Here is a 71762-nt window from a genome sequence, read left to right as displayed (position 1 = left end):
ATGCGATTTTGCCCGCAAGCATGTACCTGTTACAGTATCAGACCCGAATCATGCATCAAATCACTATAGAAATTTATAAAATTTTATAGGCAGGTACTAAACAAAAAACAAAGATTTTTCTTTTTACAGATCAGAAAAATCATCTTCGGTTAGGGAGATATTGTTCTGGCAATATATGATCAATTATAACAAATATATAACAAGTTGAAATACATGTATTTGGTTTCTGGTACAAAGAAATATAGCAAACTATATTAAAAAATTAAAAAATTATAAAATTTTAGAAGTGAACAACAGACACACAGAGAAAGTTTTTTCTTTTTACGGATCATCGATTGGATCTCCATTTAGGGAGATATGATCAACACAAGTCGACCTAGGGTTTAAACAAGGTATAACAAGCTCTGAGAAACTGATTCTACTTTATGACAGAAGAAAAATAACAGATAGATGCATAAAAATAGGAAACAAATACAGTAAATACTAGATATCAAGATGAAGTTATTGCAACTTACGGATCATCAATCGGATCTCGGATGAGGGAGATATTGCCTCTGCAAGTTATCCCTGAATCCTAATAGCGATTTCACGGTTTAAAAAATAAGGTTCGGTTTTCTATTTTTTTTTTGACAGAGTTCCAGAACCCAAAATAATCAGATTTTTTTATAGGAAGTCACTGAAAAACCCATGAACCAACCCTAAAAAAATTATATTTTTTTTGATAAAAACTTAAACATGAAATAACATGATTTTTGCATATTCGAGATTGAAATACATGAATATTTGATAAAACATTAAAATCCCTAATCTAAACATAAAAAAAAATATAAATAACACAACAAAATTGGATTTGATGCTTGAATAAATAAAATAAATTTTAATATGATAAGAAAATAAAAAAAATCAGGGAATATACGGTTGGATTTGATTTAGCCTTTAAAAAGAGGGATTCGTCTCATTAAACAGGTGAATCTCATCTTTTATTTGTCATAAACATAAAAAATAATAATTTAAACTATTCTAATGGATTAAAAATATAAAATAAGCCCTGGAGCAACATTAGATCATGTTTTTTATTTTACTTTAAGGTTCTTGAAGGTAGATCATGCATGAAATCCATAAGCAAGGGGCGATAATGGTGAAAATCATGAGAAACTTGCAATAAAACTAACAAAATAATGAAAACAAATAAACAAAACTCACCTTAAGTTGTTGCTGCAACAATGGAAGTGGGAGAGCTGTTGGAGGAGAGAGAGAGTAAGAAAAGGCGAGAGAGAGTAAGAAAAGGAGAAAGAGAACCTAGGGGTCGACCCCCCCCCCCCCCTTTTGCCCCTTTTTTATAGTTTTTTTTTGAAAAACCTAATTTAGAAAGAATTTTAGGTTAATTAAAATTTTTCAAAAAGGGGTTTAAAATGAGGTTGGTTTTGAAATTGGAGGTTTTGAGTCCATCAGAGTTCTGAATGGATCATGACTTCTCCAGATGTGGCACCAACTGAGTGGGCCCCACACTAGGTTTTTGAAAAAGTTGGAATAAAGATTAGAAATGGTTTAAAAACAAAATTAAAATCACCAAATAAAAATTAGAGGTTTTGAAAATAGAGTCCTAAGCAAACTGAAACTCTAGACCAGAGTCCTAAACCAACTAAAACTCTAAAATTTAGGTTTTTGAAAGCCGGATGAAGAAGTTTTTGAAAGATTTTATCAAAACTGGTGAAAATAAGTTAGAAAATGCAGTCAGGGTTAGAATTAACTCAACCAAAACTCTGAAATAGAGTCCTGAATCAACTGAAACTCTGTAAAATAGACTAATTTTTGGAAAACAAACAGAGAAAATGAAAATAGAGGTAGAAACAATAATCAAGATAGAGTCCTGATTGGATTAGGACTCTGAGACAGAGTCCTGATCGGATGAAAACTCTAGATTTTTAACATTTTTGAAAAATAGATGAAAGAATCTTCAAAAACCAATGAAAATAGCAACAAGCCGTGAAATCAGAACAAAGTTATGATCCAACTGGGACTTTGGGGATAAAATTCTAATTTGACTAGAACTCTTAGAATTTTAAACAAAAAAAAAGTTTTAAAAGCTTTTCGCAAAATAGGTGAGAACAAGATGAAAAACTGAAATCAGAATTAGAGTCCTGATCCAACTAGACTCTGGGACAAAGTCCTAATTCGACTAAAACTCTTAGAATTTTGGGTTTTCTAGAAAAAAAAATGAAAGGATTTTAGAAAACATGTGAGAATAAGATAAAAATTGAAGTCAGGTTCAGAGTCCTGATCTAATTAGGACTCTAAAGAAAAGTCCTAATTCAACTAGAACTCTGAAATTTTTTTATTTTTTGGGAAGCAAACAATGAGATTTTCAAAGAACTTTTGAAAATAAGTAGGAATGAAATAAGAAAATGAAATCAGGATAGAGTCTTGATTCGATTAGGACTATGGGAAAGTGTCCTGAAATTTTGAAACTCTATGATAAAATTATAATAATTTTGAAATTTGGGTTCTGACAAAATAAATGAAGAGATTTTGAAAGATTCTCTCAAGATTGAAGTCAGGGTCAGAGTCCTGATCCAACTGGGACTCTTTGGATAAAATTCTGGTTTAACTAAAACTCTGAGTTTTTGACTTCTTTCGAAAGATTTTGAAAGATTTAGTTGAAAACAAGTAAAAATGATAATGAAAGATAGAGTCCTAATCCGACTGAAACTTTGTGATAGAGTCTTAGTTCGTCTGAGACTCTAAGATTTTGGCTCTTTTGAAAGTCAGATAAGAAGGTTTTCAAAAACAAGTGAGAAACAAGAGTAAAGGATAAAATCGGGATAATGTCTTAATCCGACTGAAACTTTGGGATAGAGTCCTAATCCAACTAAAACTCTAAAATTTTTGCCAAAATGAAAGATTTTGAAAGGTTTTATAAAAAATAGGTCAAAATAGTAGTAAAAGGTAGAGTCCTGATCCAGTTGAAACTCTGAAAAAGAATCCTAATCCAGCTGAGACTCTGAGATTTTGGCCAAAATGATGGGGAATGGATGGGGGGATAAGACTACTTCTGATTTAGAACTAAAATAGAATTTTAAAAAGGTTCAAAAGATAAAAAGACAGAGTTCTAATCTGACTAGGACTCTAAAATTTTGAAAAATCGAGATGGGAGAAGTGATCCGCAAGAGACACCACCTAGATGAATTTCATTTGTTTGAAATTGAGTTTAAAATGAATCTAGATCATTTTCTAAGAAAAATATTTTGAAATATGAGATCTTGGGGGTTAGCAAATGACAAAATATTGGTTTAAAACTAGGTATTTGAGATTGATTTTGAAAGAAAAGTTTTAAAATCGAATCTGAATTGAAAGATTTTGAAAAATAGGGGTGCTGGATTTCGAAAATGAGATGCAATGGCATACAATGTGATGAAATGTCATGAAATGACATGAAAGATGATGCAAAATGATATGAAATGTTGTGAGATGATATGCCAAATGCATGTAGTGATATGCAATGACATATGAAATGTAAACCCTGAATGAGGGACTTGGAATCCCGGATCCCTGACAGAGACAAAGAATTAAACATTTATGCTCGAAGACAAAAATTGATGATTAAAATTGAGTCAAAATAGAGATTGAATTTTGATTGTAAGATGAAATATTTTGAATTTGATGCATAATTTGGGCTCTGGATGACCCTGGCTTGGATGCTGACCAGTTGGTTCCCTGAAGGCTTTCAAGAGTGGGTCCCAATGGCAAAGGGGGGGTGTTTGGAAATGTATGAGGAAAATTTGGAGTGTTTACATCTACCCTCTCACCACTGCCATAATAGGTGACCACATGAGGTTCGCAACAACCTCATAGCTAGCCAATGGGTCACCCTCCCTCTCCTTAGATATTTTCGGGATGAGAGACAATAATGTGTCCACAAACTGTTCAACTTTTTCTGCACATGTTGCCTTAGATATGAGTCACTTTGAAATTTGTAATTGTTGGAGACAATAATGTTTTCTGCACATACTCCTTGATGACTTTATTTGTGTTCTTTAGAAGGACAACTTGAGTATATATCACATCCTCTTGAGTATGTACCATATTCTTCAACATGCAAACTTCTTCAAGTGCAAGAGCCAACTCTCCCTCTGATCCACCTAGGGTCTTTCTGAGCTTTTCTCCAACTTTCTTCCCTCCCTAAAAGGCTCTTTTTATCATTAAAGAACATGTAACTTGCTGGGCGACTACAAAATCATCATTAGTTGCACATTTCATGAACAACAAGTCGATGTCTTCATCGCCCTTATGCCAGTCTTGAAGTTCAGAGAGGAATACCATGGGGTAATCCTTCATCCGATCCTTCATGGCATGTGATAGAAATTTGCTAACTGCACGAGGGCGACTGGTTGGTTGCTAAATAAACATAAACTGTCGAATGACTCTATTGAGTATTTGGTGCTCAACTTTATTTATTTTGTGCATATTTTGTGCATCCAAATATCCTTCCTGGTGATATCCTTCACCCCCATAATCACATCAGCATTCTCCTCATCCTGCAATGCACCTTTATAGGGGCACTAGTTTACCTACATTTTCTTTATGGTTTAGGCCTAAAAACATGAATTTATTAAAAATATATATGAAATATCAAAAATACTTATGTTTGCCCTAGTCAGCCTATGAAGCAATACAACATAGTTGACATGTGATATGCGAGAACCCACCAATCTTCGATTACATCTCTCTTTGTTGCATGACCAACTCCACATTACAACACATAAAAAATCATAGGCAACTGCATGCATCTAGGGCTTTTTAATGGATATGTTCTCCCATATCCAAACCTGCATAACAATAATTAATAAGGATTAATACACAATATTATCAAAACATAGTATGTATGTATAGAAATAACTACAAATCAAAAGCTTAGGTACAATGAAAGAATAAATACCTCCAACAACAACAACATTCCAGCAAGGTTTTTTCTTTTTCTCCTCGTGATACTAAAACTTACATACAGGTGTGCAAGTGCAAATTTAAAAAAAAAAAAATAAAGCTTTATAATCAATTATTTTTCAGAGTTAAAAATGATAATTCAACAAAAATAATATTTGAAAAGAATAAGTCGACAGACCTTTGGGCAAATTATAGGCAAACTTCTCTTTCAACAATTTGGGTCCCTAAATGTCTTGGATTTGGGTATGCATTTCCATACATCCATTCAAAACTATGAAGATTCAAAATGAGGTTTTAGATAGAAAGAGTTTATACAAAAACCATTATACAAAATTACAAAATGTGCTCAGGAGCAAACAATAGAGAGAGTGGATTCTTCATATCATTGCATCATCACCTGCAGTATCATCCTAATCGTCACCTGTATCCCATAAAATGGGTCAGACTCATGAAAGCTTGGTAGGTGCATCGATGTCAGACTTTAGAACAAAACTAACATGTGCATTATCACATTTCACACTATTTAGTTTTAAGAGAACCAAAGTGAACATCATAATCTTGTTTTGATAATTATGATTTGCGGGTACTCAAAGGACAATACGTAGAAATAACTGAGACAATTCAGGAGTTTATTATTTCATATATTTTAAAAACCCGAACGACTAGCTAAATCTGCTCCAAAGGAGACATTATAAAGATCAAGGAAGAATTCTTCAGAGGCCACTTGTAATCGAGGGATGCATCCAAACTTCTGCATAAGTCAATGGTGTCTACCACCTAAGATAATATTTGGTAACCAAGTCCCCTAACTCTGATGATCGGGGATGTTGAGCCATTGCCACTCGAGGAGCATGGTTGTTAACAACTTGTCCATCAGAGTTTGTACCTTCTATCCTCTTGAAAAAACCAAATGATGAATGGGTATGTCAGGTTTTATTTTATTTGATAACCTATTCAATATGCTCTAGTCTATTAAACCAAATTAAGCATATTTTTTTGTGAAGTCGATTACCTCTGTTTACGTGATTTTTTCATAAAATAGTGCATTATTGCATAATGAGGCTTGTCATAAACCTCCAATCCATTCATCATCGTACGAGCATGTCATGCATATTTGATAATACTATAATGATGTGAATAATATTGGTTTCTCAGAAAGAACCCCAATCACAATAATAAAAATAATGTTTTTTCATGTTCTAGGCCAAAAGAATATCTGAGTCATTTTGAATACAGAAAAGGACCTGACATATGTACGATCGAAGTATACATAGTCCAAATTTTTTTGTTACATTGGTTCGAAGAGAATACTCATTTGCAAATGCCTGAGTCATGTCAATCTCAACTTATTTTAAGGTTTGAACCATGTTGAAAATGTGTTTTGAAGAACACCCCAATGCTATAAAGTTGTCTGATAAGCACTGACACAACAACATTGATGCATGCTAGTGTGAGAGCCTTGTTTTATATGTAGGATAAGTGGCGCATGTGAATGCTGAATATCATGAATATGCAAATGTAAAATACTTATTTTATTTTTCGAAACATTAGAGCATGCGAGCTTGGAATATTGCATGAAAATTCTTTTAAAATCGAGTTACATCAAACATGCACAAATTAGCATCTTTAAATACATATTGGCATAATTTAAAGTAAGCAGATGTATGCAAAACTGCGTACTCAAAATAAATGTGTGCATAATTTGAAAATGGAGCAAGAGTACGCAAAACTGTATATCCTATATAATTATATATATATATATATATATATATATATATATATATATATTTATAGGATACATATATATTAAAGCATAAGTTTGTGCACATTACAATACAACGATAAAGTAAATAGCGTAGAGTAGGTCCCAATGTGTGAAACCATTCATCAGGCTAAATAAATTACATAAGCAAGACCAGGTGTACGAAATCGTACATCGGGCTAAGCAAAATTGTATAAGCAAATTTCAGTGTATGAAAACATACATCAGGCTATATCCGGCTAAGTAAATTGTTTAAACAAGGCCCAGTATACGAAACCATACATCGGGCTAAGTAAATTGTGTAAACAAGGTCCGGTGTACGAAACTGTACATCAAACTAAGTAAAAATTTTAAGCAAGGCCCAGTGTACGAAACCATACATTGGGCTAAGTAAATTGTGTAAACAAGGTCCTGTGTACGAAACTGTACATCAAACTACCTAAATTGCATAAAGCAGGAGTTTGTGCACGTTACAACACGGCAGAAAAAAAAATAACATAATTTAAATAAGACAAGAATACGCAAAACTATGTCCTTGAGTTAAAAACACACACACACATACACACACATTATATATATATATATATTAAAAGTGTTTTGTCATCGTCATCGTATACAACTTTTTCCTACCTTGAAGATGGTTTGAATTTCTGACTATTCAGAGCGTAGGTTCTTAAAAGCCCGTGTCTTGGTAAGCATGTTTCGTTTGTTGCATCATTGCGGTGCACTCAAAAGATTTTTGTCGCACTGTGTAAAGAATGAGGTTAAATTTTTATTTTTTGTAGAAGAGGCGATCACGTCACAGGGGTTGAACCCGAACCTATTTCAAGATGACCGGACCAAGCCAGGCAGACGAGGCATAAAAAGTGTCTATTAGGTTCAGTAATGAACCGTGTTGACTAGGTTTGATTGAGCTGGGCTTGGTACCAAAAATGGATTGAACTAAGTTCGGCCTTTACCAAACTCAGCTCGGCTAAGCCAAAAAAAAGAGAAAGCTCGATGCTGCTTTTTAATCGAGCCAAACTTAGTTTAAGAAAACTGAGCCGAGCTTAGGCCAAGGGTGGCTTAGTGGCCAGGCTGAGTCGGGCCTGGCCCCAAAGAGACAGGACGATCTTGGGCTCAGTCTTCCTAGGGAGGAAACCGAACTAGGCTTGGTAGGCATGCCAATTGGATGACAACATGATATTGCCGCTATCACCGAAAACAAGAAGGGAAGGGGGCAAGGTCGATGGCCAGGACACTGCCGGAGGTAGTGGTTGTCGCGGCCAGCCAAGGTCCCCTGCCCGCCCTTAGTGGTGCGACAGGGAGAGACGAGAGGGATAGGCAGGAGGGTGGCACCTTCTTGCCGTAAAACAAGGAGACGAGGGGGTGAAAAGAAAGAAAAGGGTGACGACAGCGTCAGACCCCTCCTTCTGGTTGTCCCACCACGACCCTCTCACTTGGCAAGCCAAATCCAACACCACTAGTGGCTCTGGTTTGCCAGTGAGCTAACAGGGAAGAAGAGAGGGGCAGGAGGGTGACACCCTACTACCAGAAAAAAAACAAAGGGACCAGGGAGCGAGACAGGAGGGCGGCGCCCTCCCGTTGATCATAGAGAGAGAGAGAGAGAGACTTATCGAGGGGGAAAGGACTTTTGGAGAGGAGTTTTCGGTGAGGCAGAGAGGGTGCAGTGAGAGGGAGAAGGAAACCCTGGGAGAGGGTAAGCAGAGAGTGAGAAACCCATCTTAGGGGGTTTAAATAAGGAGGAAAGAGGGCGTGTTGACATCCCTATTCGGATCTGGGTTGGATCCAACCTGGATCTGTCGGGTGGGGGGAGGGGGGGGGGGGGGGGGAGGGGTGCGTTGTTTTAATAAGAAAACCCATCGTAGGGGGTTTAAATAGGGAGGAAAGAGGGGGTGTTGACATCCCTATTCAGATCTGGGTTGCATCCAACCTGGATCCACCCCAATTAGTTTGGGTAAGGGAGTGGATTGGGTTGGGTCCAACTCAATCCATATATATATATATATAATAGCTATTTACATTGTTTTTTAATATATATATATATATATAGTGTATGAGTGTGAGTTTGGATTTGGATCTCAGAGATCCAAATTCTCATAAAAACCTTATTTCAAGGTAGATTGCAAGGGATTAAGATTCTATTGGGTCGAAATTTATATCCAAATCCAGTCTTAATGCAATGTGGTTGGGTTCATGGTTGGGTTGGGTCCGAATGGACCCAAACCCCTAGTTATCTTATGTGAGACCCATTTTAGGCCTCGATTGGATCCCCTATTGAGATCCAGATCCCGATGGTGTTGTCTAAGCGATAGAACCTAGCAAACATCTAAAAGTTCAACAATCTAATCATGATCGATGAGTTTCTCATAAAAGTACTCGGAATAATCCCATATTAATTCTGAAAAACATAGAAAAATTTGTGGATTTTACAGATTAATAATGATATCAAAACACTGTATGTAAGTATAGAAATAACTATAAATCAAAAGTTTAGGTATAATGAAATAATAAATACCTCCAACAACATCTCGGCAAAGCTTGTTCTTCTGCTCCTCATGATACTCAAACTTGCATAAAGGTGTGCAAGTGCGGATGCTCCTCATGCATAATTTTCAATGTGATCTAAGTCTTCTAACAGTTTGATGTACGATGCATGGACCGACTTTTCATCATTGTCGATAAATAAGCATGAGCCAAAAAAGTATAGCAAAAATACTCTCATTATCTTTTCTACCCTACTACTACCATTTCTTCCAACACACGGTAGTTTTGCCTTAATCTTCCTCACCTTATAGGGGTCATAATAGTTTCTAAGCCATGAAAACTTGATCTTATCGCCTTCGAACACATCATCATCTGCTTGAAAATAAATATCACACAAGTGCTTGAAATGTCTCTACCTCATGCCACTCACTGACTCATCATGGCACTTTAGTGTAGTGATTCGTGCCACGTCCTCCAACGTGATGGTCATCTCAAAATCTTTTAACTAGAATGTATTGGTTGTCGGATTCCAAAACTGCATAATGACCTCTAAAAGGCGGTAATTAATGTTCTATGGTGTGATCTCTAAGAATTTGCAAAAATGCATTTGATCCAACAACTTCTTTGCTTCCTCAATCAGTGTTAAAAACTATTGGTATTTTTGGTTCCAGAAGAACCGGTGCATAAATGATGTTGGCTCTTTTGAATCAAATGGCTGAGAATCCTATAATTCAAATTAATTTTACTCAAATAAATCAATTTCAATGAATTCATGTATAATAGCAATATATATATATATATATCAATTTAATCAATGAAATCAATCAATTGCAATAAAATTAGTTAATTATAATAAATTTCTACATGCTTCACATATATATGACAAACTAATCAATTGCATTATTGTATAATAACAATATATATATATATATATATATATATATATATATATATATATATATATATATATATATATATATAATCAATGAAATCAGTCAATTGCAAATGAATTTTTACATGTTACACACATACATGACAAACTAATCAATTGCATTTATATATAATAGCAATATATATATATATATATATATATATATATATATATATATATATATATATATATATATATATATATATATATATATATATATATATATATATATATATATATATCAATGAAACCAGGCAATTGCAATGAATTTCTACATGTTTCACACATACATGACAAACTAATTAAATTACATTCATGTATAATAGCAATTTTAATTTAATTAATGATTATTACAAAACAAATAAACAAGATACCTATCCACGAGCACTAGACCTTCTTCCCTACTGCAACCTCTTCGTTGGAGCATGCACTTTCTCCTGCACATGGAGAGTAACATTGAACTTCTGAGCGGTGTTCGTGTCTGACTCAGCCACACGACTCTCACTTACATCTACTTTCTGAGGAGGGTCAACATTGACCTCATCCCCCTTGGTCAGGTACCTCCTATGCCTTCTCACCACTGCTACTATAGGTGGCTTCATCTTCAGCTTCATTTATCCGGGCATTGAGGTTAGCAACAACGTCATATCTAGCCAATGGGTCGCCCTCCCCCTCCTTAGATGCTTTCAGGATGAGAGACAAGATTGAGCCTCAAAATTCTCAACTTTTTCTGCATATTCTGCCTTAGATACATGCCACTTTGAAATTTATAGTTATCCACTGTACGATAATTCAGGTTTTTTTCCAGCTCACTGTTTGAACACAACTGTATATGATTATTGATGGTGTATTTTTTATGAAAAATATCGGACACCCCACATTTTTGGCAATAGATGTGGCTCCCTCTCTACCCACTTTTGCAAACTAAGCCATGCTTCCAAATTACGAGGATGACACAATTCATAGTTCTTCATTGGCTTTTTTTATTGTGCTTGCAAAAGTTCAAATGATGTGGGTGTGGTCTCATTCGACATAATCTTCTTATTATTGGCCATATTGTATTAATAAACATATTCAAATTTTTCTACAATAATACTACAGGGAATATTTAATAAGCATTGCAAAAAACAAACAAATTATTTGCATTTCAAAAAGCATTTAAAAAAAGGAACATGGTGCTTACCGAAAATAATAAAAAAGCATTTCATTTCAAGCAAAAAAAAATAAAAGTGAAGATTGTTTGATTCAGTCGTTAAACAAAATGGAACAATGTTTGATTCAGCCATTAAACAAAATGGCACACTGTGCTTCCCAAAAAAACACGTGGTCAGTGGTTTAGCAACGATAAAATGCCTTCGAAGAATAATTGCCAAAAGAGAAGCAAGTTGGGGACCACTGTGGGTTTTTATATGATTCAAGACAATATTTTATAACAAATAAGCAATATCGCATATGTTAAGTACGATATTTGTGATATACCATGAATCACAAATTAAGTTATGTGAGATCATGTTGTATATGCGAATAAATAAGATATTTATGAATTTAGTGGGGTTTTGCAAATAAAATAATGTGATATTGTATCATATATATGAATAAGTTAGATATTTGTGAATTTTGTAGTAAGTGGTAAGTGCAGTTTCACACATAAATTTATGTGATTTCAAGAAGTATATGCGAAAAAGTAGGATATTTTTGAATTTAGTGTTAAGTGGTAAGTAGAGTTTCACACATACTTTTGTGTTTTCATGAAATATATACAAAAGTGTAGGATATTTGTGATTTTGATGGTTTCAGTTTCACCAAAAAATTCATAAATAAATTTATGCGAGTTCATGTTGTTTGAGTTTTCACATAAAAACATGTGATTTTGGATTTAAGAGGGAGTTGGAACTAGCTGACGAGCGATACAGTTTTATTGGAATAAGGCATAAATTCACAGTTGCGAAGGGTTAAAAGGTTCTAACGATGTTGAATATTTGCGATTTTGGACATCATGAGAATATAAAAAATTGTTGGGTTTTTAGAGAATCAGGTCAAATTATTCGTAAAGTATGATAATTTTCTGTTGTTTTATTCTATTGTTTTCCACATCTAGTACTGCCACATGTATTTTGGATTCATATTCAATCTAACCTCTTCGGATCTTATTCAGATCTGAATATGGATTTAGATCCATTGTTTTTATTTTGGATTCAGATCTGGCAAGAACTTGCCCGAATTTGACTTGTTTTCACCCCTACCAAGAACACTTGGTTACGATACTACAACCTTTACAGGATCTGAATTTCTTTAGCACCATGTTTGAATGGCTGTATGTGGCTTGATTGAGTCTTTTCTTGAGGTGTAAATGGGTCAAGTTCCACCTAGAGCCTGTTAGATCCAAACCAATCTTATCTGAACCTGTTAACCCATGAGTCTAGTTTTTTTACTCGAACTGGACTCAAATCAAAACGGGTCTATTAATGACCTGCGACACATACCCAAATTCGTTAACACATATGGGTCTACAATTTCTAGCAGTATCCAATCCCTAACCCGAGCTTGAATTAGATTGGATCAGGTTTGTGTCAAACTTTTAGACCCAATTCGAAATCCGGTCTAATAAGACGTGACCCAAACCTGACCCAGTTACACTCCTACTCAGGAAGCAACTTGTTCGAACATGATATGACTTGATTTGGACGGACTTTTGGGTTGGGTTGTATCCAAAAGTTAAACCCTAGTTAGAATGGTTTGGTTATTGGGTCTGAAGTTTTGTGGCCTCAACCAATTTATTATACCTTAATAGTTTCCAACACGACCCAGATTGTTCTTCATAATTTCTAATAAAACAATGTATACATGGAACACTTTGTAATTGAATCTCTTTGATGTCTGTTTAAAATATAATTCAATTTGTTCTTTACTATATATTGATATGTTACCAAACAAACTTAGACTAAACCCGATTTATACCAGAACATGCTTTGTGCCCCAAGTGATTCAAACCTAGATTAAACCTTGCTTGGACAAATGTGTTGTCATAAGGTGGCATTTTATTCGTGGACAGCCATGGACAGAGACACCATGTTCTTTTCGGTTTTGTTTCGACCCTATTCAGGACAATAACAAGGTGTTTATGTCCAACATTTATGTTGACCATGGTAGAACACTACTATAAATGTGTCCAGTGTTTGATTCAACATCGCAAACAACTTTTGCATAAATCTTTAAAAAAATAGATTTAGCATGCATTCACTTAATAAATTGCAAAACTAGAGATTAAAATACACTCAATAAATTACAAAAATAAAGATTGAAATACAAAATTCGTAAAATCCAAAGCATATCCAAAAACATTTAACATCATTCATTCAAAAAATTACAAAAATATAGATTAAAATGCAAAACCTCTAAAATCTAAAACATATTACAAAAAATGAATACTCAAAAAATTACAAAAATAGAGATTACCAAAAAAGAAAAGAAAACCAAGCCACCACCAGAATTTTCAGTTTCTTAGGCAATCCATCATCCATGTGAGAGAGGAAGCAACCCCACCTCATCAAATGATGTAGGAGCGGAGTAGAAAACTTGGGTCTCTAAAGAATCCATTTGGATCTATTTTAGATTTTAGATTTTTTTCGAATCTTTGTGTTTAGATATTGGATCATTATGTCTGATCTATATTGTTGGGATAAGTTTTATCGTTTTAGAAGTTATCTAAATCAGTTAATTAATTTTATTATAATTAAGAAACTTTCATCTATACAAAGATGATCTAAGAGGTTATTTAAAGTTGATATGAGAATCCCAGTTAATTTGTTTTGTTTAAATTTCTACTTATTTTGAGTTATTTTTTCTTGTTTTTTCAGCTTTTCCTAGATAATTGTTAAGGGATAATCATAGTTTATAGATTTTCTCATAAATCGAGCCCTCTCGATATACATCAATTTGGTAGCAAAGCGAGGGATTATCACTTCGATTCCATTCAAACGATGGTCCTATTGGTTTTTTCAGTTGCAAAGTATTCCATTCAGAGATCTTGATCGAGATATGAGCTATTTCTACTTGAAAGTTTCTTCGGTTTGAAGATGCTCTTGCCCGCTGAACAATGCAATCGTGTGGCTGCTTGAGCCATCTCAACATCTGGCCTATGACACTGAGGATGACTACTAGGTGGACGTATCATACCAAAAACGGTCCTGGCCACCAGAACACATAGTTAGGGATGATAGTGGACTGGGGGAAATGGGGCCCCGCCCCGCCTTACCCCATTTAGACCGAGGATGGAGGTTAAAATCAAAACCAATGTGGGGATAGAGGTGGGGATGAACTCACTCTTGCCCCTCCCTACCTTGCCCCGTCCTTGATCTCTATTAAGAAAATTACTATTATACCATTATACTTATTATAAAATCATATATGTATATATTCCTAACTCTAACATAAAACCTTTTCTCGAATCTCCTCTCTCCTTCTTCTCCTTCTAACAAGCCGCACGAGCTCCCATTTCTCTCATCTCCTTCCCCTAATGGTGGAAGGCGGCAATGACAGAAGGATCGGGAAAACAGGGTCCCACCTTGCCTTGTTTGGACCGGGGATGGAGGACAGGAAACGGGGAATGGACCGAGGATGGAGGACATGAAATGGGGAATGGATCGGGGTGGAGGTTAAAATCAAAACTCGTGTGGAGATGAAGGTGGGGATGGAGGGCAAAATTTTGAGATGGGGCAGAGGTGCCCGATCCACTGCCATCCCTATAACTAGTGTTGATTGGTGATGTTGTCAACGTCAACCCTTGTTCAGTTTAGCCATCAACTCAGACTGTTGATTACATATCGCAAGCATGTGGTAGGTTCACCACTGAAGCCCAGGATGACAACACCATCTCACTATCCACCAGCTAAACCACCATCCATCACCATCTTCTCGACCCCACCCTCCTACCCTCACCAAAATCCGATGGGACAGGCCATGTCGTCGGCCATAACATGGCCAACAATTGGACGCCGACCAAGGATGTGGCACCTAGTCGCCGCCCCTTTCCTTTCCTTCCTCCTCTTTTTCTTCTTTCCCACCATTTTCGCCCCCTCCTCTTTCTCCAAACCTATCTTTATGTTCCCCTCTTCTTTCCTGCAACCACCACCTGACTAGTGATACTCCTTGCTGCCAACTGGCTTCCTTTCTTTTTCTGACTCCTCCCTCTGTCACCCCTTTTCTTCTTGTGAACAGACGGGACCACCATGGTCATCAGTGACCCACCATGGATGGTGGGAGAGGGATGGTTTCCAAACCCTAAGTTACTTCCACCACCTCTTCCCTATGAGAGGGCCACTCACAGGTGAGTGGGAACCAGTTCAACACAGAACCAGTTCTCATCACTTGGCTGCTTCTTATGATTTAGGTGAAAACTGATTCTCAACCCAATCTCATGTCTAAATCATTATTTTAGACCTGAACCTAGCAAAAAAAACCCCAAACCCAACCTCAAATCCTATAAATCCGACCCAATATTACTCAAGAACCAAAAATCCCCAACTAACCCATGATCTAAATTTGAATCAAACCCAAACCTTAACCCCACCTAATTCATGTCCAAGCCAAGATTTGACCCATACTTTACATCTCCCAAGATCTAATCCTACTAAGGCTCAATGCAAGCAGATAATGGATCCAGATACATGTGTAGCCATTGAAGATAAGATAATGGAGATTGAAGATTGTCTAAATGAGATCCAATTTTTCTTCCTTTTTCAAGGGTCCAAATCTATATGGCAATACATAGAGAAATTTTATCACGTGATATTGGAAACATAGATTCAAGAAACACAAAGGCATGGATTACTAGGTATGTTAAAGGACTTGAATTTCGTATATCCAAGAAAATGAGAAGCATCACAACCACCTCTCTTGGGCATGCTATTTGTCATGCCTTAGATATTGAAATAAAAATGAATAGAAAAAATGAAAAGCTTTCAATCATCCATCAGCCTACCCAAACCAAAGTAGATTAAACCCAGTTTAGACCTAATCTAGACGTTCCTCCCTTAAAACTCATCTGAGACCTTTCTCAAGACCCAAATCCAATTGGAAAATATTTGTTTCCAAACTCATATAGTGAATCTAAATCTCTTATATTGGATCCTCTTAAACTCATTATGAACCCTTATATTTCTACCCATGAAAACCTTAAAATGAACCTAACCTTGAGCTTGTTAAATCCAATCCCAGGACTTTCCCATGTTTTATTTTTTATCCAAATCCAAACTCGTCCCAAACCTATATTGTGTACCCCAAGCCTGCTCATGTCCATCAACTTATTTGGGCCTAATCAAATTCCTTCAAAGTGGATCCATATTTTGTCAACTAACGGCTCCAAATCTGTTTGACCCATTTCACTTTGAAAGCATCTCACATGACTTTGTTTGGTTCAAAAAGAATGTTTCTAGTTTTAATAAGCATGTTGGGGTAGATCTTGCTTGGTTTGTTCAATTGAGAGAGCAACACAAAGATTTAGTTTCATATTGTGGGTCTATAACCCACAAGGTGGAATGAAATTGGAAAAAGCACAAGCGGGATCTAGACTTGAAGGCAAGTCTTTTCCAACCTCGAGAGAATGATGGAAGAGCAGAGCAGAAGACCCAGATTTATAAAGGATATGTTTGGATTCATTTTAGATTTTAGATTTTTTTAGATCTTTATGTTTAGATATTGGGTTAGTATGTATGATCCATATTATTAGGATAAGTTTTATCTTTTTGAAAGTTATCTAAATAAGTTAATTAATTTGATTATAATTAGAAAACTCTCATCTATAAAAAGATGAGAGATCTAGGAGGTTATTTAGAGTTGATATGAGAATCTCAGTTAATTTTCTTTGAATTTTTCTTTTTCCTTGCTTTTTTTATCTTTTCCTAGATAATTGGTAGGGATAATTATAGTTCATAGATTTTCTCGTAAATCAAGCCCTCTTAGTTTATACCACCAAATATGTGAGTTCTTTGGCCACCAACATGTCAACCCGACAAAAGCCTCTCTACCACCCGCCTGATGTCTCGCTAGTCTGCAATTGTCGGCGACTATTTGTCCATTTTCATCGGTGGTCGTCCATCCATGTCATCACTAGGAGTGCAAGAAAGGAAGTCAGGAGGGCAAGGGCATGGGGGGAGCAAATAAGTGTCAAAGTCAAAGGGTCCACCACCATTTAAACACCGCTTCTCCATGGGGGGAGGCAAAACAGTGGTGGGCACTCCCATGCACCCACACGGAATGCGGTGTCCTTGCGCCTCACACATCCACTGTTTGTGTGGGCACATGGACTTCACTCTTTGTGGGGATGGCAGACAGTATGGTCCCTGCATGGACCCAAATCCGCTCAAACATTAAGCAATTTGATCCTGGTTTTGACTCATATTACATTGGGTCAAAAAATGGAAGTCCAAACCCAACCATATGATTTAATGGAAGTCCAAACCCAACCATATGATTTAATGGGTATTCAAAATATAGCTTTTATAGAAAATACATATGAAAGCAATCGGGTAATGTGGTTGGGATAAGACATCAAGGAAAAATAAAGCTCAAACTTAACCCACATGTTACTTAGGTTGGGTTCAGGTTGACTTGAGTAATATTTAGATCAATATTTGTATGCCCACATCAGGGTTTTTAGGTTTGGGTTCAGTCGAGTACTGGACATGAACCAACCCATTAACAAATGCATATATATATATATATATATATATATATATATATATATATATATATATATATATATATATATATATATATATATATATATATATATATACACACACACACACACAATTTCTTTTATATTTCAATGGAGAACCCCCCCCCCCCCAAGATCAAAGACCCAGTCGTGCTCACTTTGTTTGTCATACTTACTGTCATTGTACTGATAGTGTAAAACTTTGTGGGCATACGCCTTGTCCTCAGGGGTTCGCACAAGGGGTGACACCCATGGGATTTGAACCTACACCACCTGCATAGTGGCTTAAGTCGCTTCCCACTATGCCAAACCCCTTTGGGGCTTATCCATATGGGTTTTTGAATTTGTAACCCGAAGAAACCACACCTGGTACGAAGACCTGGTCATGCTGGCTCATCCTACCATACCTACAGTCGTCATGCCGATAGCGTAAAACTCTGAGGACCCATGCCCCTGGGGCCTATGCTATGCGTTGGGTTGCGCAGAGGGGCAACACCCATGAAAATCGAACCTTGATTGCTCGTCTAGCAGCCAAGGCCTCACCCCACTATGCCAACCCTCTTTGGGGCTATTCGTATGGGTTTGATATAAACTTTGGTCATTATTATTATTATTATTTTATGACAATAAACCCTCATTGAAGCAAAGAAAACCCTAAGTGGGGCTCCATGACTACGCTGCCTTACATGGCCCATCTTTGCAAGCTACAGATACACCCGTGCACCAATGGGATTTGATCTGGCACCTTCATCTCAAACACTCACAACCTCCTCACCAGCCATGCGGGTAGACCCCCGCAATATATAAACATTGGTTATTGAAAGAGAAAAGTTAATTGGTGATTGTTTTACGAATATTCACTTGTAAATTTTCTCATGATTTCTTGTCTATAATTGTTACTTTGCTAATTTTCATTCATTTGGGATGGAGACAAGATTGCGCCAATCTGCTATGCCTACAATTGCTATCTCAGTGGTTTAAAACTCCATGGGTGCCCCCCTTAACAACTAGGGAGACACTCCTTGCTATGTCATAAAGACACGTGGTCACAAGGACATATGATGTGGGTTCGACTTACAAGTTTGATTTTTTTGGAAAATAGTACATGAAAATATATTTTTTTAATTTTTAATCAATAAAAAATCTTTTTATATTTTAATATTAAAAATACATTTTATTAAAATAAAAAAGTATAATGTTGTCCATGTGTCCACTTGTGTCACTAAGGACACTCCACTAAAATGACATGTCTCTATGGCATGGCCTCCTTGTTTCTCTTTGGGAAAGGAAGTGCCCACAATGATATTTGAACTTGGGGTAGGGGAAAAGCTCTCTATCTCTACAGTGATAAGCACAAGATCATGTGGACATCCCTTTAGGGTCTTAGATTCTCATTTATTACCAATAAAAAAAGACCTATGTTTTCTTCTATTCTTGTAACAACCCCAACTTATCCTCGTGAAAATTGTTTTTTTTCAAACAATTGCGAAAACCAAACCCAAGGATTCGGGGTCTCATAGATTTAATAAATGCCAAACCACAAGAGATAGTGCATTGAATCAATGAAGGAATAACCAACTTTATTAACTAATAAAATGAATATCATAAAAATAATAATAAATGAATAGTCTGTAACATAGAGCCACTCTGTTAAGAACATTATAACATATCACACAAACTTGCAGGCTCCATGTAGCAAGTCACTCTATCACTAAACTCCCAGTCCTGAAAAACATTTTTGAAATACAAGGTAAAAATCAAAGTTCTTTGTATGAATTCCTCTAAAAATTCAAACAAAAAGGAAAGAGTATAAACCAAATTCATGCATAAATTCAGAGAAATATAATAGCAATAATTTCGTAATCAATTTACTATTCAAGCATTTAAAACAAGTATCATGCCATTACAATTTTCATACAAGATAGAATAAATATGAATGCATGAACTAATACAGAACAATAAAGATGCATATTCAATGTACATGCATGAATAACTTATTTCGTTATTATTTAGAGTTTTTTTGTATGCATGACCCTATTAAATGTACACAATTTTAGGTTTCACTTTTTCTTAAACCCACAGATATTCAAAATGAGCACAACAATTCCCGAAGTCCAAGTTAGGTTCCTAGTTGTAGCTTAACACATAATTTTTAATTTATTATTGAGTTATATACTTGTTCCTCGACCGATATCAGGAATCAACATCATCCATCAAAATATTAGAAATCAACATATAATGCCAGAACATAAAAAAAATCAGCATCTACTGATGCCACTTTTTTGGTATACCAATAATAATAGTTATGTCAACAACACCACCCTCAAGCAAAGTAGTTGAAATTTTCCTAAAATTGTGGCTTGGCGGTGAAGCACCACATTAAATTCAGGGGCATAATCACACACGAAGTTTTAGTATCTTCACGGTTTCTCCAAAATCATCATCCAAGATTCTCATATTATGAAAAGAACATCCAAGAAGAGATTAATTACATGGTTAGTCTCTTTTACCTTTTAAAATAATTTTTTAAATTCTTTATACAAGAACTGTTTTACAGATCAACATGCAAAACCCAACTCGAGCCTTGACCTGTCACATTTGAACATTGCAATTAATTTTGAAAAGCTAATAATTCCATAAACAATTTTTGCAATGCATAAAAATAATTTTGGAGCAACACATGCTCTTAGCCTACATGATCTGCAGTGGTTTACATTTGACCATAAAAGCATTTCAAGTGATATGTGCATCTTATGCAAAATTCTTAGTGAGCATACACACACTTGTTCAAAACAGGTTTACATTGTGCATTCAATCACACACAACAAGAATGCACACATCAATTAATTTGCATACGCATGTAAACCGATGCTTGCAACACACATTAACATGATCTAATTCATGCATAAGCTCTCAAACATGCACATGATTATATTGATGCAAACATCAAAATAAAATCTCAGAAATTCCAATAAGTATGACATGAGCATTTGCAATACATTAATTGAATGAATAACATGCACAATTAATATTCAATACAAATATATGACACCCTGCAATCCATACGATTCAAATCTGAACATAACTACATTATTTAGAAAAATATAACATAACATACCACACTGCCAATCTGATCAAAATCTATGTGCCACAAATCATGAAAATCTGATCAAATTGCACAAGATTTACCATTCAACAAATTTGATCGGAGTACACATGTGTAATCATGGTCAAATCCGATTAGATTGCATGTGTTCAAGCAATGCACAAGTCTGGACAACTTGTATACTCACAAAAAGCAGCCTGAACTGATTATAAACAAGTATATATTATCATGCACTCGCTATTGCACTAAGGCGAACAACAACATGCTGCCAGCAGCATGCTATTGTTGCCCACAGTGCATATCAGTGTGCTTTCCACAATGCATGGCGGTGTGCCGTGAATATCACCTAAGGCTTCACATAGGTGTAGCTCGACTACCCTAACAGTTCACCAAAATATGAACTAAATATGTAGATAAAAACTGGCTGGCAGTTCAAAAACAACATAAACAAAATAGATTTTGACATGCATATTAACAATATCAACTAGTTTTGACATGCATAACCGTGAAGCATTTTTTCTTGTTTATAATGGCAAACCAGTTTGATGAGCAAAATCATTCAAACAATTTGGTATGCATGACAGTAAAAACAGATGTTTATGTGCTTAACAGTAAACCAACTTGATATGCATAAACAACACAAACATATTTTATATATCAGCACAACTATTAGCTATACATAACTAGCAAAACAAAATACATCAATTACAAGAAGATAATATGATCAACATAGTGGCATGCCCCAGTTTTTTTACAGTCACATAGGGGTCAAAACAGAGTTTCATAAAGTGAAAATCAAACTGATGACAGTCCGCCAGAGCCCAGCCACTAATATCACTGAAAAAGTACATGCTCAAAAATAGTTCATGGTGTGGTATAACCATTCAGATTTTTAGTCAGGAAATTAAATTTAATATCAGTCCCTCGTATGGTTTACCAAATCTGATTATCGATCAGAAAAATAAACTTTCACGACAATCCACATATAGGTGTCAAAACAAATTTTATAACCAGAAATTAGACTGATGACAGTCGGCCAGCAATCAGCCATTAACATGACAAACAAAATGCTCAATACAGTCCACGATAAGGTATGTGAAAATCTGATTATCAGTCCAACCGTAATAAATTTAATAACAGTCCGTGAAGTATCATGTTAAAATCTGATTTTTTAGTCCATCAAATTGAACTCAATAATAGTCCATAAAACATGTTAAATCTGATTGCCACTAAAAAAAAAAAACAATGAGTGTAAGTAATAGTCCACCCAAAAATCGACAAGGCATCTCTCTCTCTTTCTCTCTCACACACACACACACACACACACACATATATATATATAGACATGTATACGAAGCAAAAAATACTCGGTAATGACAAATTTCATACAAGTCTACATGAACATGAACAAAATATCAAAAAGTCTATTTACATGTTTGCTTTATTATTTTTCTCATGAAACAAATTAAAATCATGAATGTCGACAAATCTGAAAATATATGTATATTTTCAGATTTGTGCACATAGGAAAATCAATTCTCACTAAGGATTTGACCAGTACATATATATGATCGACATAATACACACACACACACACACACACACACATATATATATATATATATTTAATTCCAGATTTTTCTTTTTCCTCTAATATGTATACATTAAACCCGATTTACATCCTTTTTTTTCGTAAGAGTTAGAGAGAAACCCATACTTTGGTTTGAAAACAAAAACAGACAAAAAAATCATCGAATATAGGGTGAAAAGGACAAATCGATTCTTCCTTCCTCTTTTTATCTCTCTTCTCTTTTTTTCTCTTTTTCTTTATTTTCCTTTTTTCCTTCTCTCTCTAGAAAATGAGATCTAGAGAGAGACGAGTTAGACCCCTTATAAGTTTTTTATTTTTTATTTTTATCTCTAAAAGGCTCCTCTAGAGGGTGACACCCCTCTAGAAATCAGTCCTATAGAGGATAGAGTTCTACCAAACATAGAACTCTATCTCTCTCTAACCACTTTTTAGTATCTTATCACTTTTTTTTATTAGAGGTTTTTCTAGAGGGTGACAGTCTCCTCTATAAGATCTATCTAAGTAGAGTTCTACTCCATGTAGAACTCCACCTTATCCAATAAATATATTTTTAAAATTAATTAATTAATATATTTTATTAATTATTTAATATTTAATTATTAAATAATTAATTTTAAGAATATTTCAGAGGGTATCGTTCCCCTATGGAAGTCCTCTCATAGCAGAATTCTTGCTCAATTTAACCTTTAAATTGATTTTAAACTTTTAAATTGGTTGTACTTGGATTTCAAATATGGATTCGAGATCCAAATCCATATCCAAAATTCATATGAATCTCAACTCGAACCAGATCCTAGTTAATATGGCTACTGGACTGCGTCCAGATCCATGTCAACTCAGATCAAACGGATCAGATCCAATTCAATCCAGAAAATGGTAAAAATAAAGGCGGATCATTTTTTAAAAACACGATTTACGGGTCAACCGTGACCCAATTTTAGAAAAACGAAATATCGATGTTCTTAGAATTATGAGATGCATCTGACAGTATGCTTACCTGATTTTTACCGTCGAATTTTGCCTAAATTTAACCTAGATTTTGCTTATTTTTTTTTCAAATTTAAAAGTTAAAAACGAAAAGTTTTACAAATAGTAATTGCCTCAACTAGGACTTGTCAATGGGCCCTGTGCCACGCCCAGACCCAGCTGATGTTACCTATATCTTGTGCCACGCCCAGACCCAGCTGATGTTTATGACATTTATCATATTTAATATAGTACTTAGTGAAAATTTTCAAAATTTTTGAATTTTTAAGAAACCCATAAAAAACACATAATAGTACAATTTTATGCTAGTTTTAGTTTTTTTATTTATTTATAACCCGAAGAAACCCCACCTAGCAAAAAAGACCTAGTCGTGCTGGCTTAGCCTGCCATACCTATGGTCGTCTTGCTCGTCGCATAAAATTTTGAAGCTAGGACTCCTGCCCCTTGGGGCCTATGCAACATGTTGTTTTGAGTAGAAGGGGGCAACACCCATGGGAATCAAACCTTGACTTCCAGTCTAGCAGCCAATGACCCACCCCACTACGCCAAACCCCCTTGGGGTTCTAGTTACTAGCCTCACTGTCACCTTTCAAGTCTTTATTGTTCTTCCTGTTTCCTAGACATGTTTAGAACAATATGGTTTCATGTCTCAATAGCATGCTCCCATTGTGGCAGAAAGAAACGATTAAGAGGGCATTCAGATTAGGGTTGCAAGAGGGTCAGATTTGGATAGATACCCTACCTGATCCGAGGCATTTTGGGCAGATAAACGGGTTGGACTCGGAATAAATAGTGTAGGGCTTAGTTGGATCAGGTTCGTAATCAGATACATAAATGGGAGCTGGGTTTAAGCTTAACCCATTTTTACCTATTTGACATGAAAACCAATATGCTTGACCCATTTTCTGCAGATCAAGGTAAGAGGGGATAGGATCATGTCCATATTTGGAATTCTACCCTATGTCACGGATATAACATTTTGGCTCTCGTTTCATAATATTGAAAACTTCATAAAAATGGTCATATCACCGTTCTGCAGCTGCATCCACGGTACATAGATTCTGCCATGTATTCAGAGTTGGATCCAAATCTGAAGTAGACTCACTCGTTGTCATTGAAAGTGTATCTAATGTCAGTAAAACCTGATCTGACACAAATTTCAACCCTAATTGGGACAACACATACAACTATGTTACGAACCTGGGTTTTGACAATTCTGGGAATAACTTATAAAAACCGGGTTTAGTCTTTCATTTAAGGCCACCAAGTTGGGCTTTAAAAGCATGTTTTTTTTTTTTATAAACTTGAGTGAAATTGAAATTCAGTTTGTCAAGGAGAAATAGATCGGGTTAGGCCTCTTGGCAGTAAATTTGTGGTGTGTGTGTTTTTCTTTTTAGTTTTTTTACAAAATAGTCTTTGTGTTAATGACAATTTACAAAAAAAATAAATAAAACCCCGCCTTATCCCATTTAGCACAACTGTGCCTGACTTATTTAATCTTAGTCCAAAGAAGTCCTTAAAAGGGTGTGAAATGAACTACAATAATCATGTTTAAGGGCTATGTAAAATGATTGTTCAATCCCAGTGAATTAAAGTGAATGAAACTCACTGACCTTTTTGCTAAAAGGTCCTTTGATGATAGCAACTAGGGGTAAATAGTAATAGTTATCAAGTTAATTGCTAATTTTTAAAAATTTTAGCTCATCAAGCCGACCCAAGCCCGACCCATGTATATAATGGGTTGGGTTTCGAGTCAAAACAACTAATTCGAGTAGGTCAAAACTAGGTTTGATACACGAGTCAAGAAAGGATTCTGGTCTAGATTTGAAAGTACCTAGTCTAGGGTTTCTAGAGGAACCTATTTTCATATGTTGGGGGTTTGATATAAGTAATAGGGATGAGAGAACTCAAGTTGGGTCGTTCGGGAGGCTGATGAGGTCAAATATGTGAAACTACACGTTCTACCAAATTGAAATATTGCGATTTGACCTGAACATCGATAGGGTCTAAGCTAAAGTTGTGATCGGTTCTAGGAGTTTTGTAGCAAATCTATAAAAGTCTTGAAGGGGTCTACACATTCATGTGTGATCAAGGTATCTACAAAAAAAATTTAAAAAAACAAAACAACCTACAAAATAGGATTAGGATTGCACTGATCTTTAAGGTCTAGTCCTGATCTAGACAGCTTGAACTACTTTAGGAAATGTTAGAGACGGGTCTTAAGGAGAACATGAGGATGACTCTTAACCTCAAGAATGACTTTGCAAGAATTAAATAAAAAAGGGTTTGATTTATAAAAATTACACAAATAAGAGATGGTTTTATAAATCCATCATAAGGCAGGGACTTAATTATAAAAAAACCCTTTTGTTGTTTTTAGATAATTAGGAAACACCACCTCACTCTCCCCTAACTCTCTGGTGCAAAGAGTAATTGGCCTTGCGGCAATTGGCAAGGAATGAACGCCTGCTGGTTTCGAACTCGCGATATATCTTCAGCTTTGGTGATGTATGTTCAAGAATCGTCCCTACCAGATGAGCGGAACCCTTACAGGCTGTGTGATGCTGTCTATTTCAAGATGAACGGCATTCCCAAACACCGTGAGTCCATCTTGGAAGGGGCCCACCATTTCTCTTGGATACCATCCACAAACGGACGGCATCTAAAGGGTTTAAAGTTGGAGGGCTTAAAATTAGCTATTTCAAGATGGACAATTTATACCGTTCATCGTGAAGATGAACGGCATCTAAGCCACCTCCGAGGCTACAATAGTGAACCGACTTACTGTCAGGGGCTCTCCAGACCTGATCCTCTCTTTTTTTTCCAACACCCCTTCCTTTCCCCCCAAGATCTCTTCCGGTTGAAGTCCTCCACCGGTGACACGGGTGGACTCCGGCAACCGGCGACCCGATTTTCTGGTACTCTCTCTCTCTCTCTCTTCCTACGTGGTTTAATTATTCTAGTGAATGGTCGTCTTAATGCTTTGTTGGTTTCTTAGTTCTTCAGAGTGTTTTTTTTCTCCCTCCCATGACTTCCCTCCTCTGAAAATTCAAGTTGGGATTTGTGATATGAGTCTCAGACTTGGAGGATTGTATTGTAGTCTTACTTGAAAATGCTCCTGTGGAATCACTTTTAAGGTATCTCTTTATTTCGCTTGGCTTATTAGTCGCTTTCCTCTTTATTCATGCCGCACAGTTTCATTGAGAACCCGAAGGAAACTCTGTGCTCTCAACCATGGTCATGTTAATCGATAAAATGAGCGGGGATGAGAGCTCACTGAAGCTAGTGTCATGTTCAAAATGAAATGCTGTGGTGGGAAAATCATGAAAGTTCAGATGCATTTGGAAGTCATAGACGGCTATGCTGAATCTAAATGAATTAAATGTTATACTTTTAGAATCTTATTTTAGCGCATAAGTAGCAGTTCTTGATTGGAACATGGCAGGAATAAATTTTTTGGCATTGAGCCTAATCCTTTTAAAAGCTTAATCCATATAAACCTCTTATGCTGTGAAAATTCAAAACAAATGCTCTGAGAATATACAATGCAATTTTATTTTGATGCTAAGTCATTCTCATCATAGTCCATCTTTGTAGGATTATGTGGATAGTTTTCGTCCTTTAAAAATTTTGGTACTTTTTAACGTAGAAATATTCACACTTTCTAGGTTCAAAATAGAATAATTTAAAGTATCTAAGGCGGTCTTTTTTTCCAAATTACAAGGAATGATGAACACATACATTTTCGTTTGTTGTTTTGAATGCGTTTTCAGTGAGATTGTCTTTGTCTTTGTCTCTTGCGGGTTATCCATGCAATAAAGAGTTACTTCTCTGAGCTTATTGTCAAAAAAATTCTCGTTCTTATTTTATTTGCTTGCAGCTTTGTTTTTCAAACATATCTGCGTTGACCCTTTTGATTTTCATGCACTTAAGCACTAATTGTTGAATGCCTTCCTAAATGTGGTACACATCTTGAGGGTATGTAATATTTGGAATGCCATGTTTCATGCCTTGAATTGATTAATGTTATTTTTGGCCGCATGAGATCTAAGACTTGCATTCCCCTATGCATCCATAGTGAGCTTTGGGAAGATTTAAAGTCAACTGCAAAAGGAAGCTGAACAAATTGGAGACTCATGTTATTCTTGGGAAGAAGTTATTTTGTTGGTAAGATCTTGGATTCTGATTGACTTTGTCACTGTAAAAAGACTCAAAACTACTTGTTCAGTTTCTGTTTCTTTTTTCTTGTACAAGTTTGTGAATTCAGGTCCTATTAATATGATTGTTGTTTTAGAAATATGAAAATATATGTTTTCAACTGATCCTTTTCTACTTGTATCTATAAATGCATGAACATGTGTATGAGAGAGAGAGAGAGAGAGAGAGAGAGAGAGAGAGAGAGAGAGAGAGAGAGAGAGAGAGAGAGAGAGAGAGAGAGAGAGAGAGAGAGAGAGGTTACATAAAAAGTTATTGTGATTACTTAAAAGGAAAGGTAAATGTAATCTAAATGTAATAAGTTATTTTGGTGAAAAGAATCATAAAACAAGGTTAATCTCATCCAAACAACAATTTCCAGTAACCCAGGTTAATCGTGGTGTAGGTTAACTGGTTGTCCTCCAGACAACAAAATCAGGTTTTCATGCTTTTCAAGAAGAAGGTTTTGTTCTAGGTTTTACTCATTATAGGGATTTCAGAAAACCAAGTTTCCCAGCACATTTTTCTATGAGTCATCCAGATGCCTCCTAAAATACATTGTTCATGACTTTGTGAGTTATGAAGGTGTAAACCAAACAATCGGCATGTTAAGAAGCTGAACAATTAATAACATGACATCTTTTCTGTTTGTGAATTCATGATTTAAGTTGACTAAAATATAGTAGAGTTTTTTTCAAAAACGTTCCTGCCTTATTGGTTTATCTCACATTAGTCCTTGCCTTATATGTAATCGTAAAATAGTCCCCACCTTTTGCATAACCATGCCAAATCCACCCTTGAAGTTTACTTTTGTCAAAGTAGGTGACAGAAACTGTTTAAGTATAGGGAAATGATGCTTTTGCCCATGATAGAGGGACTATTTAGGAAAATAGATAAAGCAAGGACTATTTCAAAAGCGCATGTTAAAAAACAATTTTTTCTTTTTTTTATTGTAAAAGCCATTGGGTCATGTCGAAATGACTTTTTTGCCCATGAAAGAGGGACAATTTAGGTAAAATATGATAAAGTAAGGACTATTTTAGAAAACACGTTAAAAAACAAAAATTTTCATTTTTCATTGTAAAACCGTTTAGGCATACGAAATGACTTTTTGCCCATGAATGAGAGACGATTTAAAAAAACATAAGAACTATTTTTGAAATACTCGTTAAAAACTTGTCTGAGATGACCCCAACAGATTCATTGGACAAAACTAAGGTCCTACAAATTGATCAGATTTTTTTAGACCTCCAATCCTACTCTATTACGTTGTCAGATTTGGATTCATCTGTTTAAAAATCAATAATTTTGTTGATCTAAGTTTCGTTTTGAGTTAAATAGTCTCTTTCATTTTTTATTTTAAGGGATTGTTTTCAACTATATTTTTCATGCAAGCGAGTAATAATGTAGAATTCAGATCTTGATTTAACCTTATTTCAGAGGATCCTGTTCTAATCTACACCTAGATTCAAGCCTGTTGCTTAAAATCAGACCATGGTCTGGCTTGTACTAGATCCTATTTTTCACCCTTATCAGGTATCAGTGAACCATTGATCCTTACAATGAATCTTCAACTTCACAAATCACAAGTTAATTATATAATGCAGGTGTATATGTATTGAGACGTGATTGGATCTGAATCGGGTGATTGAATTTGGGTATTTTATGTCTTGTTTGTAACATTTTTATTTTTTGCATTGTTGTCCCTATTATGTATTTTATTATGTAACTTTGCTGCAGGGGTATTTTTGTAAATGAGCATCTTGTAACTGTTTAGAAATATATACAGCCATACCCTACCACTTCGCACATTGGGAATCATGAGTTTCGACTGCTCTTTGCATTCTCTCATCTTTCTCAACTGCATACGAAACCTGGAATCAAATCTGCTGTGTGTTCTTACATGGTATCAGAGCATGAGGATCTACATCGGGCACATCAAGAGGAGCCTTGAAAATGTTAAGTTGTACATGCATATATATAGATTTGTTTCATATTGTACATATATATATTCATATATGTATATATATTTTATTTATAATGATGTAATAGGTAATACCCTCGAGGGGTATTTTTGTCATTTCACAATATTATAGTAGGTTGTGCCCATTAGGAGTACTTTAGTTCTTTTACTTTATTTTGTTCCTTTTGTTATTTTCTGTTTTTATAGGGACTAATTGGTCAAAGAACAAATAGAGCTGTTGGGTTGTTTTTGGACTAGTCAAGATAGAGTTGACTAGTCAATAGAGCTGAACAGTCCAACAACTATATTTATGGCTGTTGGAATAGCCCAACAGCTCTATTTGAGATTACCTCTTGTGTATAAATAAGGGTGACCCCCCTCTTGTTTTCCAATGCTTTTCTAAAGTATTCTAACTTACTTTGTGAGTATAATATGAATAAAATGTTATTTATTTTATTCTTGCTTTTGTGCTTTAATGCATGGTATTGCCCTTTGTGGCTGTTTGTATTGCCTATGTTGGCACCATATATTATCCCATGGTGGACTTGGGCATGTGCACGTTGTGTTTATGTTATTGTAAGTCCTTTGTGGTTCTTGTTTTTGTTTTTCTGCATATTTCGTGACATAGTATCAGAGCGAGGGATTTTTGATTTTGGTATCTTGTTTGAGTTCGTGCTTCGAAATAAAATTTTGGATAGATATATATGGCTTGGACTCGAGGCTCTCATATTTTGGTATGTATCTCTTGTTTAATTAAAAAAAAGGTATTTATAATATATATGTCCTTTCATTTCTTTTCAAAATTTCTTTAAAATATTAAGGTTATTTCTTGGGTATGTAAAATGTATTTTTTTTAATCAATTGGAATTAGAGTTTTGTGAAATGTCTTTTAATGAAATATTATTTTAATGGCTCTTGTGGTAGTTTTTTTTATATTAACCCATAAGTAGTCTACTCTTGAGCTCCTTATGGTAAGTTCTCCATGTTATTATTATTTTTAATATAAAAAAATATAATTTTATGATTTCATGTATATATATATATATTTTGGGTTTCTTGGACACCATTATGATTATTGGTGACTATGTACGTGTCAAAGCATGTTCATTAAATTCTATTTGGTTCTTTCATTGAGATGTACTCATTAAGAATTTTTAAATTCTTGTATGTTTTATATCTTGAGTCATCATGATTTTAAGTTTATTAGTCATCATGCCATAGATGTTTTGTATACTCTCATGAGATTGCTCTATCGGTATATCATCTTCATATTTATGTGTTGTGGACATATGTCTGTGCATATTTTATGTGCCATTAATGATTATGAGCCATTTTAAAATTGTTTTTGGTATTTTGAGTTGAAAAATTAGACATTTTGGTTATTGTTTTATGGTCTAAAATTAAATTGAAATTAGAGTTTTATCTTAAAAGTCTCTTTTTTAAGTGAGCTATTGTTTTATTGGCTCTTGCATAAGCATGATAAGTCAAAATATATTTTGGGCATGTTAGTATCTTATGTGAAATCTGTTAGAAAATGACATATATATGTATATACTTGAATATATATATATATTTATATATATATATATACATACTTTTCGTAATACAAGAGTATGTATATGTATATATATATGTATATAACTATATATTTAAAGTATATACTTATATTCTTGTAATACTTTTTTTATTTATTTATTTTTGTAATTTTATTTCTTTCTTATTTTTTTGTCTTTTTGTCAAACAGTCATAATTGACTAGAGCTGTTGGACTGTCAAAACAGCCAACAACCTTTTTGTCAGGTTCTGTCAAATAGTCAAAATGTTGACTGTTTGAATAGAGCTGTTGGGCTACTCCCAACGACTCTAATTAGAGCTGTTGGGAGTAGCCCAACAGCTATCCCAACAGCTATTTTAATAGCTCCTCTTATGTAACCTCTCTATAAATAAGGGCATGCTGCCCATTGTAATTTATATACAAAGGTAGAGGGTTTTACCTCTTACATATTCAGATTCAAGTGCATTTATGCACTATTCTTATGTTTGTGCTGTGGAGCATTTTGTATGCTATTTTGGTTTACCATATTGGGTGAATGTATGTTTTGTCAAGTTGTTTGTAGACTTGATTGTGTGTAAGACTCTTTACATGGTATCAAAGCTTGGTGTATGATCAACCGTGCATTGTTGAGCTGCCTCGTAAAGCGTGCCTTCTTTCTTTCGTGATTGGTGGTTCCTTTTTTTCTTTGGATTCATCATGGGTGAATTTTTTCCGCACAATACAAGCAACTCCAACTTCATTCCTCCATTCAAACTTAAAGGAAGCAACTATAACATTTGGGCGGGACACTTGGAGACATTCATCAAGGGTCAAGGTTTGTGGGGATTTGTAAGAGGTACTATTCTTGAACCCACTCCCAAAATTACATTAGGTGAAAATGACGTTGAGACTAGTCTTGAAGAAAAAAACAAAGCCATGGAAGAATACTACAAGAAATTAGATGAATGGGAAATGAAAAATGCCAAAATTCTTTCATGGATGCTTAGTGGAGTTGAGACAAAAATTGCCTCATACCTTTTGTGTTACAAAAAGGCAAATGAAGCATGGAAATATCTTAGAGGTATGTTTACCGAAAAAGATATGGCTCATAAGTATTATCTCCAAGAAAAAGTTAGAAACATTAAACAAGGAGATAAGAATATAAGAGATTATTTTATGGAGTTATCTTCCATTTGGACCCAACTTGCCCAATTTGAACCCAAATGGGAAGGAAAGTGTATAGAAATGCGGAGAGTTCAAGTTGAAGAAGAAAGACTTTTCGCTTTTCTCTATGGTTTGAGACCCGAGTTTGAACAAACAAGGGCCTCCTTGCTATCATCTTCATCACCTCCTCCTATTCATGAGATTCTCACTAAACTTAGTGGAGAAGAGACTAGGCTAAACATGAGTAAAAATGTTAGTGTGCTTGTTACTTCTAGCAATGGTCAAGAAGAGTATTGCGCACTTGCCGCATCAAAACCAGGACACTATATCAAGCCATATAAACCTCTTCATTTTAATAAGAATAGAGGAGAATAAAAAATCATTTGCCATAATTGTAATGAGCCCGGTCATATTAGGCCTCAATGTCCTAGATACAAATATAGGCCTCAAGAAAAGCGTGTTGCGGCTGCACCATCAAAACAAGATGAAGATACTTTGAATCTCAAAGACCTCACCAAATCATTATCTCAATTGACGGAGGCATTGCAACCACTGCTTAAAGGATCTACCTCAGGAGCGGCCATTGCAACATCCTCTACTCCTGGTATGTGCTCTTGGCTTCTTGATTCAGGAGCTTCTTTTCATATGACCCCACATAGATCTATACTATCCGAATGTCAACCTAATTCAAATGCATCATTTGTTTCCACTGCCGATGGTACTGCCTTGGAAATAGAGGGTGTTGGAATTTTTAAAAATGATTTGTCAAAACATAACAACTTTTATATTCCGAAAATAAGACTTATACCAAAACTTCATCTTAATCTACTTTCTGTTTCTTAAATCTCGGATCATGGATGTGATGTCATTTTCTCATCAAGTAAATGTTGGGTGCAGGATCGTCAGTCCGGGAAATTGATTGGGGAAGGTTCTAGGCAAGGAGATCTCTATTATATGGATTTCCTTTGTATTCCAAAGGAATCATTTTGCAACACTGCCCAAACAAAAGACATACAAACTTGGCATCATAGACTTGGGCATCCAAATATAAGAAAATTAAATTTTGTACCTATTACCAAGAATCTTTGTAAAGATAATTTTGAATGCAAAGAATGTTTACTTGGTAAAATGACAGTCTTGCCTTATGGTCAAAGAACTTTTTACTCCTCAATGCCTTTTGAATTAGTTCATTCGGATGTATGGGGTCCTGCTCCTGTAGCCTCTAAAGGCGGATTCTCCTACTATGTTGTGTTTATTGATGACTTCACTAGATATTGTTGGATTTACTTTCTTAAGTATAAATCAGATGTATTTGCAACCTTCAAAACATTCCATAACATGATTAAAAATCAATTTGAAAGTAAACTCAAAATTCTCAGAACTGACTCTGGAGGAGAATACTTGTCAAATGAGTTTAAACAATTTTTAGAAAATGAAGGAATTTTACATCAAAGATCATGTCCTAGAACCCCGCAACAAAATGGAATTTCAGAAAGGAAACACAAACATATTATGTAAACTACAAGAACTCTTCTTATTGCTAAAAATGTTCCAAAAAATCTTTGGGCTGAAGCTGCATTCCAAAACTTTATCTAATGAAATTCTTTTTGAAAAATTATTCAAATATCAACCTGACTATCAAAGACTGAGAATCTTTAGTTGCAAATGTTATGTTTTGAATGATAAAGGAGATAAACTATCTTCTAAAGCTATTTCCTGTGCGTTCATTGGTTATTCAGAAACACAAAAAGGATTTAAATGTTATGATACCAAAAATGATAAACTTCTCATTTCAAGGAATGTTAATTTTGTTGAAAATGAAAGTGGATTTGAAGAAAACATGCCGGAAGACATAAACTCTGATTATTCTTTCTTGTTCAAACTATTGTCTAATGATGAAAATATTTATGTAGAACCTCTTATTGAAAATAGAACAATAGTTGAACCAATAGTATACACTAGAAGAAATCGAAATGCATTCAATGAAGGTGTAAATCAAAGTAATCATGAAGCATCAGAAATTCCTTCAGAACAAACCACTATTCGTAGATCAGAACGAACCTCAAAAATCCCAAATAAATTTGTGTCTTATGATTCATTCTCTCCTAAACATAGAGCATGTCTTATAGCTATCCACTCATATTTTGAACCCTCATGTTACAATGAAGCAAAAAATTTACCTGAATGGATAAAAGCTATGCACATAGAATTAGAAGCTCTTAAAGATGCTAATACTTGGGAAATTCTGGATTTACCTATAGGAAAAAAAACAATAGGTTGTAGATGGGTTTTTAAAGTAAAAACCAAAAGTGATGGATCCTTGGAAAGGCATAAAGCCAGATTAGTTGCCAAAGGATATTCTCAAGAATACGGAGTAGATTACGAAGAAACTTTTGCTTCTGTTGCCAGGATGACCACTGTTCGAATGCTTGTAGCTATTTCAACTATTAAAAATTGGAATATATTTCAAATGGATGTTAAAAATGCATTTTTAAATGAGAATCTCAATGAGGAAGTATATATGGATATTCCACCTGGATTAATAATTCCTTCAGGTAAAGTGCTTAAATTAAAAAAGGCATTATATGGCCTCAAACAAGCACCTAAAGCTTGGTTTGATACTTTTAACAATGTTATTACAAGGTATGGTTTTAAACCATGCTATACTGATACAACTTTGTTTATCAAGAACTCTGCTGGTATTATAATTTTACTTTTATATGTTGATGATATGTTAATTACAGGTAGTGACAAGGAGGGAATCAAGAAAGTAAAACAGTTTTTGAAAAATTCTTTTGAAATGACATATCTTGGGTTTCTAACATACTTTCTTGGTATAGAAGTTTCATACTCTAACCGTGGATACATATTGTCACAAACAAAGTTTGCTTCAGATATTATTGACAGGTCAGGACTTTCAAATGATAAAGTTGTTGATACTCCAGAGATTGTTGGAATGAAAATGCGAGCCGATGATGGAGTTCCTTTGGACAATCTAACTCCCTTCAGACAGCTAGTGGGATCTCTTATGTATTTAAGTATTACAAGACCAGACATAGCCCATGCTGTACATATAGCCAGTCAATTTCAACATGCTCCAACATCAGCTCATATGAGTGCAGTCATGAGAATTATTAAATACATCAGAGGCACTATAAATAAGAGAGTCTTTCTGTCCTCTTCTTTCTCCTTAGATCTTATTGCATATTCTGATGCTGATTGGGGAGGAGATCCAAATAACAGGCGCTCAACAACTGTTTTTTGTATATTTCTAGGTGAATCTTTGATTTCATGGAGGTGCAAGAAACAACAGAAGGTGTCATTATCATCTACAGAAGCTGAATATAGAGCAATGGCAACTACTACTATGGAAGTCGTGTGGCTCAAACAACTGATTTCAGATATGGGGATTCACCTTCAGAATCCTACAAGATTGTGCTGTGACAATAAGAGTTCGATATACATTGCTCGAAATCATACATTTCATGAAAGAACTAAGCATATAGAGATGGATTGCCATTTTGTTCGTGAAGAATATTTGAAGAAGACTATTGATCTTCCCTATGTGACATCAGAATATCAACTTGCTGACTTCTTCACCAAGGCACTATGCTCACCAAGATTCAACTTTTTACTTGACAAACTTTCGGTGATTTCACCATAAGTTTGAGGGAGACTGTTAGAAAATGACATATATATGTATATACTTGAATATATATATATATATATATATATATATATATATATATTTATATATATATATACATACTTTTCGTAATACAAGAGTATGTATATGTATATATATATATGTATATAACTATATATTTAAAGTATATACTTATATTCTTGTAATACTTTTTTATTTATTTATTTTTGTAATTTTATTTCTTTCTTATTTTTTTGTCTTTTTGTCAAACAGTCATAATTGACTAGAGCTGTTGGACTGTCAAAACAGCCAACAGCCTTTTTGTCAGGTTCTGTCAAACAGTCAAAATGTTGACTGTTTGAATAGAGCTGTTGGGAGTAGCCCAACAGCTATTTTAATAGCTCCTCTCATGTAACCTCTCTATAAATAAGGGCATGCTGCCCATTGTAATTTATATACAAAGGTAGAGGGTTTTACCTCTTACATATTCAGATTCAAGTGCATTTATGCACTATTCTTATGTTTGTGCTGTGGAGCATTTGTATGCTATTTTGGTTTACCATATTGGGTGAATGTATGTTTTGTCAAGTTGTTTGTAGACTTGATTGTGTGTAAGACTCTTTACAAAATCATGGTGTTCATATGCATATCTTATGTGTTCCTTTATAATTTTTTGTGGCTTTAAAGTTATTAGATTATTGCATATACATGAATTTTGATCTCTTTGTGAGTATCTATGATTAGTTGTACTTGTGTATACTTTTGGTTTTCCATATGGTTCTTTAAAAATCTATATATATGTTTTTGGCCATCTTTAATGATGTATGTCATTGTTGTCTCATAATAGACTTGCTTATATTGACCATGCATATAATTGTATCATTTGATATCTTGTTGTGCATATGATTGAACTATACTCATTCTAAAGTTTTCATCTACCTTTATTGGATTTGATTTGAAACTTTTATTTTTCAAATTGGTTCTTATATATGAACTCACTTATTTGGAAACTGATTTCCGTGAGTATGTATCACCTCTTTATGTCATTTGTTTTGTCCATCACAAATTTTTATATGATGCCTCATTTATTTTTGGCCTTGTTGAACTAGAGTTGTTTGTTGGGGTGAATTGTGCGCACCTCAATTTTTTGTCAGTTTATAGTTTGACTCTAACTGACGGTTGTTTCATCTCTGGTTTTGTGGGTGTGTTGTATCATTCATTTATTTATTTGGCCATTGTTATTATGGATGCTTATAATCAGTGTTATCAAAAATGCGCCTTGAGGCGCAAAAGGCACGTCTCGCCTTGAGGCGCGACCCTCTTTGCCTCAAGGCGCAAGCCTGAGGCGCAAATTATTTTTTTTTTTTACAAAAAGATTCTGAGACATAATCAAAAAGATTTTTGTAGTTTAATCTCATATATTTTCCAGTTATTTCAGTTATGTAATAAGTTTCTTAGTATATTACTATATTTTAACTTTTGTTGGTTAATCTCGTATATTTTTCAGTTATTTCAGTCATGTAATTAGTTTATTAATATATTTTAACTTTTGTTTGTTAATCTCATATATTTTCCAGTTATGTAATCAGTTTTTTAGTTACTTTTATATGTTAATCTCATATTTTTTAGAATAATCTCATATATTTTAACTTTTGTAGGTTAATCTCATATATTTTAACTTTTGTAGGTTAATCTCATATATTTTTCAGTTATTTCAGTTATGTAATCAGTTTCTTAGTATATTTTAACTTTTGTTGGTTAATCTCATATATTTTCCAGTTATGTAATCAGTTTTTAGTTACTTTTATATGTTAATTTCATATTTTTTAGAATAATCTCATATATTTTAACTTTTGTAGGTTAATCTCATATATTTTCCAGTTATTTCAGTTATGTAATCAGTTTTTTAGTTACTTTTATATGTTAATCTCATATTTTTTAGAATAATCTCATATATTTTAACTTTTGTTGGTTAATATCATATATTTTTCAGTTATGTAAACGGTTTCTTAGTATATTTTTTCTTTTATTGGTTAATCTCATATATTTTCCAGTTATGTAATCATTTTTTTAGTTACTTTTATATGTTAATCTCATATTTTATAGAATAATCTTATATATTTTAGCTTTTGTAGGTTAATCTCATATATTTTCCAGTTATTTCAGTTATGTAATAAGTTTCTTAGTATATTTTAGTTTTTTTTGGTTAATCTCATATATTTTTTAATTATATAATCAGTTTTAGTTACTTTTATATGTTAATCTCATCTTTTTAGTACTTATTTGAGATTTTCTATTTCTTATTGGTTGTTATTTCATCAATAAAGCATTTCTTTATTTATTTATATTTTTAGATATTTTTTTTATAATTTTTTTAAAGTTTTCAACAAACAAAATTTGAGGCTTACGCCTCGCCTCGGTTTTTGGTGGAGCGCTTCGCTACACCTCAACGCTTTTCACAACATTGCTTATAATTATGTTTATATATGATGACTATCTATTTTGAAACCATGATGTTTCGAAAGATTTTTAAAATTGATAATCTTATTCTTCTTGATGTTATTAGTTTGTTTTCGTTATAGGCTCTCTTACCTTTTGTGTCACTCCTATTGTACCTCTCAAGTGTCATTATATGTAGACAAAAGATGTTTGTTCACACCTTCGTGTGTGTTTTTAGCCCGTTGTTGGTATTGTGATTATCCAAGTGATCTAGTCGCTGATACACTTGATTTTTAAGTATCATTATATGTAGACAAGTGATGTTTATTCACACATTCATGTGTGATTTTAGCCCATCGTTGACATTGTGATTATGCTCTTGTTTTAGTCTCTGATACACTTGTTTTGAGTATTATTATATGTAGACAAGAGATGTTTATACATACCTTCATGTGTATCTTTAGCCCTGTAGTGGCATTATGTTTATGGTCTTGTTCTAGTCGCTGATATACTTGATTTTTGAGGTTTAGAGGTCTAGTGAAGTGATTGTTTGTGGTGGTCAAACTATTATTGAGATTTGTAAAATATTATTTCTTTATATTTGTGGGATTTTTAAATATCTTTATATCTTTCGCAAATTGGTATTGATTTGTATATATCATTCTTTTTGTTATGTGGGATTTTTAAAAATCTTTCCATGAATCTATTTGAAGTGTTTTTCTAAAAAAATGGGATATTATTAATACATGATTGTTTATCTCTTCTTGATAATTTAAATATTTTTTAAGTGATTAAATTCTCTTGTGATCAATATTTATGTTTTCTTGAAAAATATGTTGATTATGGGCTTATGCTTGTCTAAAATTATTTTTATAAATTTTGTATATGAGGTATGCTCCTCTTATCTTGCTTGAATTGTTACTAATGTTTTTAGAAATCTTAAAATTATTGCTTTGTTCTACTTAAGTGTTATTCTTGTTCAAAATATACATACTAGTTTTTTTTTAGACTATATAACTATTTGGTTAGGATATCTTCTTTTTGTGTAGTTGGAATCTATGTTTTGCTTTCTTTGCAGGTTCTTAAAGATGCGATGGATTGAGAAAGAAATATTTTTGATACATCATATCATGAAGATAGAGATAGTCGATGAAGGTGTTTGAGGATGATCACCAATTAAGACATTCAAAGATTTATATTTGCAAAATTTTCTGCATCATAAATATGGAGAATCTCAATGAAGACACTTGAAGACTTGTATCCTCTCCATTGATTTTTTTTTTGTATTTTCAAACTTTCGGTATATCACGCCATAAGTTTGTGGGAGAGTGTTAAGTTGTACATGTGCATATATCTTTCATATTGTACATATATATATATATATATGAATATATATATATATGTATATTGTACATATATACATATATATATTCATATGTGTATATATATATATATATTTTATTTATAATGATGTAATAGGTAATACCCTATAGTGGTATTTTTGTCATTTCACAACATTGAAATATGTTGTGCTCATTAGGAGTACTTTAGTTCTTTTACTTTATTTTGTTTTTTTTGTCTTTTTCTGTTTTTATAGAGACTATTTGGTTAAAAACCAAATAGAGCTGTTGGGTTCTTTTTGGACTAGTCAATAGAGCTTTATTGGAATAGTCCAACACCCTCCTTATTCTCCAATGCTCTTCTAAAGCATTCTAACTCACTTTGTGAGTATATTATGAATAAAATGTTATTTAGTTTATTCTTGCTTTTGTGCTTTAATGCATGGTATTGCTCTTAGTGGCTGTTTGTATTGCCTATGTTAGCACTATGTATTATCTCATGGTAGACTTGTGCATGTGCACATTGTGTTTGTGTTATCGTAAGCCCTTTGTGGTTCTTGTTTTTATTTTTTGCATATTTCATGAGAGAAAGGTGTTTATTCTTTTTCTCTTATTTCCTTCTTTGTTCTTTCAATATTTCTTTCTCTCTCTCTCTTTCTTTCTCTTCTGCATCTTCCTTGGATTCCCAATCTTTTCTCTCTCATAATCTATATTCTTGTTGATTGCTGATAAGATTTGATCTGATATTTTCTCAAATCAGGACAAGATAGAAGTATCCCTCTTGACATGAAATAGTTTCTTCTATTTCACGCATATCCTTTCTTATATTGGATTGTCCATTGTTATTAATATTGGGCATGATATTTTCTTTCTATTACATGCCAAATCTGTGATTAATCTCTTGTGGTTGTGATCTGCTAAAAAAATGAACGCAGATTGATCCAAGCGAGTTGGTTTTTTAGAATGTATATATATATATATATATATATATATATATATATATATATATATATATATATATATTCTCCTATCTTATGTCAAAATTTGAGGTGTGAATTCGAAACTTTTGTGTCGCGCCCTGTTTCTCGGATCTGCCTGTGACATGTTTGTCCTTGCATGTTTTCACTCTTATTCTTTTCTTTTCCTTTCTCTGTTCTATCCTTTGTTCCTATTTACTATTTATATGGATTCAAACTCTTCTCAATCCATCTTATCATCTAATTTTCTCACTCAACTTGATTCCGAGAAGTTGAATCATTCCAACTTTCTCACTTGAAAGTGTCAAATTGTCCCTTTTATTCGTAGCTATGACCTTTCAGGGCATTTCGATGTGACTGTTTCAATTGCACCAGAGTTTCTTATGCAGGAACAAAAAGATGATAAAGGAGTTGTTATATCCACCGTTGTTGTTAGAAACCTAGAATATGTGGCTTGGATGAAGACTAAGCATTAGTTGCCTATGTGACATCTACTTTGTCATAGGAAGTTATGTTGGGTATTCCAGATGATTGTATAGCTATGGAATTGTGAGCGAAATTGGTACATACATATTCTTAGATCTTAAGAGTCAGTGGTGATGTTTCTGAAAAAGGAATTTCGAGTCTCAAGAAGGGATCAATGTCCATCGTTGAATACTTCAACAAGATGAATTCCATCACGGATCAATTGGCTTTGGTTGGGCATGAGGTTTATGAGAAAGACAAGATTCATCAAGTTCTCAACTATGTCACATGGGTGCGGGTGCAACACGGGTGCGGCACAATTTAAAAAATTTTGGACATGGGGACTCGACTATATATATATAATTTTTTTTAATATATATATAATTATATATATAACAATAAATTAATAATAAGATTGTAAATTTTAAATCTAAAATAAAAAAGTAATTCTTAACAACACAAACTTACCAAAATATAACACATAAAGAAGCTTGTGAGTATGATAAACAACAAAACTTATCATAAATCTGCCTCATCGTCTGAATTAGAGGAAAGAACATGATCGAGGTAGTCCATGTTGAGAGTATGCAAATCATGTTTTCCCTTCAAGTCAAAATCTTCTGGATTTACATCTCAATACTTGGATGGTCCACAACTGCATCAAAAAATGATTTAGTATCTAACTACAAACTTTGAATACAAATATTTAAATACGAACTTTGAATACAAAAGAAAAAAATACCTATACTTATCTTTGGTGCGGCGATAAATTAATCGTAAATTAGAGTGAACATAAACCAAATCCTCTGCTCTTTTACTAATGAGTTTGTTTCTTTTAATGTTGTGAATTTGAGCATATGTACTCCAATTTCTTTCACAACACAATAATGTAGCAGGTTGGGATAACAGCTTCATTGCAAGACGTTGCAGATTTGGTGTCTCTGATCCATATGTTGCCAACCAATTAAGGGGATCTTCTTCGTCCCTTGCCACGAGTGCTGTTAAAGAATCAAATCTCCCAGTAGAAAACTTTTCAAACTCACTATTTACAACCTTAAACATGTGAGGATCATTAAAAAGTCTTCCCAAACATATCATTCTATTCCTTGATATCTCAGGATCTTCATTTGGAGAAACACGACCAACACCTATTGTCAACCATTTTTTCGCATAATATTTTGGATTGAGAGTGTATGCCATGCAATGCAAATGTGTATTGCTTTTATCTCATCTTCTCACTAAAACTGAATGTACATGATTGTAAAATTCTGAATCAAGTGCAACATCTTTCTTCTCATGTTTAAAAGTGATACTTTGAACTTTTTCAATCATATTGTCCCACATTTCATAAATTCTATGAAGCATGGGTACATCTCTATCAACTTCTCTCAACATTTCTCAAATAGGCTCTATAAATTAAACAAAACATGTAATTTTATCCTACCAAAAATCATCACAGATGCATTTTTTGATAGCTTGAGCCTTAACATTATCTTTAGTACGATAAAAATCCCAATCTTGATCAACCACCATCATCATCAATGCATTCTTGAGTTGCTTAATTCTTTTCATCATAACAATGAGAGAAGCAAAACGAGTTTCAGCAACTTTCAGTAACTTGTGATCAGAATGCCTATTAAATATAGAAAGGGCATGATGATGGTTTACAATAAAATTTCTAATATTTTGAACATCATGCTCTATTTTCTCACTCCATAAACATATTTCACGTGCATGTGCATCATCTTTTGATGGATTGTATATACTCTTAAGTGTCAAATTTAAACTGTGTGCTGCATAAATAGTCTAAAAAATATGTGAATATGTATCTTCACTTGCCAAATTCATGATTTGCACCACACTTTCTTCATCCACTTCTTTTATCACTTCGACAAATAATCTCTTTAAATATTCAACATCTTTATACTCTCCAGATACGTCAACAGTCTTCAAAAAGATTGACCCATTAAGTGAGTAAGCAATGAAGTTTATCAGTGGTCACTTTTGTATATTAGTGCACCCATTAGAAACAATAGACACTCCATGTCGTTTTTATGCAAATTTTCGGGTCTCTAACAAGTCTTCAATTCTATTTTTTTTCTCTGCAAGAACGACTGTTCTTAGTTTTTCTGAACTAGGAGGCACATAACCACTCAAATTACAATTAGCCAAAGATGTAATCATATCTTTCCAGTATGGACTTCTAGCTATATTAAGAGGAATTGAGCTTGAGTAAAAGAATCGACCAATCTTCTTATCAATTTCTGCTCTTGCCATGTTTTTGAATGACGCTTGTATTGTTTTATTGCTTTTCATCTTTCTTTTCTTCAAAAGCTCTTCTTATACATCACTAGCAATAGGAAAAGACAGATTAATCGAATCGCTTCTCATCTCTGTAATTTTCTTCTTTTCAGCTTCCTCTTGTTCTTTCTTTAATTGGTTTAACAAGTCTTTGTCAACCCCAGAACATGCCCTAATTCCTTGACTACAAATATGCAAAAGATGTGCTTTCACACGCGTATAAGAACCCATGAAAACAGTCTTACATAGATTACAATGAAACTGCACATTCCCACCACCACTAGCTTTTATCTCTTTTGTCACAAGCCTCCAAAGTGATTGAGAAACTTCTAATTCAGGGTTAGAACTTGAACCAACTGTATTGACACTGCCGCTAGAACTCGCCATTATATCTGAAAAGTGAAAACTGAAAAGAAAATACGTAAATAAAATAAAGTTAATAAATACTTCAAAAAAATAATATCAGGAGCTCCACCCCTCTCACTCTGTGCCACAGCTATGCACATCAAGAAGCGCATGCAAGTGCATGCTGCGGCCTGCCAAACCGCATGTCCCTTTGGCAAGATGCACAAGGAACCTTGCAGTTGAGCTGTTAACATCGAGTAGGGACACGATTCTGCTGCGGCAAAGGGAAAGCAAACACAGAGACCCCAAAAGGCACCAACCTGGCAAGAACGAGGCAGGGGGTTCCGCCCCCTGCCGAAAAATAAACTGAGACAGGGGGCAACCCCCTGCCGAAAAAAAAGAACAAGGCAGGGGGGTTTGCCCCTTGCCGGAAAATAAGAACGAGGCAGGGGGCAGCCCCTTGCCGAAAAATACATCTGAGGCAAGGGAGCCCCCTGCCAGAAAATAAAGTATGGCAGGGGCCTTCGCCCCGTGCCGAAAAAAAGAACGAGGTAGGGGGCAACCCCCTGTCGGAAAACAAGGAAGAAGGGGGAGCCCCCTGCCAGATGAAGAGGAAGAAGAACGGAAGGGGGAGGAGGCATACCTGAGACCGATGGCTGGGGAAGAGGGTGGCTGGCGTCGCCTACGACTACAGTCGTCGGGGTTCGGGTCGCCGACGTGACTGCAGGGGATGAAGACCGGACGACTTGGGGGGGGAGGCAAGGATCAACAAGGTAAGCCCCTCCTCCTGTCGTAAACCCCTCTTTAAGGTTCGGCCCTGACGCATGTAACATTTTGGATCTGGGCTGGGTCCGGATCCGAACCCAACCCAAATCCAAAATGAGTTTGAAAATGGACCTTTATAGACTCGGTCAAAGTTGACCGAGTCTATAAAGTAGGCGAACTCGGTCCAGGTGCGTTGACCGAGTCTGCCCCGTGTCTGAAGCCGCACTCGTGTTTGCACCCGTGTCGGGGCGTGTCGACGTTGGTGCGTCACCTCCCTAGCCGAGTCCGTGTGATAGGTTCTCAATGGCTTAGGGCCTGAATTTCATGTTATTTCTACAATACTTCAGTATTCTCGGTCACTTATCTCTGATGATTTAAAAAGGAAGTTGCTTCACTATGAAATGTCTTTGAATGGTACGGCTGGGAGTCTTCCATTAGTTCATGAGACTCATGAGGTTCTTGCTACTAGTGTGAGCCGCGCAGGGTGGAAGAGGCTATGGACGTGGGAAGGTGAGGCGTGCCTTTTGCGCCTCAAGGCATGTTTTTGATAACATTGCATTCAACCAAAAAATGAGGAAGAATCTGTTTTAGTCATGTCTAGGCCGGGTAACTATACCCGTTCTTACAAACCACCTCATTGAAAACAAGGTAATGAAAATGATAAATCTTATTAGAAACAAGGCAATAATTATGACAAAAGAAAAATTATTTGTCAGTATTGTTACGAACCAAGACATATTAGGCCTATGTGTCCTAAACTAAGGAAAAAGGGAAGACAAGAAAGTGGCTACAGTTGAGGCATCTAAGAGACAGTCAATTTAAGAGTGACTAAGGACAACTCATCGCGAGATACATCCATTGGCATTGTTAAGTTCTTGTCACAATTAATAGAAACCCTTCAACCTTTTCTCAAAAGAGCATCTTCTATAACGAGCGCCACACTCATCGTTCTCCAACCCCGGTAAGTTTCCTTGTCTCATTGATTTCGGTTCATCGTTTCACATGGCCCAAAATGTTGATATTTTATCCGAATACCATACTAACTCAAATGTGTCTAATGTTTTTACGGCCGATGACACATCTCTTGAAATTAAATAAATAGTGAATTTTGAAAAGAATTTTCAAAACTCAAAAAAGATTTCAATTCCAAAAATTAGATATATTCCCAAATTGAATTTAAACTTCTTATCTGTCTCTCAAATATTGGATCATGGTTTTGATATCTCCTCGTCAAATAATTTTTGGGTGCAGGTTCACTAATAAGGGAAATTGATTGGGCAAGGCCATAGAAAAGGAAGCCTCTACTACCTTTTGAAAATACCCAAGAATACATTTTGTTGTAATGTCCAAAAGTTAGATTTAGACTTATGGCATATAAGATTAGGACATCCTCATGTATCTAAAGTTTCATATTTTTTAAATTAATTTTTTTTGTAACATTAATGAATTTACTTGTGATGATTATATTCTTGGTAAAATGAAGAAGTTACCTTTTTATAAAAGAACTTTTGTCTCTACTAGACCACTTGAGTTTGTTCATTCGGATGCTTAGGGTCTGGTATACCAGTTACTTAAAAAGGTGGATATGCATATTATGTTGTTTTTATAGATGACTTCTCTAGATATACTTAGATTTATTTTTTTAAACATAAATATGAAGTTTTCTTACATTTTAAAAACTTTCATAACTTAATAAAGAACAGAGTTACCGGAAGCACCAAGGGTAAAGGGGAAGCGCGCTTCCCCAAAGCGCGTTTCGGAAGCGCGAAACGTCGCGCTTCCGAAGCGTGAGGGGAAGCGTCCCCCTTTTTTGGGAAGCACGCTTCCCTTTTATGGGAAGCACGCTTCCCCCACGCTTCCCCATTTTTTTCACTTCCGGTTCGCTTCCGAGACAATTCATAATTTTCTTCTAAGTGGTCCCACGCTTCCCCGCTTCCTACATTTTTGAAAGTGCCTCGCTTCCCGCTCCCGCTTCCCGTATTGCTTCCCACTCCCGCTTCCTCAATTGGCAAGGCTTGACAACAATATCTCTATTTTTTGTTCCAACTCAGGGAAAGAATTTTTATCAAAAGAATTTAAAAAATACCTCAATTTACATGGCATTACTCATCAAAGATCTTGCCCACACATACCACAACAAAATAGTCTTGTCGAAAGGAAACATAGACACATATGAGAACCCTACTTATTGCTAGTCATGTGCCTAAATGTTTTTGGGGTGAAGCAACTTTAAATGTGGTGCATTTTATTAGCAGAATGCCATCCTCATCATTACAAAATATCTCTCTTGTTGAGAAACTTTTTAAACTTACTCTTTACTATTCTAGATTGAGAATTTTTGTTTGTAAATGTTTTGTTTTAACCAACAAAAATGATAAATTTTCACCTAGGGCTATTTTTTGGATATGCTCATAAAAAAAAGGTTATAGATGTTATGGTCCTAAAAATGATAAGTTATATGTTTCTATAAACTAGCCGTTGGGACTAGTCCAACGGCTAGAAATCTAGCCGTTGGAGCTAATCCAATGCCTACAATGGGCTCTCTTTTGTGCCCATTTTGCCTTCATATGTGTGTATATAAAAGGGTTGAATCCCCTTATTCTTGTAATGCGTTTACAAGCATATTTAAAAGATCAATAAAATATTGTTTTATATTTGAAAGTCTTCTTTGTGTATGCCCATTGTGGGTGTTGTGAGTGTGCTCTTTGTGGCTCACTTTTGTGCATGTCCATTTGGAATTAGTATTGGTGGATATTTGTGTTTTGAAGACTCATTTTGTGACAATAAAGACATCAAGTATGAAGGTATTAGAGCTAAGACTTGGCACATCAATACAAGCCTTCCTGAAAAGGATAGATACACGGCTTTCCAGACTTGTCATTTTTGCATTACCCTGTCCTCCATCCATTCCAATGAGCATTTTTAGATGTACCTCTAATGAGCAGCATACCTAAAAATGCCGTCAGCCAATCACCTTGTTTGCACTTCCTTGATACCTTCCTCAGTTTTAAAGAAAATGATCTTCCACTTTTAACATTTATAACTCCTAAATTATCTTTTGGTATAGCTGAGAATGCAATATTGATACATGAAAATGTTTGGTGCTCCACTGTTTTGTTCTAATTATCCCTAGAATAATCACCATCTGCCTGAGTCAAATGACGAGCTAATTGCTCCATGTTGGAATTGCCACTCGTACTATAGAATTTAGGTGCATTTTAAGTATGGCTTAGAATTGCTTTGGAATATATTACCATGTGTGGGGTTCCTCTTTATTTTGAAGATTTGTCATATATTCTCCCACTATCAACAGACTCCCCCTGTTCCTGTATGAAGAAGCTTCCTGTTCAGTCCTGTTGATCATCAGATCTGTCAACATTTTAATATTCTAATGTCCTATTTCCAGCTTATTCATAGCATGGTAGGGCTGTTGGTTCAAGTTTGAAGTGCCTAGACTTTCTATCATATTTCTTGTGCTTTCAATACATCATATCAAGTGCTAGCAGTGTTTGATTTGGAAGAAACGCCCCTACTTTTTACAAATATAAGATTTACTATTAAGACTCTCAATGGCCCAAATCCGTGGTTTATACATTGCATAGCTGTTTCATGTCCATCAAATCCATGGATCTGAAGTCCGAGCTTTTGTCCAAGGTTCTCCTTTCCTCATCAATTTGAGCTACCAGGTTCAAGTGCCCCATAGGCAGCATTTACTTTGGGAGGTGGACAGGTTATGCTATTGTGATCAATGATCTTCTATTCTTGAATATTGACCATGTTATTTAACAATTGAAGATCAGGAAGGTTATCTTTTCGCTTCTTTTCGGTCAAGCTAGGTGCTGGCCCATGTATTCAAACCTGGGATCTCTCATCTTAAGATGTGCAACTATTCACAGTTCCAGCTGTCTTGACCTCATCTCTCATTAGCTTCACTGCCCCAAAAAATTGTCAATCAAGCACTTATACAGGGCTGAGTTCCAACCATAGTCACCTGTATCATTAAAGGTAATTTCTCGGCGAGGGTATTTCTCAGAGAGATTTTCAAAAGTTGCTAAATCTAGGGAATATCTCTGGAGTTTAAAAAATTGAAAAAAATATAATTAACAACAAAAAAGCTAAAAAAATACCAAGTTTTGCATTATTTTTCTTTCAAAAATATAAATAAACATGTTTTAAAGGTTTTAAAATATAAAAGAAGCAAAAAACTAGGAAATGGAAACTTAAAATAAAAAAAAAAAGATTTTTTCTCAAAAAATATCGCGATATATTCCCGATATTATCGGCTACCTTTAAATAGCCGATAATATCGTGATATTTTCAAAATATCAGCGATATCGGTAACAGTGATTCCAACCATAGGCTCCTGAGTTTTAATTGGCATTTTGTCTTGAAATTCAAATCAAGACAATTATTTTATTTTAAGATCTTTTTTTTTGGGGGGTGGGGAGGATTGTGTGTCAAGAATGTGTTAACTAAATGTAGAACTTTCTGAATGTTGTATCAAGTCCATGTGACAAAGGGGAGAAGGTTATGTGGGATATTTTTTTGTGATCTTAGCCCTGTAAAATGAATATTTGTGTGCCAAATTCATTGAAAAAGAGTAAAGAAATTAATTCTTAAAGTTAGAAAAAATATGATAATTTGATCTATCGTTCTTGATCTGTGTTGGATTTTTTAACTTTTTTTCATTTTACTCTTCTCCTTCTTCCTTTACTTCCTTTTTCCCCTTCTTTTTAAGATTAAGAGAATATAGTCATGTCCAAGACTAGCTTATTTTTTGCTCTTTCCCAGTTTTAAGGGTCACTTCGTCTAACATCTGATCTAGTTTTACATGGTTACGGCTTGAAGAATCTGAAACTCTATGTAGAATCTGAAACTCTGTATTCATCAGTCTAAGGTATTGGTTGATATTGTGGTGACTTGTGCTTGGGTTTAATTTCCTTTCAGGGTATGGGCCATGTGATCGGGGCTGTTTTCCCTGCATGGGATCTTCGGGGAAAGCTGTTATGCCATCTTATTCTTGTCATGGTAGAGAATACAAGCATTTATTTACAAGCAACATTCTGTTAAAAAGCTCCCATCTTTGTGGCTCCAGAAGGACATTCTATGTCTATTCGAGGAACTCTGATGGTCAGCAAAGGAACCCAGATTTCTTCCGACAAAACAAGCAAGGACATGGATTCTCCAGAGGTAGAAGCAGGCCAAACCAGGAGAGGGGTGAGGCTGAGAGCCTTGAAGAAACAGATTTCCTATCCTCCAAAAATGGGCCATTATTCTCCATGTCTAGCAGTCCTAGGTTCCAAGCCACTGCTACTCCAGGTGCACGAGAGAAGGAGATAGTTGAACTTTTCAGGAAGGTCCAATCCCAACTGAGAGAGAGGGCTGCTACCAAAGATGAAAAGAAGGTTGAAGCTACAAAAGGACAAGGAGAAAAAGGATCTGTCGACTCGCTTCTCAAACTTTTGAGGAAACACTCATTTGAGCAAGGGACGAAGCAAAGCAGTAGCAGTAATTCAAACCTCCACCAGCCAGAAAGAAATGACTCATTCAATAGCGAGCCAAACTCTGGCTACTATGACTCCAGTAGCAAATTTTCGGAGGCTCAAGAACCAAATGATACTACGTTTACAAGGCCACCATCAAATTTTAGGCGTAAGTCTCCTGTCCCAAGAGTGAAATACCAACCAGTTTATTCTGCAGATCCCAGTGCAACTGAAAATTCACCTCCCAAGCGTCAAGGGAGACGAAAGAAGAAAGCCATAGAGTCAGGCTCAGGGCCTGCTCCATCTGATAAAGAGTTTGATGACGTGACTGGATCTTTATTATCAGAACCAGATGAACCGGATGATGAGATCTCTGAACCTGTTGCCAATGAGATTCCTGTTCCAAGAGTGAGCTACCAACAAGTTTCTTCTGCAGAACCCAGTTTATTGGAAAATTCATCTCCCAAACGTCGAGGGAGACTAAAGAAGAAAGCCATGGAATCAGACCCAGAGGATGACTTTCCACACACAATGAATGATGAGTTTGATGACATCTCGGGGTCTTTATCGTCAGAACCAGATGAGCAAGATGAACCTGGTGATGATATTTCTGAACCTGATAATGTGATTTCAGAGGCATCTCTATCTGAACATGCTGATTTAAGCACACTGAAAATGCCTGATTTGAAAATCCTTGCAAAGTCTCGTGGAATCAAAGGTGTCTCCAAGTTGAAGAAAGGTGAACTACTCAAATTATTGCACGATTAATAGGGCCTGAAACTGCTGTGATCTGTGAAATTGAGTTGGCTCTTACATCTTCCGTTACAGTTGAGTCTCAGTTTTGGTTAGGAGACCTTTTGTTTTTGTGTGTGGGTGTGTATGTGAACCAGTGTTTTTGAAGAATTTACCAGTCTTTTCTGTTTGCAGAGAATGATAGGCAACTTTCATGAGTGAATACAAAAAATTATATAATGTCTGCAACGTCCATATTTGGTTGGCTGAAAGCCACATTTACCCCAAGTTCAGTATTTTCTATTGCTACCCTTGATCTATCATGCCACAATTGGAGTTGTCCATTACTTGAATGACCATAACCTAGCATAGCTGGATCTGCTGTTTAAATTGCTACTGTAGCATACCATACGGGGTATGTGGGTGTGGAGGAGAGGGGCTGCAACTTTAGGTTCTGTTTGGGAGCCTTGAATCGGAGGTGCATTGCGGATAACTCCTGAGCAGCTGTGTTGCCAAACACTACATTGGGAAGGGAGTTGGCAGTTGTAACACCACATTTCAACAATATTCACAAGATGTTTTTGGAATCTCCATCCTCAACAACACATTTGGTAAAACCATATTTTGGCAACACATGGAAATGGTGCTCGCATCTCAATTCAAGGCTCCCAAACAAAGCCTTGTTTTTTTTTTTTGCTTCCTTTTCTTCATGTTGATTATTTTGCCGCAGCATGACTTTTGAACCAGTCCATGGTACAAGATTTGTTTTGTAAAACCCTCATTTTTTTTTCGAAAAAAAAAATTCGGAGCCGGGTCGAACCAGGACCCGACCTGAACCTGTTAGGGTTAAAACACGAAGGGGCGAGGGTTTCTTTTAAACCCTCTTCGCCCCCTCGCAGCCGCGATCCCCTGTTCCCCTTCTGAAAAAAAAGGGGTGGGGTTTCTCGATTCATGCCCTCCCCTGTGTCTTTAAGAGAACACACCGGGGAGAGGCCTCTCTTAACGAAAGGCCTCCCCTCTCCCTGCGCTCCTCTCCTCTCGCCTCCCTCTCGGCTCTGCCCTCTTTGCGTGTGATGTCGGTCGACGACAACGCCGCCTTCCTCACGTCCCGCTCGTCGTCGTCGACCTCCCAGGTATGCCTCCACATCTCCTCCTCCTTTTTCCTTGCGGTCGTCGATGACCAGAGCTGCGGGCGACCACGTCGGTGACCTTCTTGTCGTCGTCTACCTCCTTTTCTCTCCCTGCTAACCCATTACCCTCCTTGCATCGTCCAAATTATTTAGGCCTCGTGGCTAGAGTAGCCTGAAACTACACAACTAAAACATGTTTTGCTAAATCTTAATACAATCAACATGTCTATATATATATTTTTACATGCTTTACAAATATAATCATGCTCATGCTTAATTGATCATGGAAATAAACACATTTAAGCAGTCATAAATGAATTTACTCACAAATCTCGAATATAATTTGTATAAAAGTCTATTTCTTAGAAATAGGGCATCTTTGCATCTAAACCATAACTTATCAATTGTGATCGAACTCACCCCTATCTCTATCATAAATATTTATATCAGATCTGATATAATTCAAAAATGAATTTGTGAAAATTTTAAAGAAACATCAAAACATAATTAAAGCCACAAACCCGACTTTCTCGGTAAGAACTCTCATAAACTCTTACCGAGCAAATCGACATGACTCAAATTAATGTCTTAATTTTATAGTAACTTAAATTATATCAGACCTGATTAAAACATTCATGATAACAGATTGAATCAATGAATCCACTACAACTAACCCATAACAAAAAATACATAAGTCAATTTTTCTTAGTCCAGGCCCCCATAAACCTAAATCGGAAAGGCTTATATATTTTAATTATGTTCAGTTGTAGTGATGCTTAATCAATATAAATACACATAACTTAATTCAGTTCATGTTGTACATAACTTGAAAAAATCATATTTCAACAACATATGCATTTAGAAGAATTGAAATCAAAGAAAGAACTCAAAACCCTAAATCAATTTATGAGAAATTAGGGTTTTGATTCTCTCAAACACAAACTATTACATCTTCAATAAGTCAAGCATTAATTTAGATATTAAACAAGCTAAATATGCTGAACATAATTATATAAATAAAAATACTCTCTTTTTGAATGAAAAAAAAACAATTAATTTACAAGATTATCAAAATTTGGTAATATCTTTCAATTACAACTTGCATAAATTTAAACTCAGATCTTTCTAAATGTTCAGCCCTTTGTTTATGATTTAATAGGGTCTATTAACATTGATAATATGTAGTATATATCAGAAAAATAATACAAACACAAGATCCAAACACGTTACCAATTAATCACACCCATAAGTCATCAGGGAAATTTGAATCCCTGATGACCCATTTTTATAAAATCTGTCAAAAATAACAGATCACATATATAATCACCATATTTTTACTATGGCTAATTGTACCTGTCAAGAATACAACCCAACAAACTTATCTAAAAAATAATGTACAAAAATAATTAAAAATCTTTTACGAAACCCTATTTTGACAGAGTTTCAATCCAGAATCCGTAAACTACAAGATTTTTATCAGATTAAATATTTTCTTGAAATTTATAGAAAATGTTCTTGAAAAAACCCTTTTTATACAGTTTTCTATTATATGTTAGACTTCACCCAAAATTTTAATAAAATATTCAGAGTCGTTTTGCTTGGGCATTTTTACCTTTCATCAGAGTTAGGTCGAAACAGTCCAATAACTAGATCCAGAAACTGGAGCTTTGTTAGAATGAACGTTTCACCCTCAATACAAATCCAAATAAGGTAAAACAAGATTCTAAACTCAAGATCAAGATGCGTAGATTAACTCAGTATTTTTATTTAGATTTTTAGGACTGATATTCAAAGAGATACCAATTTATTTCTGAAACTGGTCGGGAATAAAATATCAATCATTTCAAACTTACGTTTCTCAAAAAACATTTTTGTTAAAAATCTTCTTGAGACCATACAACCTTTGAAATCTCAATATTTTAGATTTAATCAGATACAATATGGGCTAACTTATGAATATTACAAACAATAATCAAGCTATGACTGAATCTAATATGAACCAACAAAGAAACCCTATTTAGGCATGCTTTTCAAAATTGTTTTTATGAAAAACTCATGATTCATCTTTTGTGAATCTAAATAATGATTTCTTCATAAAGGAAAATGTGTATAACAGGTCCAGTCATGTAGATATACTTCTAAAAATAAATATGATTCATATATACATGCTTAATGTACGTAAAAATCATCTACTACATAAATCTTACTTGAAAAATAGATAGATCCTTAAGACAAAGAAGAAATCGGGTAGTCTGATCTCTATACCACTACAACCACTGAAGTTTGTGCAGGTTTAATAGCTACACACAAAAGAGAAAAGAAGAGAGAGAGAGAGAGAGAGAGTTTCTGAAAAAAATTAGTGGGGCATGTGAGAGGGGGGTGTATATATAGCCCTCTCCACAAGCCCTAACCCATTTGAGAAAGGACTCTCCCCTCCAAAATCGTGTGGAAGGGGAGAGGCATCCATTTTAGAAAAGAAACTTTCTAGACTCCTTCCTCACTAGTTATTTGATTTTTTTAAAATTTTATTTAATTAAAATTATCATAGTTGACTAATTCAACAACTAACCACTAACAAAACCTAACTAATATTATCTCTTCAAGAGGTGTGGGACATCCCACCCTCTTTAATATCTTAATTAGTAATTTTATTAAATTTTTAATTAAAAATCTCAATTATCATATGTATTTATTTATCTGAATTAAAAATAGATAATATTTTAATTCATATGAATTCCTGGATCCAAATGGGAGTCCACATAGGACATCTCCTATGAGGGTCCAATCCATAACCATTGGATCCAATTAATATTTAAAATTGGATCCAATCCAAACAATATCTCCAATCCATATTGGATCCAAATGCTAAAATTAGATCCAAAACCAAGGTTTAAGATCTAAAACCACTCAATTTTAAAATTTTTTAATTATCCTTGCAAAATTCTTCATACCTTGAGATGAAAGTTCATAATTAATCAAGAATTCACAATTATAGTCATAAATGCATCAATAATTAATCATTTATTCATTTAATGATCAAAGAAAAATCTCAGGTTTTACACTCCAGAATTTGGATCTTATCACATTCACAATGAAGCAAGAGTAGTTATTCATATTTCACAGAAAGTTACACTTTGTAATATAATACATGGCCATAGTGATGAAATTGGAAGTACAAAAAAAATGCACGAGATAGCATCTAATGCAATTTTTTTCATAAGAGGTTCTATAAAAAAGTATAAGCTCATAAACATGAAAATGTTCAGAAATTATTAGTCATTAGAATGAACTATATTCAACAAATTTAATGATCAAGAACAAACAATGCACTAAATACAAAATTTTATAGTGTAAAGCTTATGATCGCAATAGATAAACAACCACATGAAAATAAAGGTATACCAAATTAAGAAAACAAAGAGAAAAATAAAGACTCACATAAAAAAAATGAACATGCCATGATAACTTGAGAACCATGCAATTCTTTTACAAAATAACTAATTCATGCCAATGTTTTAAAAAATAACTAATTTGTGCCAAAAATTTCAAAAAATAATTGATTCAATCATTAAGAATGTGCTTACCAGAATATCTCATTGTCGATGATGCCTCATATGCTAAAAAAGACGTTGATGAAGTGTTAGTGCATAATGAAGAGAAAGCAATAACACCAAAGATTTGTTGAAAGATTATGTCGGGGAAATACGTTGGAGGTCATGGGTTAGGTACCACAAAAACCTTAGTTTATACAAAAATTGCCCTTAAATGCAAATCATCTCTTTTGAAAATAATGAAGCATCACATTTAATGCTCGCACAAATGTCTGCAACAAGATAGGGAGATTCACATTAAAATCTTGAGAAAATTTGTGAATCTCATCTTCAATATGAAAATGTTCGGCAAATCTGCAAATGAGGTCAGACGATCTACATATACAGAGGATGTTCACAAATGAGTGATGCCTTTCACAACAGGTATTTGCAAATGTGAACGCACATTTGCGGATGTACATAAAAAGTATTTAGTTAAAGGAGGTCCATAGGTTTTCTTCGTGCCATATTTGAGAAAGTCATACTACATCTGCAGATCTTGAATGGTAGTGCGAACGTTGGAGATTTCACAATAGGTGACCATGAACATCATGACATATTTACAGACCTACTTTTGGAGTATTTACCTAAAGAGGGTTCATATGTTATATTTACAAAGGTTGTACTATATTTGCGGATCTCGAATGAGAGTGTAAACGTCGAGGACATTTACAACAGGTGACTGCAAATGTTAGCACACATTTGCAGACTTCCTTGAGGAGTATTTAAAGCATGTTCATAGGTTTTCTTCACGAAGGTCATACCATATTTATGAAGGTCGTACTATATTTGCGAATCTTGAATAAAAGCGAAAATGTCAAGGATATTCACAACAAGTGACCGCGAATGTCAACACACATTTATGGATCTCTCTGAGGATTATTTAATTTAAAGAGGGTTGCAGGTTATCTTCACAAATATCGTATTATATGTGCAAAGGTCGTATTACATTTGTGAAAAGAAAAAATGTTCTAAAAAAAGTCAAGAAAAAGAGATTTTGTATATGCAAACGACATCGGCAAATTGGAAGGCATTTTGAGAAGTGCACCATTTTGCAAGGTCAGTACAGTCATTTTTTATATAATATATATCCAGTCTACTAGTTAGAGCTGGATTTGGTATCACCTTCTTCCCTTTGCATCAAAAGCCAATTAGGCAATGTCCAATTAGGTCCTATTTAGTAATGCTTATATTTGAACCAAATCTAACCCGCTCAAAGGTAGACCATGTAAAGCAGGGTGGTTGTGGATCCCATCTGGGTTTTTTCTCACTTTGGAGAGTGTTCTTCATCATAGAAAAAATACTTTATAAAGCTTTTCTTCGAGTAAAGTTTGGGTGGCACTTGTCCATGGTTCCATGTTGCATTAAGCACAATGTAATTTTCAACGCAAAAACTCCATAAAAATAAAGTCGCACCTTATACCCTTCCATCCCTAGGACTCTCTCTCTCTCTCCTTTCATTTTTTTTAAAGTATCTAAACCTTTTAAATGGAGTAATGTTAAGCATATAATGTTGTTTCAGCACATAAGTCACATCAGATGCACAAATATTTTTGAATGGACTGATGCTAGGCATAAATAACAATACTAAGCATAAAGAGTTTATATTTTTTTGACTAATTTAACCTTCATAAATGAAAACACTTGAGATTTAACACAACATGCAGGCCCACTTGTCAATATCCTAAAGCAGCATCTTGTTCTTTGAATTTTATTTTGCTATTTTAGCCTCTCAATGGCACCTAGTCGTGGTCCCGGTCGGTAGAACCACCCCTTTGGAACCCTGATAGTCTGACCCACTTCACTTTTAAAAATGGTTTAAATGACCTCTTTTCCCATAAAAAAATGAACAGTGAAGTTGATGGTCAAACCTTACAGTTGCAACACCTTTACCAAAATTTCCATACTTTTCAAATTGTTTATATATGGAGTAATTGGTCTGTCGTCCCTAATTTGAGGATGGACTTAGCATGGACCACTTTTAAAAAGCCTAATTGCATGAGGTTTTATTTTCTCAAATTAGGTTTTGTGTTTTTAGTTTAGTTGTATGGATCTTAGTGATGGCATACGAAATATAATAAGTAGCATAACCCTATTTAGGCATGCTTTTCAAAATCATTTTTATGAAAAACTCATGATTCATCTTTTATGAATCCAAATAATGATTTGTTCATAAAGGAAAATGTGTATAATAGGTCCAGTCATGTAGATATACTTATGAAAATAAATATGATTCATATATGCATGCTTAATGTACATAAAAGGCATCTACTACATAAGTCTTACTTGAAAAATTGATAGATCCTTAAGACACAGAAGAAATTGAGTAGTTTGATCTCTACACCACCATAGCCACTGAAGTTTGTGCAGGTTTAATAGCTACACACACTACTCTATCCCTCCTAAATGTTTTTAGGAGGAGAGGAAGAAGAAAAATAAAAGAGAAAAGAAGAGAGAGAGAGAGAGTGTTTCTGAAAAAAATGAGAGGGGCGTGTGAGAGGGGGTATATATAGCTCTCTCCACAAGCCCTAACCTATTTGAGAAAGGTCTCTCTCCTCCAAAATCGTGTGGAGGGAGAGAGGAGTCCTTTCTAAAAAAAAACTATCTTCTAGACTCCTTCCTCACTAGTTATTTGTTTTTTTTCAAATTTTATTTAATTAGGATTATCAGAGTTGACTATTCAACAACTAACCACTAACAAAACCTAACTAATATTATCTCTTCAAGAGGCGTGGGATGTCCCACCCTATTTAATATCTTAATTAATAATTTTATTAAATGTTCTAATTAAAAATTTCAATTATCATTTTTATTTATTTATTTATTTATCTGAATTAAAACTAGATAATATTTTAATTCATATAGACTCCTAGATCCAAATGGGGGTCCACATAGGACGTCTCCTATGAGGGTCCAATCCATAACCATTGGATCCAATTAATATTTAAAATTGGATCCAATCTAAATAACATCTTCTATCCATATTGGATCCAAATGCTGAAATTAGATCCAAAACCATGGTTTAAGATCTAAAATCACTCAATTTTAAAATTTTCAATTATCCTTGCAATATTCTTCATAACTTGAGATGAAAGTTCATAATCAATCAAAATCAAGAATAAAAAAAATCAAGAAAATAAAGAATTTACAATTATAGTCATAAATGCACCAATAATTCATCATTTATTTATTTAATGATTAAAGAAAAATATCGGGTTTTACACTCAAGAATTTAGATCTTATCACATTCACAATGAAGCAAGAGTAGTTATTCATATTTCATAGAAAGTTACACTTTGTAATATAATACATGGCCATAGTGATAAAATTGGAAGTACAAAAAAACTGCACGAGATAGCATCTAGTGTAAATTTTTTTATAAGAGGTTCTATAAAAGAGTATAAGCTCATAAACATGAAAATGTTCAGAATTCATTAGTCATCGGAAAGAACTATATTTAACAAATTTAATTATCAAGAGCAAACAATGCACTAAATACAAAATTTTATAGTGTAAAGCTTATGATCACAATAGATAAACAACCATATGAAAATGAAGGCATACCAAATTAAGGAAACAAAGAGAGAAATAAAGACTCACATAAAAAAATAAATTAAACAAAAAAAACAAAAACAAAAAACAAAAATGAACATGCCAAGATAACTTGAGAACCTTGCAATTCTTTTACAAAATAACTGATTCATGCCAATGTTTCAAAAAATAACTAATTTATGCCAAAAAATTCAAAAAATAATTTATTCAATCATTAAGGATGTGCTTACCAGAATATCTCACTGTCGATGATGACTCATATGCTAAAAAAGACATTGATGAAGTGTTACTAAATGATGAAGAGCAAGCAATAACACCAAAGATTTGCTGAAAGATTGTGTCAGGAAAACACGTTGGAGATCATGGGTTATGGACCACAAAAACCCTAGTTTATGCAAAAATTGCCCTTAAATGCGAATCATCTCTTTTGAAAATAATGAATCATCACATTTAATGTTGGTACAAACGTCTGCAACAAGATAGGGAGATTCACATTAAAATCTTGAGAAAATTTGTGAATTTCATCTTCAATATGCAAATGTTCGACAAATCTACAAATGAGGTCAGACAATCTACATATACCGAGGATGTTCACAAATGAGTGATGACCTTCACAACAGGTATTTGCGAATGTGAACACACATTTGTGGATGTACGTAAAAAGTATTTAGTTAAAGGAGGTCCATAGGTTTTTTTCCTGCCATATTTGCGAAGGTCATACTACATTTGCAGATCTTGAATGGTAGTGTGAACGCTGAAGATTTTGCAAGTGGTGACCATGAACATCATCACATACTTATAGACCTACTTTTGGAGTATTTACCTAAAGAGGGTTCATAGGTTATCTTCACGAAGGTCGTACTATATGTGCAGAGGTTGTACTATATTTATGGATCTCGAATGACCGTGCAAATGTCGAAGACATTCACAATAGGTGACTGCAAATGTCAGCACATATTTGCAGACTTCCTTGAGGAGTATTTAGTTAAAGCATGTTCATAGGTTTTCTTCGCCAAGGTCATACCATATTTATGAATCTCGAATGAGAGTGAGAATATCGAGGATATTCACAAGTGACTGCGAATGTCAGCACACATCTGCGGATCTCTTTGAGGATTATTTAATTTAAAGAGGGTTGCAGGTTATCTTTGCAAATATCGTATTATATGTGCAAAGGTCGTATTATATTTGTGAAAAGCAAAAATGTCCTAAAAAAGTCAAGAATAAGAGATTTTGTATATGCAAAGGACATCAGCAAATTGGAAGGCATTTTGAGAAGTGCACCATTTTGCAAGGTCAGTACGGTCATTTTGTATATAATATATATCCAGTCTCCTAGTTAGAGCTGGATTTGGTATCACCTTCTTTCCTTTGCATCAAAAGCCAATTAGGCAATGTCCAATTAAGTCCTATTCAATAATGCTTATATTTGAACTAAGTCTAACCCGCTCAAAGGTAGGCCATGTAAGGCAGGGTGGTTGTGGATCCCACCTGGGGTTTTTCTCACTTCGACGAGTGTTCTTCATCATAGAAAAAATACTTTATAAAGCTTTTCTTCGAGTAAAGTTTGGGTGGCACTTGTCGAAGGTTCCATGTTGCATTAAGCACAATGTAATTTTCAACGCAAAAACTCCATAAAAATAAAGTCGCACCTTATACCCTTCAATTTTCTTCACTTGTCCCTTGGAACTTTCACACTCTCTCCTTTCCTTTTCTTTAAAAGTATCTAAACCTTTTAAATGGAGTAATGTTAAGCGTAGAATGTTGTTTCGGCACATAAGTCACATCAGATGCACAAATATTTTTGAATGGACTGATGCTAGGCATAAATTACAATACTAAACATAAAGAGTTTACATTTTTTTGACTAATTTAACCTTCATAAATGAAAACACTTGAGGCTTAACACAACATGCAGGCCCACATGTCAATATCCTAAAGCAGCATCTTGTTCTTTGAATTTTTTTCAATTTTATTGTGTTATTTTAGTCTCTCAATGGCACCTAGTCGTGGTCCCGGTAGGTAGAACCACCCCTTTGGAACCCTGACGGCCTGACCCACTTCACTTTTAAAAATGGTTTAAATGACCTCTTTTCTCATCACAAAAATGAGCAGTGAAGTTGATGGTCAAACCTTACAGTTGCAACACCTTTACCAAAATTTTCATGCTTTTCAAACTGTATATATATATATATATATATATATATATATATATATATATATATATATATATATGGAGTAATTGGTCTGTCCCTAAATTGAGGATGGACTTAGCATGGACCACTTAAAAAGCGTAATTGCATGAGGTTTTCTTTTCTCAAATTAGGTTTAGTGTTTTTAGCTTAGTTGTATGAATCTTAGTGACGGCAAATGAAATATAATAAGTAGCATAACTAATTAATATATAATATAAATATATAACATTAATTATGTAATAATTTCATTGATTTTATTTGTTTATATTACTATTCGTTTTTCTTCATTTTTGGTTGTAAGGAGCTTACCATGAATCTGCTAATTTCTGTTGCTGAGATTTGTGCAAACTTTATATTGCATCACTCCTTTGTGGAAAATCGTTACTCAAAATAAAAAGAAGTTTTTTTTTTACTTGACATATTTCATAGATTTGTTTATCATCATTTATTTACTAGAAAACATGTTTTAGATCAAATTTTTTTCCTTCGAAAAGCTTGATTCTTTTTTTTTACTCTCAAAGTTTCCACATAACAAAGACAGACGATTTTTAGATTCATTTGAAAACCTATCTTAGCACAAAAATTAAATCCCGAATCTTATATTAGATGAAGATTCAGGGGGATCTAACATGCGTTTTCCACTAAATAAACTATAGGGATCATATTTGTAAGATATGATTCACAAAACATGCAGTAGGACTTGTCAATACCAAACCTATTCTCAAATTAAAGAAAAGCAGCGAGAACTCTCTCTCTCTCTCTCTCTCTCGCTCTCTCTCTCTATATATATATATATATATCTGTGTGTGAAATTATGAATGCACCTAAATCATTGGTTAAGGACCCATTTTTCTTAGGTCCCTGTACTGTTGTTGAATTGACTGGAAACTAGTAAGGCGAGATTGGAGAAGTGCCAAACGAAGGTATGGCGTCGGGTACCAAGTGGCAAAAAATTTAATCCATTTTAAGCTATTCAAAGCCAATGGGTAATATTGCCAACGATATTTTTATCTGCGGACATGATGCTGGAGCAGAGCAGCGGGATATAATCCGGGTTTGAAGGGTGCACTTGGATCTTGTTTTAGTTTAGTTTTTTTTTGTATTTGGGGATCTATCTAATATCCAAAATAAGATTAAGGTTTCTTTTTTATAAATACTTGTTAGGTAAAAGATTAGGAAATGGATTATTAAACTTTTATACAATGAATTATTATCGTATTTTATATATTCACCTGTAACCCACTCAAGACTATCTAACCCAAATCCAAAAGAAAGATTTTTGTTGCTTAATACTCTTATTTAAAAAAAAAAATGGTTAAAATTTTTTGGGTTACAAAATTATTTAACTAAATAGGTTAAAAATCTTGGAGCATTACAGCTTTGTTATCAAAGCAAAATAAAATATAAATGATTCGAGTCTTGTTTTGCATCCAATATCATACTGTAAGTATTTTTAGCCTAAATGTTATTCTATATATATCTATGATAATATGTTATTTATGAAACTGAATGTAGACTTCAAGAACTTAAAAAATCTTTTTTTTTTCAAGTAGATGGCAGCTTAGGAAGATAAGTGCAACTAGATTTTGAAAGCATTGCACAACCTTGTTGGGGGCAGTACTACAACAAGCAAATGTCATATGATATGATAATTTGAAGAAATGCTAACCCTGAGATACTAGCTGAATCACAGCCAGGGCAGGAATGCCAAAGTTGGCATCACCCATATGAGGGACAAAGATGACCTCAAGAAAATGAGGATTACCTCCACTGCGGTGAGGCAGGAAGGAATGTCAAAAGAGAAAGGCTGATGAGAGAAAGTGCACAACAATGAAATCACTCGTCGATGAGGCCTCAAATTGTAGGGATATGCAGAACGCTTTAGAGACAGTTGAGAAACCTTCCATGAACAACACAAACAAAGGAAGCCAGTGAGACTCCCTGGAAACAAAGGCCTGACAATGAACTCTTATTAGTTAGTTTGAAATGGATTATACAATATTTTTTAGTATTTTCTCCAAATTTTATACAATCACACCTTCACATTGCTCCATGAAACTAAACCAAAATTGGCTTTTCTTTTTCTCCTTCCTGAAAGTTTAAGTTAGGGGTTAGGGAATTCGAAGTCAAGATCCCCGTGGGAAACTCCAATTGACCCTGTTTTAGTTTTAACACAAGAAGCAAAATTCTATCATCCGAGAAACTGATCCTCAAATCTTCCTCAGCCAACTTCACTCTTATGTTACATTCGTAAATAAAACGACAATAAAAAGAAGAAGAAAAAAACTCATTTTCATAATTTCGTGACAAATTACAAAGGTAAATTAAAAAAAAAATGGACACTAAGGTAAAAACCTGTGCGGATCATCTTCTCTGGACCTGAGCACTTGATCGAGGACAGAACCACCGGCAGCGGAAGCGTCGGAGATCGACGCCGGAGAGAAATTCTCCGGCAATCCACACCTCTGACACCTCCGCGCAGGAGGCAGTGGCGGTGGCAGCGGCGGCGTGGCCTTCTCGGCAAGGATGTGGCGGCAGGAGGGGCAGGAAGAGTGGGAAGAGAGCCAGGTGTCGATGCAGGCGAGGTGGAAGCAGTGGGCGCACTGGGGAAGAACCCTGATCTGCTCGCCGGGGAGGAATTCCGTCAGGCAGATGGCACAGTCGGTGGATTTTCCTGTCGAGAAGTCGAAGTCGAAGGCGGCCACGGGGAGGGCGTGGATGGCCTTCTTGTTGAGGCCTTTGTTGGCGGCGGGGTCGGCGCTTCCGCCATCACCGCCGGTACGGCGGAGAAAGCGGCAGCGCCAGGCGCAGCGAGCCATGAACCCTAAGCCGACGAGGCAAATGAGGGTGCAGAGGAGGGCGGCGAGGATGACCACCACGTCTGAGTCCACCGTACCGTCCGCTGGCCCCGCGGCTCCTCCGGACGGAGAGGCGTCGAGGAGACGCCGGGAGTGCTGTTTCACCAGTGAGCTCGGCGGGGAGACCATGAATGAACACACAGAGAGAGAGAGAGAGAGAGAGAGAGAGAGAGAATTGGGTATTTGGTTTGGTGGGGGTGGACTTAAAAAGGGTTCGAGTGGTGGGCAGTTAGCGAGGAGTGCGGTGAAGATGAGAATCTGCGGGCTCTCTCTCTCTCTCTAGGACGGCAGTGGAGCCGGGGAAAGCGGGCCCCGCCTCGCCTCGCCCCGTTTGGATCGGGGATGAAGGGTATGAAACGGGGATGGAGGTGGGGACGAAGGTTAAAATCCATCCCAGTTCGGGGATGGACATACCCTTTTCCCCGCCCCTATCTCTCTCTCTCTTTCTCTTACTCTTACTCTGTCCATGTAAATTACGACAGTATCCCTGAATCATTGGTCAAGGACAGTAAAAGATGAGACGGATTCTCAGTAGGGCATAGTCATACTCAAATTATGTTCGCGTCATGTCCACTTCATATATTATTTTAATAGCTTTATAAAAATAACGCAAACCGGTTCCATGTACTCATCTCCATCTTCGTAACCTCTTTAAGATTTGATTGATGCAAAGTTGTTTTGTTAAAATTCAATTCCATAGATCGTTATCATTTATTCAGCCAAGATGGACAATTTAAATCGTCAAAACCTGACTTGTATCGAGGACTTTTTTAGCGATTCCAAAATTGAGAGCTGACGAAAAACAAAACTTTGTGATTGAAAAAATCACTTTTTTTGTTGAAAACTAGTTTCTATTAAATCTACGACAGTAAAACCATCTGTAAGTTGAGATTTAAACAAAACAACTTGCATCATAAGATTTAAGGGGTATGAAGATGGGAGATAACAAAGGGAATGAGTGTGAATTAAACTGAGCAGTCCAAGTAAGAGACGTGGTCTGAAAGTGTAACATCGTGATGCACCCATTGACTCTTAAGGATATGTTTGAATCACTGTCCCCCACCCAAAATAGATACGGTGGGTACGGGACAGTGATTTTAGCAAACGTTGGATGCGGTAGATGCTCAAAACAGCGTCCATCGCATTTTTAAAAAGTTGTTCTTTTTGTAACATCCCCGTCCTTGTTACAAAAAGAACAAGACGTGGAGGACACGTTTAAAAAAAAATCAAAGGTATGGGTTCCCCGACTCTCTCTCGCTCCTTGACAGCTAGGGGGTCACTGATGTCCGGGATGAGGCTGCCATCGAGAGGCCGGTGACACCATCGGAGATGAGGCCACCGGCGAGGTTTTCTCTTTTCTTTCTTCCTCTTTTTTTTTTTTCTCTTTTTCCTTTTTTTTCTTCTTCTTTTATTTCGGTTTGAATCAAAAAAATTTTAGGGCATTTTTAGGTTTTCATATGTGAGGGTTTTTTTAGATTAGGGGTTTTTGTTTGAATTTCATAAATTAGGTTTTTGTTTAATTTTATTGATTAGAGTTCTCTTTTTTATTAAGTTTTTTTTTCATTGATTAGAGTTTTTTCTTCATCATTCTTCTCAATCAAACAAAGGACATTTGTTGGACTTAGAACAAAAGGAATAGAACAATCAGATCTCTCTCTCTCTCTCTCTCTCTCTCTCTCTCCTTGCCGGGGTCACTGACACAGGGGATGAGGCCGGCGACACTATCGGAGATGAGGCCGCCTGCGAGGTTTTCCCTTTTCTTCTTTCTTCTTCTTCTCCTTTCTTTCTTCTTTTATTTCGGTTTGAATCAAATTTCTTTTTAGGGCATTTTTAGGATTTCATAGATTAGGGGTTTTTGTTTGATTTTATTGATTAGGGTTCTCTTGTTGATTAGGTTTTTTCCCATTGATTAGGGTTTTTTCTTCTTCTTCTTCATTCTTCCCCATCAAACAAAGGACATTTGTTGGACTTGGAACAAAATCAATAGAACGGACAAAACTAATATTGTGTTTTGTTCATTTCGCCCAATCTTGGACAAGCCATCAAACAAAGCTTAAGGAGACACCTTACTTCTTAATTTCGGAAGAGGGCGCCTATGTGAATACTCAAACTCAAAATAGCGAGACATCTCCCTGTGCAAGAGCTAAAGGCCATGTGGATTTTTTTTAACCTTTTACTTTTCAGAAAACTTGCAAAATAATGGAAGGTAAAAATGAACGATTGCAAGAACAAAGCTCAATAAACCTTTTTTTTTTGTTAATTGGCAAGCTTGGGTTAAGCGGGCTCCCACCAACACACAAAACAAAAGAAAGAAAATTATAAGGATATATTGAAAGGAAACCAGTTGGATAGTTTATCTTTCTACAACCTATTAACACCATAGTCAGCCATGCAACGATGCTTAAAGCTGATATAATTACTTGACTTGAGAATATGCTTGCATTGAAAAGCCTGGAAGGAGAAGATGGAATTGCTATGTGAAGGAAAGATGATAGGCAATCAGACCCAAGGGGTTTGGCATAGTGTGATGGGGGCCTAGACGATTTGACAACAGTCTAAGTTCAAATCCCATGAGTGTTACCCCTTACGTAAGCCAAATCTTGGCGACTCCTTGCACTACAAGAAATCTGCAGATTAGCGACAGACATAATCCGTCGCTAATCCATCACAAATCTATCACTAAACAGTTTAGCGATGAATAACTTTTATCGCAATTTCCTAGTCGCTAATTAGCAATGGAACATATCTATCGCTACTTTCATCGCTAATTTGCGATGGATTAGCAAATGCCATGATCCGTCGTGAGGTCGTCGCTAATCCGCAGAGATTTGGTTTTGCGACAGATACACACCCATCTCTAATTCTGTCGCTATTGTAACAATGTATTTGCGACGGATTATAATTCGTCGCAAAACATCAACCGATTCAGTTTTATGATGGATAAATATTCGTCCCTAATCCATCACTAAATTGGAGGCCAATATTAATTAGCGACGAATATTATCCGTCGCTAATCCATCACAAAAAAAAAAAAAAAAAATTTGTTTGAAATATAAATATTGAGAAAAAAAATCTCGTTATACAATTTATATATATATCCTATGTATAAAAAATAAAGTACACATAAAAAATACAAATACAAAGTAGGTGAAGCAAATTTAACACAAGTTATAAGTGAAACAAAATTAACAACCCAGTATAATTCCCGCCAAGTTCTAATTTGTTACAAGTGAACATATACAAAGAGTTTCGTTTGAAACAAATTCAACAGATGAAGCTAATCCTCGCCAGGATTCGTATCATCGTCCTCTTCATTGTCTCGATCTGCCCCTCCATTCATGCCTCCATCAGCTCCTCTACGCTAATCATCTCCAACATCCTACAAGAGAACCGAAATGATAGTATTGATAAACAAAATATAATGAAATAAATTATATGCAATGCACCTAATCTAAGACAATCAAAGTAACATGGCAGAATGATACATAGACTAACAATAAAGTGAAGGACATTAACATAATTTAGAGGTTGTCAAAAAAATTTCGTAGTGATAAAATCATGCTTATATGTGTTCTAAGGTTGTCAAAAAACTCCCATAGTGATTCAATCATGCATATATGTGTTATAAGGCAGTCAAAAAATTTCATACTAATTCAATCATTTATATATTTGTTCTAATGAAGGTTGACCAAAAAAATTCATAGTGATTCAATCATCCAGTTATGTGTTCTAAGGTTGTCAAAAAAAATGTTATAGTGATTCAAGCATGTATATATGTGCTCTAAGGTTGTCAAAAAAACTTTCATAGTAATTTAATCATGCATATATGTATTATAAGGCAGTCAAAAACTTTCATGGTGATGAAATCATGCACACATGTGTTCTAATGCTAGCAATAAAAATCCATAGTGATTCAATCATGCATATATGTGTTTTAAGGCAGTCAAAATTTTTTTATGGTGATTCAATCATGCATACATGTGTTCTAATGCTAGCAATAAAAAATTATAGTGTTTCAATCATTCATACCTGACAGGCACCAAAGCTCATATTGAATGCAGATGAAGTTTTCCTATCTCGAAAAAAGTTGTACAACTCATTACGGAAAACGTAAAAAATGACTTCATGTAAAAAGTCACACACTGTGTCCTTAACAAGCTGGCGGACACCATCCCAAGAATTAGCAGGGTCAATAGGACGCTGGGAGTTGATGCTGGTGGGAGAACTCTGACTGAAGGAGGCAATGACTGGTGTGTTGTTCATATTACTCCCAAACCCGAACACACGACCCTTTTTGGGTTCACCGATTGCAGTCACCCATGCTGCAGGATCAAAAGGCAGATGTTGAGTGGAGTCGTTGTTGTTTGCTCTACCATTTGCTGCTCATATGACTCCTACAAAGTAATGATTATAATATGAATTAATAATTAAGAATTACAATGTTTATGATAATGTAATTTATGGTAACTTATATATTACAATGTTTATTAATACAATAAATATATATCGTTATCACTCTCACATTCTTTGATACGAACTCTTCTATGGTCTTACGTTTATGTGTTTCGAAAAACACATCCTTGTAAGGCACAATGCCTCCTTTTTTGGCTTCCTGCACGGTTAAATGATAAAAAAATTAATTAGAAAGTATCGCAGAAATACTTATAAATTTGATTTTATATATATATATATATATATATATATTGATGAGTTACCATTTTCTTCTGGTATGACTCCCAAAAGTCTTAGAACCACCTATGTGTAGATGGGCATCAAACATCTTCGCTCAATTTTGTGCAGCCTTTGCTGAGCGGTTTCGAAATTCATGGCTCCCCCACTTGTCGTGCATTGCATCCCAATAATCTATCCTGATAGTAGAATGGTCATGGTCTTTCCAATGCAGTAGATCATCTATCTCATCAGTTGCTTTTATTATTGCAGTCTTCATATTATGAAGTATGTCTACAAATCGACTGGCATCCACCGTCTGCCACACTATCATTGAGTCCTGCTCCTCCTTTACAGTCGCGAAGCAATTCAAAGCCTATAAATAATTTCAGAAAGTTAGTGCACATAACTATGAAAAAAAATATGAAACACATTAGCTATGATAAACGATTGTATACCATAAATAGGAACTATAATCTATCCAACACCTCCTTCGGGTACACTTTTCATTGAGCGACCGGTCCTAGTAGATGCTGAAGTAGTGACTTCCTAATTTCTCGTATTACTTCTTGTGGCTCGAACCTTGCACCGCACATGAATTAGTATACATTAACAATCAACTATCGATACACACTATTTATAAGATAAGTATTCGACAACTGACAATGTAATACTTACAGTCGACTATCAATATACACTATTTGAATGAGTCATCATGTGTCAGACTGATAAGACTCTACATCTGACATTGTCTCATGATGTGTATGAGTAACTGGTGTAAGTGGGTCATGTGCAGGCAAAACATCCTATATAGAACAATGAGTTAGAAATTCACATAATGCACATATAAACTAATCAACTGTTCATTTATTTAAATGATATATCTATTAAAGCATTACGTGAAGATGAAGACTGAGACTGATTATCTGTGAGCTGGGATCCTATAAAGACGATTAACAAGTAATAATTTTTATATCAACATATAAGCAAAAACATAATAAATTCTTATATTTAAATATAACATAAAGGCATCTACCTAATGATGTCCCACAACCTCCACTTGGTCCTCGACCACTAGGTGTTCGACTACTGTGACCTCTACGAACCATATTTTAACAAATAAAAATGTTATTTGGATCAGTTACATAACTCTTGATCTTAGCATAGACATGACATATGCATGAAATGTAAAGATTTAAAGGTCTTGCACGAATCCTCATCACTTGGTATGTATTAAAATATGTATTTCACTAGCTCAAGTATACTTCCTCATCACTTGTTTGATTTTCATATTCTTCTTTTTCCTCCTCCTCATCTTCGTCCTCTTCGTCTTCTTCTTCATTGGGCGTCCATCCACTTGGTATAACATTTGGATCACATTCTTCCATACATGTGTCATCGTCTTTACCAACTCTTTCAACCATGCCCAAAACTTATTTTCACGTTCTTTCTGTACTTCTGAATCAGTGAGATGTGGAAGTTCTTTTCGCAATTCTAGATCAAATTGTCTGCACTTAATAAATAATTATATTACCAAACCATGTATGTAAAGAACTTAGTGTAACATATTATGTATATTTACTTAATGTAGGGGTCGATCTCTGAGCAATTAAAAAGGATATAGATTTGTGTTGCATCTTTCTCTCAATCTTCCAAGAGTCTTGACTGACAACTACCAAAGGTATTCCCAAGTGGTTTAAATATCGATAGTTTGTCAGCCATAATAACTTATTCTCCATCATCATTACGAGGTGGGCAAGTATAACATGTTAGAATGTGAGGACATAGATGAGAAATTTGAAATCTCTTCTAAAGTGTATGCCTCACAAATTGAACCCTCCACTCTTGCTTTATTCCGAACCTTTTTTTTATGTCAAACATGCATCTGTCAACAATATACATCTCTTAATATAATAAATTCCCAATAGCATTAGAGAGAAAAATATAAATAAAAATATATCATTCAAATGGGTACATCCACCGATATTGCACAGGACCACCGACTCTAAGTTCATATGGCAAATGTATGATCACATGTTCCATAACATCAAAAAATACTGGCAGAAATATCTTCTCCAGCTGATAAGTAGTAGTGATGACAGAATCATCGAGATTCTTTACCTCAGCTACTACAACTTTCAATGCACACAATGTTCTAAAAAATCTACTCAACTTGAATAATACCCCCCATATAGGTTTGTCTAACATATCATGGAATGCTAGGGGAATCAACCGTTGCATAATGACACGACAATCATGGTTCTTCAATCCATATAATTGACTCTCGTCTATCTTAACAGCCTGAGCAATGTTAGAGACGTATCTATCTGAAAATCTCAATTGTCTCAACCACTGACATACCTGTTTTACTTGATCTGGTTCAAGCACGTATCTTGCCTTTGTACTATTGGAGTTTCAATTATGGTCTTTTATCTATTAGTTTTAAATCCATACGGGCCTTCAGATTATCCTTCATTTTTCCTTTAACATTCATTACTGTATTGAACATATTATCAAACACATTTTTCTCTACATGCATTACATCCAAATTATGTCGTATCAATAAGGTCAGCCAATATGGTAGTTCCAAAATATAGATTTCTTTGTCCAATTGTGCTCCTTCCCAAATCCAAGGAAGGGCGTCAGACTATGGGCATCTGTCAGTCTATATGAAAAGTATCACAATCGTCTTAAAATCTCTATGTCAGACAACCGTGTAGGTGGACTTTCTATTTCAATTGTGCCTGCTTGAAACACATTCTTTTGTCGTCATAACAGATGGTCGCTACATAGAAATTGACGGTGACAATTAAACCAACACGACTTCCTTCCATGAGTCAATCTAAAAGATTTTATATCCTCTATGAAGTACAAATATGCCAACCTCCTATGTGTGCTCC

The 71762-nt window shown here is 35.0% G+C and overlaps 1 protein-coding gene and 1 pseudogene across 1 annotated transcript; one reads left to right on the top strand and one right to left on the bottom strand.

Moving 5' to 3' along the window:
- Positions 1-26322: 26322 nt before the first annotated feature.
- On the top strand, positions 26323-51157 carry LOC149842483 (rho-N domain-containing protein 1, chloroplastic-like). The gene is made up of 3 exons (XM_089999219.1): positions 26323-26440; positions 27601-27689; positions 49602-51157. The coding sequence occupies exons 2-3, from the start codon at positions 27659-27661 to the stop codon at positions 50903-50905; spliced, it is 1335 nt and encodes a 444-aa protein (XP_089855345.1). The 5' UTR covers positions 26323-26440; positions 27601-27658; the 3' UTR covers positions 50906-51157.
- A 12521-nt stretch (positions 51158-63678) lies between these two features.
- On the bottom strand, positions 63679-64325 carry LOC149842482 (RING-H2 finger protein ATL8 pseudogene; annotated as a pseudogene).
- Positions 64326-71762: the final 7437 nt, after the last annotated feature.

The sequence above is a fragment of the Nuphar pumila genome, chromosome 3 (genome assembly GCF_984573655.1).
Source record: "Nuphar pumila chromosome 3, dmNupPumi1.hap1.1, whole genome shotgun sequence".
NCBI classification, from domain to species: domain Eukaryota; kingdom Viridiplantae; phylum Streptophyta; class Magnoliopsida; order Nymphaeales; family Nymphaeaceae; genus Nuphar; species Nuphar pumila.
This window is presented reverse-complemented; position numbering and strand designations above follow the sequence as displayed.

Excerpts from the sequence above, each read along its gene's own strand:
- LOC149842483 (XM_089999219.1), top strand. The coding sequence starts at position 27,659 with ATGTTATTCTTGGGAAGAAGTTATTTTGTTG. Across the intron at positions 27,690-49,601 it reads GGGAAGAAGTTATTTTGTTG|GGTATGGGCCATGTGATCGG; the intron begins GTAAGATCTTGG and ends ATTTCCTTTCAG.